The sequence below is a fragment of the Pteropus vampyrus genome, unplaced genomic scaffold (assembly GCF_000151845.1).
Source record: "Pteropus vampyrus isolate Shadow unplaced genomic scaffold, Pvam_2.0 Scaffold85, whole genome shotgun sequence".
In the NCBI taxonomy this organism is placed as follows: Eukaryota; Metazoa; Chordata; class Mammalia; order Chiroptera; family Pteropodidae; genus Pteropus; species Pteropus vampyrus.
In genome coordinates, this window is record NW_011888866.1 from 4639446 (window position 1) to 4711534 (window position 72089).

Sequence of the window (72089 nt, forward strand, 5' to 3'; positions counted from 1 at the left end):
TGGCTCACCAGTTTACAGCTGGGCACAGTGTCACACAGGCTTAAAGCTCAACCTCTATGAATGAAGCGTGGCGTGTTGGTGGTGCTCACTGTCATCCAGAGCTTGGCCGAGTGGAAAGTAGGCAGCTTGCTGACGAGAACACATGTGTCTGTTGGCTCTATGTGATGGAGAAAATACCAGAACTGCTCAAATCCTGGGGTCAGCATCATTTGCATTGCTTCTTTTTAAACAGAGGAAGAATTGCCAGTTGCTGAATGACAGCTATTTCTAGAAGGTATGGAGGGAGAAGCCAAAATCAAGCTCCAGAGAGTTGAAAATAGAAGATAAAATTTAAAAGTATAAATTGCTTTATATACATACAGTGAAATTCTAAGCAGCTAAATGAAAGGATGGGGAAAATTCTTTATGTACTGATATAGGAAGAATGTCAGAATGTATTAACCAACAACAAAAAAAAAGGATAATGGAAAATAACGGCGTTTAGACCCTACCATTTGTATAAAAAGCCTGGGAATGAGGCGGATATGTCTGGATTTGCTTGTGTATGCATAAGAATGTCTGGTAAGATATACCAGAAACTAATAACAATGGTTTTCTATTTGGGGATGGCAAGAAGAACCTGAACTGATGGGGGTGGCATGGGAAGAAATTGTATTGTACACTCTTATTTATTTTAACCTAATATTTAAATGTATTACTCTTTTAAAAGTTAAATTTAAATGTATTTAAAAGTTTTGAAAGTAACATTGCAAAACATATTGACAGGCCAATGGAGATTGCATGATAGTCCATTTATAAATGCATTTTATGAGTTTATCTTATGCACACCTTTCTACATAAATAGGGCTATTTGATTTCCAACAATATCTTCCATAACTGCTTATCATATGATGGAATAACTATACATTGCATATTTTACACTGAGCATTTTTCTATCAAGAAAAAAAATAAGTGAAGGTTGTATTAATTAATAGATTTAGGGTTCGAATATTGTTATATTTTAATAACTAGAAGGAAGCATTAATCCTTTGTCTGTTTTTCTGTATTCAGCTAAGATTTGTTGAAAAGGTATAACGCACTGTTGCCAATTTGCTATACAGTCCACAGTTGTCATTGCATGAAACTGAGTTTATGTAGTATAATCATGCTATATCCAGACAGGAATAGGTTTGGTTCAGGAACTTTTCTGAAAGATTCTTTACCTAACTGGTTTGTCCAGAAAGAATATCAATTGGTTTCTGCAGGTTCAAGTTTTTTATTTTCTAACTGCACCTTGGGCAGGGGGCGGCATGACCAAGATGCCTGCTTGGAATAAGCTACATACTGTTTACAAACTAGTAAAGCCAATGATATTTATGTTCCTTGTTGTCTGCCTCTGTCTCTCTCTCTCTCACTCTCTCACTCTCTCTCTCACTCTCTCACTCTCTCACTCAGTCTCCCTCTTCCCAAAATATACAGATTTAACCATAGTGCTTCTTGCAATAAATCCATTTTCATGTCTCTAAAAAATTATAAACATTCTTGTTATAGTGGCTTTGCTCTGTGTAAACTTAGCTAAACTGGAACTAATTTCCCCAGGATTTCTTTTCCTACAAGGTTCCAGGTTAGAATTAGCCACAATAGAAATTTACATGAGATTTGGAAGGCGGAAGTGTTGTATTAACTTTTAGCTTTGAGCATTGGTTTAGGGTACTAAGCACTATAGTAACTTGATAGGCTGTCACTCATCTGCTAGCTTACCTTGTGGTGTGGGTTGTATCTGGGCCCACAGTTCCTATGGCTCCCACCACATTTCCTCCCTCAGAGTTTCCAAGTCTTAGAGCAGGTATGTGTGCAGCTCTGTGGCAAAACATCCTAGTCTTTTTCCTGCCGGTCATCCATATAATTGAGGATGGAGCCCTGGAGAGACAGATGCAGGTTCTAGGACAGCTTTCTGGGTTCTTGTTTGTCCTTGTTCTCCTGCACATTGTTGTCAAGTCTTCTTTCCCAATTGGCAGCCCAGCTGAGCATGCCAAATTCAGACCCAACACCAGACACAGAGGCAACAGCCTTGTATAGACTCCTCCACTTATTCCCACAATTGCATAAGGTCTAATCTCTAGAGTTAACACTTTATCCGATATCTCTTACAGTGGTTCTGCTTTTCTGATTGTACTCTGATGCACTATTCTAAATTGTCCAGAGACCTGTCAATGTTGTCATTGCTAACAGCACAGCAAAACTAGGCATTAGTCTCTCCATTTTGCAAGTAAGAAAGCTGACCCTAGAAAGAAAAGTCAGCTACAAACTCTAACTCCAAAACGCTTATCTTTCGCCCATACTATATTGCCTTGGCTTCCAAAGTAAGAGAGGAACGTAGTGCAAAAGAACATTGTCGTAATAACGGAAAAATCAGCCTTCCAAATAGACTAGAGAGCGTTCTCAGCTCCTGTCTCATCACTGGGGCTCCAAATGGCAATTACATTGTGATAACAAGACAAACGTCTAGAACAAAATTGCTTTGGGCATCGTAGGGTTGAGGAGATGGGTGATAGCCTCATAACTTTCTTAGGTATTTTGAATGAATGCACGGATGAGAGTTGGTCATACAATGAACTAAGGAAATTGGATTCATTCCATATGATGCCAAAAAGTCTTCTATGACAATATCCATAAATATCCCCAAAGGCTGCGAATACTAAGTAATGTTTGACGGTGTAGATTTGTAAATGTTTTCTGCTGGTTCCAGCTCTCCTTAGGAACACACGTGTACAAAGGTAACACCTACAGTGTTCTCCGAGTTATCCTAAAATTTTCCATCATCTAAAATTACTAGCAAATGTGATTTTCAAATCTAAATTAAAGTTCACTATGGAAAATGAATGTCATTGCCAACTAGAAAATATAGAGCAAAAAGAGAAATTCTCAATTTCATATATTAGTTGAAATGTAGCAGGGAAGGAGTTATGAGAGAGCAGGTCAGTTTAGGAATGAGAGATTTCTGGAAAGCCTTGTGCTAGTTCATATCTTGGGACAGAGGAGGTTCTAAATCAGTAGAGCAGAGAATTTTACGATTGGGCCTATTTGCAACCAAGTTCACTATAGTGTTGAGAGGATTGTCTTAGTCTGCTTGGGCTGCTATAGCAAATACCACAGGCTTAAATGACGACACTATTCTCTCACAATTCTGAGGGCTAGAAGTCTGTCACCAAGATGCCCGCTAATTCCTTTTCTGGTAAGACCTCTCTTCCTGGACTGTAGACAGCCACCTTCTTGTGTGCTCTCCCAGCCCTTCTTTGGAATATGTGTGTGGAGAAAGAGACAAGCTCTCTGATGACCTTTTAGTAAGGACACTAATTCCATCGGATCAGGTCCCCACTCTTATGGCCTCATTTAATTTTAATGACTTCCTGAGAGGCTCCATCTCCAAACACAGACACAACGGGGGTTAGGGCTTCAATATCTGAATTTAGAGAGGACACAAACATTCAGTCCTTAACAAGAGTGAACATCTGTTGTAGAAAGAGTGATCTGAACCACAGCCTAGCAGTCTGTCTGTATTTCCCTTGTAAAGCTTGTCTAGATAAAAGATTCTATTTTGATTAACAAGACCACAAGTAAACAAGAGTAAATGAGAAGACCTTGGGATTTCAGCTTTGTGTTTGAACTTCATCTATTTTGTCTTTCACATTGGCATCTCAGAGTTCTCCAACATGTTCAGGTTGTAACCCTTCTGATTAAGGAAATAAGGCTTGCCTTACCTTAACAGGCAATTAGCTTTTACAATTAAATAGAGTCATGATTAATGACCTTGCTAATTGTTCTTCCCTGATGTGCACATTAACACAAGCAGTATGCTCAAAGTTCTGAGGAACATTTATTCTTTGAGCTTACTGTGCTCCATTGTTGCAGATCCAAAGCTGAGGGAGACTCAAACCCTGCCCTCCGGGAGATCAGAATTTAATACAAAAGATGTGTGAACAGACATATTATGACAGCAAGGGAAAGATCTTGTCAATTTTCCTGGTATCTGGCACAGCACCGACATTAGTACACCTTGTCCAATTTATTGCCAATAACCTCAGCAGGACAGCAAGTAAGAAAATGGCACCATGGACATGCAGGAGAGATTCTGAATCACTGGTGGTATGGCAGTTTTCTAGAATGTTTTCAAAGCAGGGGAATATGTTCAAACTTTACAAACTAGGTAGAAACCAGAATTTTACTCTAAAAAAAAGCTGGAACAGTATTTCCAATCGTCTAGTTAACTGTTCTTATGCAAAGAAATCCTACTCATTCTTTAGGAGTCAATTCCTCTAAGCTGTCAATTCTGACAGCTGAACAGTCCAGAACTCTGTTCTACTCACCCGCCATTTATCATTTAATGCCTTCTTATATAATTTCATTATCATCTATGGGGAGTTTTACAACTTAAAAGCCAAATATCAGAATTATTGAATGTTGTACTAGAAAGCTCCAAGAGATCCTTTGGCTCAGCCTCCTCCATGTACGGATGAGGAAACTGAGGCCCATTCAAAGAAAAGTCATTGAGAGATTAAGCCTCTCTGAGATGATGACATTTAACCACAGACTTGAAGGAGATAAAGAGAGTTGGTGCAATGCCTTAGGGTGCATGCCTGCTATGCCCGCAGAGACCTCATAGCCAGAAGGCTACTGTACCTGGAACAGAGACAGCAAAAGAGAGTGGAAGGAGATGAGGTACAAGAGGAGTGAGGGTTGGGGTCAGGTCCTGGAGGGCCTGTTGGCTTACAGTCATTTACTCTGAGGGAAATGGGAACTATTAAAAGGGTTTGGTTTTTTGTATGTTTGTGTGTTCGAATCAGCTTTAGTTAGGTAAAATTTACAGAGTAAAATTCACCGATTTTAAGTGTACGATTTAATGATTTAAGCAATGAATATAGCTAAGTAAACAACACCACAGTCAAGATATAGAACAGCTCCATCATCCCCCAAAAGTCCCCTCTTATCCCTTTGGAGTCAATCTCTGTCTCTACTCCAAGTCCCTGGCACCACTGATCTGATTTCTGTTCCTATATTTTTGCATTTTCCAGAAATTCATATAAATGGAATGATACAGCATGTAACCTTTGTATCTGGCTTCTTATACTCAGAATAACGCTTTTGAGATTCATTCAAGTTGTTACATATATCAGTAGTTCATTCTTTTTGTTGTGGGGCGTTTCATAGTATGAATATACCTGTTTGTTTATCCCTTTACAAGTTGAAAAGTATTTGATTGTTTCCAGTTTGGAAACATTATAAATAAAGCATCTGTAAACACGCATGCAGAATTTTCATTTCTCTTGAGTAAATCCCTAAGAGTGGAATTGCCTGGGTCATATGGTAAGTGTATGTTTAACTTTATAAAAAAAATTACCAAACTATTTTCTGAGGTAAATGTTCATTTTGTATTCCCTCCCATCAACAATGTATGAGAGTTCCAGTAACCCTGCATCCTTATCAGTTCTTGGTATTGTTGAGTTTTAAATTTTAGTCATTCTACTAGGTGGTTTTTAATTTGCATTTTCCTAATGAGTGATGTTTTCGAGCACAGATCCTTTCAAGAGCTTACTTGCCTTCTATATCTCTTCTTTGGCGAGTGTCTGTTCAAATCTTTGCTCGTTATTTTTAGCCTTGTTATTATTGAGTTGTAAATTTTTCTTATGTATGTTTATTACAAGTCTTTTATCAGATATATGTCTTGTATCTTGTCTTTTCATTTTTCTTAATTCCAGTGTATCAATTTTTTAAAATAATTTGTGCTTTCGTGTCCCCTTTAAGAAATTCTTGTCTAACCCAAGGTCACAAAGATTTTCTCCTATTTTTCTTCTAAAGGTTTTATACTTTTAGGCTTTACATTTAGGTCTCTGATCTAATTTAAGTCAAGTTTTGTGAGATTTTTTTTTTTCATACTGGTGTTCATTTATTCTAGCACCATTTGTGGAAAAGTCTATTCTTTACCCATTGAGTTACTTGGGCACCTGTGTTAAAAATCAATTGACCATATACATATGTGGGTCTATTTCTTGCCTATGTCTATCTTTATGCAAATACCACAAGGTTTTAATGTTGCTTAACGGTAGGTTTTGAAATCAGGTAATGTAGTCTTCCAACTCAGATATGCTTTTAAAAAATTGTTTTCTCCATTCTAAGCCTTTTACATTTCCATATAAGTTTTGTAACCAGATTCTCTATTCCAACAAAAACCTTTTAGAAGGTTTTGAACAAAAAAATGGCATGACCTGACTATATTTTAAAAGAATCATTCTGGTGGCTTTGACTTGCTCAAAATCAAAGCCAAGTCTCAACTATCCATTTTACAAGGATATCTCAAATCCATTGGACAAAGTGAAAAAATAAACAAGTATTATCATGTCAAGAAGCATTCTCAAGTCTAAATGTATTACATCACCCAGAGACTTTTTTACTAGAAAATTTAAGAGTTTTAGAATGTTAAAAGCATTTGGACCACGTCTAGCAAATGAAACTTATTCAAAATTGCCTTTGGTAAATTATTTGAAGGCAAAGGAAGTCTAACTGAGCCCAAAAGTGGAAGATGATGAAACCACAATATGGTCCCATGTCCTCTTTTCTTCTCTGATAAGCTGTGTGACTGCAAAAGTAACAATATTTTTGAAATAGACTGCTCGCTTGGATTCCTCTTGCTATTTTTGCAGAATCTTGGTTTTTCCAGAGTCGTACTGTTTTTTAAATGGCAGGAAAATGAATGTTATTGTAGTTCAGAAGTCAGCAGGGAAAGAATTTTGTAGCTTCCCGCATCATCTCCCTGCCCTTTGAGCCTTGTTCCTGCCAAGTGGGCGGAGTTTCCTACCTGTCAGAAAGCAGTGTTCCATATGCAAATAAAGCATCATTTCCCCTACCCCCACTGCCACCATTAACATTTTTTCTTCTGAAAATATTGCTCATTGATAATGATTTTCTCTTTCTGAAATTTGGCAGTTTCCACTTTTGTTCCAACTACATGTCATTTGAATGTGCTGTATGGTGTTGCAGGAAACTGTGAAAATTATACAATTACTAAATGAGTGACTTTGGGCAAATCATTTAAGCTGAGCATCATCTTTTCCAGTAAAACACAGATATCACCATTAACTACTCTCTACCATGAGACTTGTGTGTATCAAACGTGACAGTGTATATAATGATATTCTAAAGACTGGGGGCACAGTGTACAAATGTTGGCCACTAAAATTATAAACAATAGATAGTGTTGATTCTGTGGACCTGCTTATGTATTTCTAAAAATGTACTGAGTGAAGACAGTGTTTATTGGGTACCTACAATAGGCTTGGCATGATACAAATTACTGTGAGGCAGAAAAGAAGTATAGGTACAGTGACTGTCCCCTGAACGAGATTGTAATTTTAGCAGAGAGAAAAGTCTCGCATACACGAGATAATAAGACCAATAATAATAGCTCACATTTGGAAGTGCTTTTCAAGTTGCTGGTTTCATTTACAAGTTTTAATCTCATCTCATTCTTACAAACAATTGTGTGTAGGGCAGATAATTTTATCTTCATTTTATAGGTAAGGAAACCTAGGCCCAGAAAGCTCAGGTGATTTCTCCAAAGTCGTAAAGCTCATTAACAGTGGGGTTGGGACCCAAATCCAGATTATTTTCTGTGTCCTAGTCCAGAAAATCTATTCCAGTAGTCCTCAAACTTTGATGTAATGAAGAACCATTGATGGGACTTGTTAAAAAATGTGAGTTACTGAATCAGTTGACCTGGGTCCAAGACTCTGATCTTCAAACAGATGGTTTAGATGATTGTCTTGCAGTTGGTTTCCCGCACTTACTCTTCTGGCACAGACTGTGAAAAGGAGAAGCAGAGAACTACCACACTTCCATACAACTGGCATGCAGAACATAGTGGTTCTGAGCACAAATAGTGGAGCTAAGATGCCTGCATTTAAAACCTGCTTTCATTGCTTACTATGTCACCACTCTGTACTTCAGTTCCCCATCTATGGGGAAAATTATGTCACCACTCTGTACTTCAGTTCCCCATCTATAAAATGGGGGTAATGCCAGCGCATACCTCACAGGCTTGTGATGAAAATTAAATAAGTTATTGATTGTAAAGCAATTAGAGCAATGATGGCATACAGCAAGCTTTGTGTTTGTAAGAAGGGGACTATGGCCCATAGAAACACTGCCCTAGGAAGGACGATGGAGGACAGCCTTTCTGAGATGCAGTGGCCTCATCCCTCACACAGACAAATCCCATTCCTTTACTTCATACCCACTCTCCTGATCTTGCAGACAAGTATTGGTATCCCTAAGCATCAATTCCTTGGAAGGCAGACTATAGCCAGTTATCACTGCTTTCACAGTAACTGGAAGGTTCCAAGGGGCCCTCCAGCCTTAAGTCGACTTTGTTGCTTTATCCCATTTAAACCCACATTCTCTGTTGAAGGAAATAAACCAACACAGTAAAGCTTGCTGATAGCCACTCCATCTGTATTATGGCACACAATGATGGCTGGAAGTTAAAGGTTTGATATATAGGTCTATTTTTTTATTGCCAGTTCCTGCCCCTGAAGAAAGTATTAAAATTTCCAGATGAGTAACCAAACAATAAATAGATGAGACAGTTGCTGTGAATATCTGATTTTTTGCATAATAATGAGATATTGCTGGATAATGCACTCTGCCATCCCCAGTTTGTCTAAATTATCATTTTGATTGGTCAAATGCATAAGAAAGATATACCAATAAAGTCGTGTCAAGTGCTCCATAGTAAATTGATGCAGACTGGAGGTTTCTTCAGGTTTGAGGTGAGGTGGGGGCAGGGAGAACTGGTTCTTCGGTAGGTAACTTTGGGTGGATGTTTCCTTCAGCCAAATCCTAATCAAAGGCATCTGAAATCCTCACTTCTTCACAGCCACATGCATAAACATGAGGTAGTTTGTACCTTCTAAGGCCTTGTGCGTTGTTTTTGGAATTGAAAATAAGAACCAAATTTGGGGGGCGGAAAAGGTTGTTCTAGGACATCTGAGTTCTGTTTTGTTTGGAGCATTTTCCCCCTGATTTTGCATTCCTGAGATATAATATCAGAATGTTGATAGAACTTTTGAATCAGAAAGACCTGTCATTAGGGAACATAGTGTCAATAAATCCAAATAGCTCTTTGTCACCTTAAAAAATGGAAAAATTCTAAATTAGGTTGGAAACTAAAATTGCCTGAAGTATTTTGACTTTCAACTCATCTTTCTTTTTGGTTATGTAACATTTGTTTTAATATGTTTCGTAATTTATCCTGGATTTTATTTTTAAACTTTTCTTTTTGCTGTGTGGAACTATCATTTTCATCCTTTGTTCTGATTTAAGTTTTCCATGGCCTGGCCTGTAACCTCCATGAGGTGGGGAGCTATATATTTGTCATGAGTTATGAGTTAGGGGCTTGCACAATGTAGGTATTCAAATAGATCATAGGCCTAGTGCTCAGACAGTCTAGGATTGCCAAACATGTATCATGTTTTGAGATTTTTCAAAACCGTAACCAAACTTAGGATGGTATGGTTTTTATTATAAATAAATATGGCAGTTATTTATCAAGCACCAACCATGGACCATGCACCGTTAGCTCATTTACTGTGTACATGTTGGTGAAGAGAGAACTCTTACCCATATTTTGCAGGGAAAGAAACTGAGGCTCTAAAACACTTGGTAGTGGGACAAGGTGATACAGTCAGTAAGTGAATTTGCATCCATCAGACTCCACGACTCTTTTCACTAAGGCACATATTCTTAGCCATTATCATTATTAAATCATATTAGTCCATTCTCTTTTGTCTCCTGGATTCCTGGTCAGCAAAGTTGAGATAAATAACCTTCTTAGAGTGTTAGAGCTGAAGATTTCCCAGCAATCAGAACGTTGCACACTCCAGTAAAAGGAAAAATACATGAAGAAAAAAATGGGAAATTTTTTTAAAGATAATAATATACCTATAAAGAAATATCTAGATGTATTGAGGAAATATAACTTGGGCTTGTCTCAAAATCTGTAAAATATATAGTGTGATGAGTTGGGCATTGAAGGAAAACCATTGTAAACTCAAGGGAAGAAACTTTGGTTGGATTGATTTGTTGGGATTAATTTATTATTAATGATGTTTCAAGGATCATTTGAATAAAAGGATACAAAGTGTGACCTAGACCAGAGATAATATCTTTCCTATATTAGCCTAGTCACTATTGGAGATGACTAAAAATTTATGGATACCTGTTATTCTGACAGATACTAGTTATAGATCATCGCTTTAAGCTCCATGTATTGTATTTGTGTACAGCTCTCCACTCCCACTCCTTGCAGGCATAGATTGACTATCTTCCAGCATAATATTTGACCAAGAAAGTATATATATTATGGTATAATAAAAAATAAATATTTGGTTTTCATCCCAGGTTCTTGGCACAGAGCTCCTAAAACCCTTGGAATTTATTGTCTTTTATATGCTAATGAGATGACTCATGGTGGGAAGCCCAAAACAGATTCTGGATGGGGGCTGGTCACCAAAAAAAAAACAACTAAGTGCTTACAGGGTTAGAACTTTCAGCCTTACCTTTGGACAGGAGAGAGGGGCTAGAGATTGACTTCAATCACTAATGGCTAATGAATTAATTAATCATGCCTACAAAATAAGACCTCCATTAAAATCTCTAAATGATGGGTTTCAGGGAACTTCCAGGTTGGTGTACACACTGATGTGCTACGAAGTGGGGCACAGATACTCTGTGCCCTACTCCCTACCTCCAAATACCTAGCCCCATGCATCTCTTCCATTTGGCTGTTCCTGAGTTTTATCCTTTAAAATAAACTGGTAAGTTGTTCTAGCACATTATCAAACATAAAAGGGGTTGCTGTGGGAACCCCTGAATTTGCAAGCAGTTGAGCAAAAGTGCCAGTAGCCTGGGGACTCTGTTTGCAGCTGATATCTGAAGTGGGGGCAGTCTTGGAGGAATTGAACCCTCGATATATGTATGGAATCTGTGCTAACTCTGGGTAACTGGTGGCAGAATTAAATTGAATTGTAGGAAACCTACTTGGTGTTGCAGAATTAAAGAATTGGTTGTCTGGAAAAGACACAACATTTGATATCAGGGGAAAAAAAACACATTTTTTATGAGTGAATGAATAAACTAAAGAATGAAGGAATCTTTGTTACTGAGTGCATTTTAGTCACAAGTAAATGAAAACCTGATTTGAACTGACTTCAGTAGTAAAGACAGCTAACTGGTTGATTATATTTCAAAGGTCCAGGGCAGGACCAGAATCAAGCGGTGCTCTATAGAATGAGTCAATAAATGTCCAAAAGACTGTTTCTCTCTCTCCACTCTTATTCTGCAGTACCAGCTGCATCTTAAGGTGATTTCCTTGGGGTTCTCCAGGCAGCGTCAGCAACTTCCAGCCACTTCTCATTCAGTTCAAGCAGGAAACGGTGACTGTCTTTGTGGAAGCATTCCTATTAAAAATGTGAGAATTACTCTGATTGGACCAACTAAAGTCACATGGCCATTTCTGACCAATCACTGTGCCTGGGAATTCCCTCATTGTCTCAGTGTAGGTTATTTGGTAAAAACAGCTTTTTTATCATTTCATGCATTCCCAAATTGAAACTAAACATTTCGGAAAGGGAAGAATAGGTACTGGGAAGGCAACCAGCTAATCTCCATTCTACTCAGAATGTTGCTTATGTGACATAACAAATAATGTGGTTCCTAAATGTATTTATTTGTTTGTTTACTACCTGAATACAAAATATTTTAATGAGCTAATCTCTAGCAAATGTTATATCCTGGAGAAGTCGACCTTACTGTAAACTAATTATGTAGTATACTGCACACTGGATCAAACCAACGGTGTGTTTGATAGTACTTTGTAAACTACACAGCCTGTAAAAATATATGAGATGGTTCCATGAGCAACTGGAGAAATATAAGCGTGTAATGAGAGTTGTGACAGATTTTCAGTGTTTGATCCAAGTTCTGTAACAAGCTTTGAATAAGTTTAATAGCTCCATATTCACAACCAAATGCATTATTACTTGATGAAAATCTAGACTTCATTTTGATTTTTTGCCAGATTTGTGGCTCATGTACCACCTAATAAACATAGGTATGATAGCAAAAACTTCACAGACTAGTTGGCACACCAAATTTTTAGCTCTTGGGTTGGCAAACTTTTTCTTAAAGGGCCAGATAATAAAAATTTTAGGCTTTGTGAGCCATGTGGTCGCTGTGGCAACTTAACTCTGCTATTGTTAACACAAAAGTAGCCACAGATAATATGTAAATGAATGAATATGGCTGTATTTCAATAAAACTTTACATATGGGCACTGAAACTTAAATTTCATATAATTTTCATGTGTCATGAAATAGTAATCTTTTGATGTTTTAAAAGTATTTAAATAATAAAAATAGTAAAGAAAAAAAATTCTTAGCTCATGGGCTGTACAAAAACAGGTAGTAAGCCGGATTTGGCTCTGGACTATCATTTTCCAACCCCCATTTTAGCTCAGTGCCACAAAACTATGAAGTTTTTGAAGAGGAGATGACAATGGCATTACCTGAACCAATAAGTTGCACATTCATAAAAAATGTCCTCCTAGTTTGCATATAGGTCCTATAAGGTTGGTCATTATTTTTTAGTTCCTTTCACTAAAATTTGATACCAGTGAATGATCCAAAAGTCCCAGAATTCACCCTTTTACCTTTAACATTATAAAGATTTAAGCTTTTTGAAGAAATGTGGGAGCGATTCCAGGAAATAACTGGACATCTTCAAGATTAGGCTGCATCTTTATTGGAGATGGTGCAAGCTTAGCAGGTCCTTACACAAACTCAATGTTTTCCTTCCACACAGTTGTTCTCAACCATCCCTGTTTCCATCAGTAGAACCTCATTTCTAGTTAACCAGGATTGAATCTTTACAGTCATCGTATAGTGAGCATTCTATAAGTATCCTACTCAGTCTGAGGGATTCTGTGTCTTAGACCTGACTTCCTGGCCCTGGGGTTGGGACATGATCCTATCTGGCCAGAGTTCCATATCTCCTCAGCTACAGTGATTGGTTTAGAGATGGGCCAATGACCCAACGAGAAACAATCATACTCCTTCCCAGAACTTTTTTTTAGAACTATAAGGTTGAATTGGGTTTCTGTTATTGCAACCCAAGAAATCCTGACTAATTGAATTGTCATTTAATTCTTTTGAGTCTTACCTCGTTTTCCCAGCACCTCTCCCTCTCACTGTCTAGTCAGTCGCTATGTCCTCTAATTTATCAGATGTCTTTCTAATTTATCCCCTTATCACCATCACATCCTTCTCTTTCTCATAGTAGCCTCAGTGGTATCTTATTCAATAAATATTTTTGAAAGACAAGCTCCATGTTATAGTGGCAGCCTAATACATTGGCAAGAGCACTGGATTCAGAGTCAGATAGAACCTGGGTTTGAATCTTACTTGGTCATTTACCAGAAGACTTAATGCCTTTTGATATTAGTTCTTGTTTATATAATGAGAATTACCTCGTAGATTGATGTAAGGATTAAAGGAGAATAATATATGTGAGTCAAAGTTAGCACCCACGTAATGAGAGTTCTTATTGGGTAAAAGGAACTGTGAAAGACCCATCTGGCTTTTTTTTTTTTTTTTAACGCCTACAGCACCTGATATTCCAAGGTGGTCACCCATCCAGGAACTAACCAGGCCCGACCCTGCTTAGCTTCCAAGATCAGATGAGATCGGACACATTCAGGGTGGCATGGCCGTAGACGCATCTGGCATTCTTGAAGAACATTCAGCTGTTCTTACCATGGGCCTTGCTCCCCTTCCATCCATCTCACTCATCACTTCCTGGCAAGGCCATATCAGTGCAGCCTCATCATTTATAAATCTCCTAAGATTTCCACTAGCTCCACAGATTCTTCATTCTGGCACCAAGAACCTTCCATCTTCTGTCCCCACCTAATTTGACCACCCTTTGGTCTCCACCATGAGGCCTCTGTCTGCCAGAAATATCACTTGAAGTCCGTATGCTACTAAACTTGAGTTTGAACTGTTTGCCTTCACCGGGTTCTAGATAGCAAATCCTCTCAAGGTCTTTTGTACATCCTTTGTCTCCTCATCCTCTTCAGAACTTTCACAGAACCTGTTCTCTCATCTAGGTTCACACTCCATATGTGCACTCTCTTCCTCTTCCTGGAGATCAGGGCTTGTTGAGTGTATGAGCGTAGCCATTTCCCTGTCGCCCAACTCCTAGCACAGTGGACTGCCCACACCCGGTGTTCAGTAAGCATTCGTTGAAAGAATACAGACTTTCCAGAGCTAATGGATTAAGTGACCCAGGATTATAAGCACACTATTCCTCAAGATTGAGTCTGGAAAACAGAAATCACACTAGATATTTCAAATAGAGGAAATTTAATACAGAGTCAGTTACATGGGTGTTGGTAGTCTTAGAGCATACACACAAAAAGAACACTGAGAAAACATCAAGGTAGTAACAGCAGGAAGCAGCTACCACTCCTGAGACCATAGAACAGAAAGGGAGAGGTTAGAGATGGCAGAACCTAGGAACATGGTGAAGGGGCCCTACGGAGTCAAGACCCAGACCTGAGGAGGAGGAGTACTGCCCAGCTGATGCTGGTGCCTCTACAGGTCAACAGAGGGACTCTAAGGAATTGTTGCTTGGACCTCAGCTGGCACACCTCAGGAGGTATGGTGAGGCTGCCTCCGGAAGTGCTAAAAGAAGGTGGAGGTCAGAGCCAAAGCCACTGTGGGAGGGAAGCTGACAAGAACAGTAAAATCAGGAGGGAGGTTCGTTTTCCCCTCTTTTCTTCTTCCAGCATTCCTTCAGGACTTCCTGTTTGCAGAAACTCACAGGAAGTCAGCTGACAAAGGAGTTTGGGAAATAAAACTTTCAGAATAAAGTATAGGGGGCTGAATTTGGACCTGGGAGAGGATAGGTAGATAACCAGCTCAACATTTCTAATATAGCTCTCATTTTTTAGAGGAAGAAAGTAAGGCTCAAAGGGTTTCAGTGACTTATTCAATGCCTTCTCTTTAAATCATTGATTCTATGATCATAATTACCCCCTTAGGAATAGTGCTGTAGTTTTTATTTTAGGAGGAGATAGTACCCAAACTTGATAAATTGTAAGAATATCTTTCTAATTCTCCTTTCCCTTTTGGCCATTTTATGCTGATTAATAACATGTAGTAATAAACCATATAGGACCACACATGTTACTTTGAACAGTTAAACTTACTGTTTTGCCACATTTATTGGTTTCAAAACAGGATACTTTTATAAGGTTCAGGGAGGGTCACGTGAGTCAGCCTCCCCAACAACATATGAATTTCCAGTTACCACCAAGTTGTTGGGGATAAGAGTATCTTAATAGTACTCTAAAAAGCAAGTATAACAAATTACAGCAAAAACGATCACAGAAAACTTCTACTCCGAAGTGGTAGCCGATTTTATTTTATTTTTTTTCTGTAAGAAAATTGGTACTAGCATTCTCAGCCCAATCACATACAGCAAGCACAGCTCTGTTAGGAAAAGGTCAAGACTCTAAGCATACAGCAAACTGGGAGCTCACTGCCCAATATGAAAACACAATTTCCTCAGGAGTCACTTATAATTGAGGCCCTTGGACAAAAGGGAGGCCAGAGCTAAATAGTAAACACAAAGACACATGACTTTCTTAAAATGCTTCTATATACTAATAGATAAATGCCAGCCTCCTGGTAGTTGGATTGAAAAAAATATGTGAGTACCCACATGTACTTTTAGAAAGTACCACTAAAGAAATTTGAGCATTAAGAGAAAACACCAAATATCGACCCCTTCAATATTTGGTTCCAACAGCAACAAACAAAATTATATTTACTGAGCTAGAAACTTACATCAATATCTTCCTTCTCTTCTTTCTCCCTTCCTCCTTTCCCTCTTTTCTTTTTTCCTTCTTTCTAAAATCATATTGAAAGTACAAAAATGGTACTTCTTCCTCTTCTCATTTATTTTATGATCTGACAGAGCCTGCGAGGGAAGAAAAAAACACATAAGTTAGTAATTTGCTTCTAACGCATAGGAACACATCCCTGCTTAGATTTCATAGCAGCTGCCCTCATTCCCAAAAGATTTTAGTTAATGGGGCATGGATCCAGGTTGGTTAGACATACTTTAAGGTCCATCTTTTATTTTGTTGGGGTGAGGGGTGAGTGTTTCATTGTGACTTTTTTTGGTATCCGAGATCAAAGATCAAAAATTGCTGTGAGCATAGCGGGGTATTTTGGGTTCTATTGAAGGTGGCCCTTCCCTCCCCCAACACATAAGTTAAATAGAAGATAGTTTAGGATGAAAATGCAATTTAGTGAATCATAGTTCACAGCAAAGCTGGGAAGGGTAAGAGAAGTAACAAAAGAATAATTAGATTGGCAAATGCAAAAATCATCATATGTCTAAGATAGCTAGCTTCAAGTCAGCAAAAGGTGACCTTCCTCACTCTGCAGACCATAACGAGCTTACTATAGCCCCTGAGTCTGAAACATCACGTGAGCTGAGCTGCTGCCTTCAGTTACATAGGTACCTTTCTATTAAATCAATTTTTGTTGGAGTCCATTGGGCATTGATGCCATTTACTTGACAGATAACCTTGGGCAAATTAGTTAATTGCCCTGTGCCACAATATTCCCATCTGTAAAATGAGCATAATAAAAAAGCACCACTCACAACGTTGTTCTTGGGATTAAATGAGTTCATATCTGTAAAGAACTTAGAACAGTACCTGGCACACGGTAAATGCTACATAGGCATTGGTTAAGTATTTTTAAGTGGCTAGGAAGTAGCTTGTGGCATTAGTTTGTGGGGGAAAAGACTGAAAGTGCCCCAATTTTTGTTAACGGTCCCTATGTGCCTGGCTACCACACTGTTTCCTCTCACGTCTTTTCAGCAGTCTTAACAATGTGTCCACATTGTATCTCTACGTCTAAGAAAAGGCCCACTTTGGGAGAATATGCACAAAAGAAGAAACCGTTCCCTTGCCACAGCACCCTCTTTTCACTGCCAAGTTACTTCACGGGGGTGGGAACAGGAAGGCAGACAGTGACAATTTAAGGCTTAAAAGATAGACAGCATGAAAAATAAATCCCCAACCCCCACCTCCTCACCCCTCCCAAGTCTGCCATCTGTCCTGAAGAACTTAAGACTAAATTCTTTGGGGGCAGGACAATTTCTAATAGGTATTTTTACTTTGCTATTTCCGTGTCATAGACAGTAATACTAATTTCAGTTTGGAAGAGATTTCAGAGCACATTCATCTGCTTTGCTTCACTTGATCACTGAGACAAGCCTTTGAGAGGTAACGGAGCTAAGGAGACATGCGCAGAACCATTTGGGTAAAAGGTGATAAAACTAGGACTCTAATTCAGTCTTCTGACCAAAATGTTTTCTTGAAAGGCCTTGTTTGTGCAGGTGATGCTTAGTAATATTTGTCAAATTGGGTTGAATCAGACCGAGTTGAATTGGCATGAACTAAATTAAAAGCACATGTGGTCAGATGTCATGAGGGATCCTTTTAAAGCAGTGGTCCCCAACCTTTTTGATACCAGGGACCAGTGTGCCTATGAGAATCTAATGCCTGATGATATGAAGTGGAGCTGAGATGGTGATGCTAGCGCTGGGGAGCGGCTGCAAATACAGATGAAGCTTCACTAGCTCTCCCGCCTGCCACTCACCTCCTGCTGTGCGGCCTGGTTCCTAACGGCCACAGACCTGTGCTTGTCCACAGCCTGGAGGCTGGGGATCCCTGCTTTTAAAGGACTCTGCTAACAGAAGCATCACATTTTTATCCAGCTTCTCTTCTTCCCCTCAGCCTTCTTTCTTCTCTATCTCTTGTATCTCTCCTCTCTGTGTTAAGTGGGTCAAACCAAGGATAGGAGTGTCAGTTCAAGGAATGGTAGTTGGGGTAGTTTAAGGATTATGGAAAAGCAATTGTGAACAAAGTCCTTTAGTTTAACGATCTTCTTTGTATTTCATTAAAATACATTGATTGCAATTCAGAAGAATGATTTCAACCTTAGCCACTAGTTATGGCACTTCTCCTACTTGTTTTGTTCCTGGATGTCCTCCTACCAACAAACACTCAATCGGCCCCTGTGATGTGCCAGACACCGTTTTAAGCCACTTTATTAAAAACAATATCTCAAGAGTAGGGAAGTCAGATGTGAAAATGTCACGTAAGAAAGGTCAAAACAAAAAGCTACAATGAGACAAAATCTGAAGCTCTGATTCTCTGCCCTTCATCACCATCCCCTCATCCTCTACCCATCTCCCACCTTGAGAATTAGCCATAGCAAAGCAGCCGAAGAAATGACATAGTCAAACACCTCCTGTGAGTCTGGACCCTTTAGACTTGTCTGTCTGGAAGACTGTTTGTTTTCAGGGAGGGTATTAGGGGCTTAAGAAATGGTTCATTTGGAGGGTGGATCCTGGGGCTGAGCAGTGACCCTTCCCCATAGTTACACAAAGTACCTAAGACCCCTCTTAAACAGGCTGCAGCTTGTCATGCTGTAGAAACTGCCTTAAAACGATGTGATCCTACATCGTCAGATAAAAGCCTTCGTTTTAACAATTTCAACAACTTTATGATTTCCAATTTTTAGTAGCATTTGTCTGGCATCGATGGTAGGATTGAATTCATGTTTTACTTTCAGAACCTGACTTGGTCGTTGTTAAATTACTTGGTTGTAGATAAAGGAATATATCGGTGGGATATACCAACTGAGTAAATAAAGGAATTGGTTTACCTGGAATCTCTCAGGATCTTTCCAGCTCTAACGTTCAGTGTCTTTATGGGTAGAGGGCACATAGCAATGAGAATGTAAGAAGCAAAGCTGAAATACTAAATTAAATTACATTATTGAATTTGCAAGGAACTGTTAAGGAATTCCACATGCCAGCGCTAATGTATTTTACGTCTTCGGAAAGTGTTCAGTTTGGTATAAGAGATGTTCATTGCAACCGTCTTTGCATTAGCGAAAACAAACAAAAACAAAGAAAACATAAAATCATTCAAAAATGCCCCGACCAGCCCTTTCGTATGCTACTCAGTTGGCATACTATACAACCATTAAAATAAATGGTTATGAAAACCATGTATTGCCATGTTATGAAAACTTGGGAAGACATGAGAAATGTTTGTGCAATGCTGGAGAAAAGCAAGATATACAACCATATGTATATTATAATTATGGAAAATATTGAAAAGAGAAATGGGTTATTTAAAAATAGACTTAGAAATGTAGAAAAAACATTTCTTTAATGTAGTTACAGTATATTTATAGTAAAGACTGAATTTCTAAATAGAACAGAAAAAACAATTATATATTTAGAAATCAATACAATTCTCTTCATAAACTCTACCATTTCTCACTGCAGTAAAATTCCAAGTAATTATTTCATATGATTTATTCAGCATCTGTCATTTTAAGAATTGTATAATGTTTGGCTGCACAGCAAATAATAATTAGTAATATAATTAATCAAATTGCTGTTTATATTTTTATGTCAAAGTGAATTTAAGTTTTCATTTTCTTGTTTTATGGGAGTAGTTTTTTTATTATTATTATTAAAATCAGGAGCATCTACAAATAAATGCATTCCACATGTTTTAATTGTACAAACTTAGTATCCCAGCTGAAACCTACAGTCAGTATTCTCATTTACTGACACTTGGAACAAAGGCATGGCATTCTTACCTAAGCTAAACCTACAGGACTGTCCTCAGAACTCCCATTCATTCAGTCAGTTGTTCTGTGTTAAAGCTGGTAATCACTGTATATACACGATCAGTACTAATCTGATAGACATACAATTTTATCCTTGCCTATTCTCCCCACCTTCTCTCTACCTACCAATACACCCTAGCAGAATGAGGACTGTTAACATCTTCCAGGCAGTCACAGAAATATTTGATACAGTCTGACTAATCTGCTGAACATGGAAAGGTTGAGCAGTCATTTGTCAGTTTTTCTCCGATATGAAATCATGCCAGGAATCTTGAGACAGACCATTATTTCAGTTTTGTTTTTGTTTTCTTGTAACAGACAAATATCATGGCACCCAGGGTGAGGGGAACTTTTCAATGATCATTTTATTGTTATGAATAGACCTTCAGTCTATCAAACATGTGTAAATAAATAAAATATGTGTTGGTATTTCCAAGTGAGCCAGACATTTGCAGCTCTGTTTCACTGTAGTAGGTCTAGTGGTGGAGTTCAGATGCCCGGAGTTTTCCTGTTGTGTAAAACCATTCTTGGCTGTAATGCCTCTCCAAGGAGCTGCGCTAATTAATGCAAAACACTCTAGATACTACTTAATAAATACTAAGCTTCCACTAAGTGGCACAAAATTAAGATCTTTTATTGAACAGGTTCTCTATATGCTGCTGTATGCTGGAATCACCAGACCAACACATTGTATTTCAAGAAGGAGGAGGGAAAAATCTATCGCAAAAACAGAGTTTGGAAACAAATATTTCTGCAAACCAATGACTCTTTCTGTACTGTATATCTTAGTAAACCCAGTCAACAGGGAACACTCTGGGGAAGAAATTAACTGAGTAAATAAAAATATACAGACGGGAAAGCCTGAATCAGAATCACAATGTCTCTGAACAACAGATACTTAAAGAATGCTTTTTATCTGTGAGCTTAATCTGCTCTAATTAATGCTCAGAGTTTGTTCCTTCAACAGCTTGCAACTGATTTGACACCAGTTATTTGCCAACACAGGCAAAAGGGGGCTGCCTCCAAAGAAAACCTTTTGTCTATACATTCTTAAAAATGCTCTAGAAGAAAAATCTTCCAAGGAAGTTCTTATTTATTTAACCAAATATATTTTTTCATGGACAATTTCTGATTAGTTCATGATTAGTTATTGTGAGTTCGAAAGCTTGTGGCCCTAAATCAACCAATTCTTCAATACCTGGTTGGAATTGGATGTCTGAGCTACCTCAGACATACAATTTGTATATCCCCTGCTCCAGACACCAATCTCATGAATTAAGTGAAGAATAGTGTCAAATATGACCTTACAAATCTTGAAGCTAAAATGAAAAGTATGCAAGGTTTTGATGTACCTGGAAAAAGTACCAGACAAATTTTTTAAATACAATAGAAAACCCTTTAAATAGTCTTAGATTAGATCTCATTTAGACTTCAAGTTTGAGAAAAACTGGTTCATCCTTCTGCAATCATACCTCAAAAGCTAGGAAATCTGCTTCTTTATTTTTCCCTGCTCTGTCTCTAGAAGCAGCTCTGTCGGTGTAAGCTTTCTAAGATGTTAACACATAAAAGTCTATAAAGTCCGCCAAAACAAAAATGTCAACCATCGAAGACACAGAAGTATTGCTACAAGATTATCTTAATTACCACTGACACACGTGGCTGTTTTTTTCTTCCCTTACATGAAAATGTAAGAAGATTCTGACTTGGAAATTCTAACCTAAGAGTATCTCTTCTCCTGATTTTTACATAACAAGTTTACCATCGTGGTGCTCAGATAGGGTAGCTTTCAGAAGATGGTACGTGGAGGGGGGTGGGCGGGGAGAGGGAATATCAAGCAGGTAAGGTCGAAAGCTCAGCTTTCAAGTCTGTTGTGACACTAATGACCAGATATTAGTTGAAAGAAGAAAACTGGATGACCCAGATGCAGTTCTGGTCTTTGAAAATAAGCTGTTTATGTAATCTGTGCCAAGCAAGAGGTAAAAGACTTGGAGATATGTATGATATAATGATGTTTATATTGATGTAGATAAAGATTTGTTTAAATCAAAGTTATTATCTCAGACCTGAGTGTTGGTCGATCACCAAAAGCTCCTTGGGAATCCTGAGGCCCACATTGCCACCCCCACTCACTTTCTTCCCCTCCCCCACTTTTTCAGAAGCCAGAGGATGCCTGCTGCATCTTGCACTGTAGTGCAAACAGATCCCCGCAAAGGGAGAGGAAGATAAAATGAATTTAAATTCCAAAGGGGTTCCAGTGCCGGTTTCCTAGTCCCCGAGTCAGCAATGTGTTTGTGAAAATTCAGCCTTTTTGTCTCCCAGTAAAAAGGAGCTAAATCTACATCGGTGGCCCAGTCTCGGGTTGCTATTCTTTGCATTTTCTATTCGAGTGAATGAGAGTGAATGAAGTGGCCGGGACCCTTCATTTGATCTACTCAATTGCATAAAGTGACAGAATTCTAATATATTTGTTTAATGCTCTTCAATGGGCTTTCACTTTTTTGCTTGCAAATGAAGCATCCGTGGGCAAAGTTTCGTCCCCCTTTAACACCGGGACATATTTCATAACTCAGGCGTTGGTTTGAAGTGATCTTGAGAGGAGTTTTAGACTCAAAAAGTGGGAAATAAAGAAACAGATGTGAAGTTATTGTAAATTCCAAGAGTGGGCTCTGGGGCTATTGTGCCCCCACGGCGGGCGGTCCAAGGGCTGTGCCTTTCATGCTGTAATTGAAACATATTAATTAGATAATTTGTTGTTAGTTTAAACGAAACAAATGCATCGCCTTTGAGGCTTCACAGCCGGTGGGTTGGGTTGTTTTTGTTTTGTTTTGTTTTTTGTTTGGGTGTCGCTGTGCATATGTGGCTTTAGGAGAAAAAAATAATTGACATTTATATTAAGAATTTGAGAACAGACTCTCACTCATCCTTCCATTTCTTAAATGGATACCTTTTCCATTTGTAAAAATGTAAACTATACCTCACCACCCCCACCCTGCCTTGCACAAACTAATGTAAAACCTTCTGTTTGTCGTACTCCATTAGATTTCTTCTTCCTCTCACCCCTTAACTTCACCCCACTAGAGCACCTGGCCAGATTTATGCTTCCAAGACATTCAATGTTCTCGTCTATTTTAAAGCCATTGAAGTCACTGCTATAATATTTAAGCCATTCTTAGGATCATTTACTAGCACTGCTCCTGCTAGTATTAACACTTTTCAAAACTCCAACCCAGGCAATAGAGCAGTGAGAACTTGTGCAGCTTCTCTCTTGAGAAGAGTACACAAAATTCATCCATTGTGTAAGCGTTTTTCCAAATCACAGAGAAAGTCATTTATACAGTTGAGTACAGAATCATGTTAAAGACTCAAAGTAACAGAATAGCCAAGTTTCCAAATCGTACACCTGAATTAAAAAAAATCAATCCTGCCCAAGTTTACAAAATAAAAAATAATATGTTAAGTTTATTCTCAAAGACAAAACCCTGAACATACACCTCACTGTTTGGTGGTGTCTCTTTCCCAGTTGTACTTTAAAGCCATGTGTATTGACTTTGGACTTGAGCCAGGTGAAAATACTTAACATGACAAAGAGAACCATTGAAGGTATCATAGTTATAAACTTCCTAATTTGTGGGGCACTTCAGCTAAACAGGGTGAGGTGGAGACGTGTGTTTGGGCTGCCTTTGGATTTCTGATCAAGGTCAAGATATCATCAATGGATTTTTTACTTTACTCATTCAACTTTGAGAAAAGATGCCTGCAATTGTGAAAGGAGGGCTCACAATGCCCAAGTTATTTCATTCTTTGCAATATACCATGACGAACTTACCAGCTGAAAAGAACATTTTCAAATACTGAATTGAAATCACTTCTTTGCTAAAAATCAGAAATAGGATCTGCATCTTATTTGCTTCCATTTATTAAATATATGTATGTACACATCGCTTAACTCTGAATTCCACTGGCTATTATAGGAAGAATACTTGACTATCTAAGCTAATAATTTACAAAATGTTTGAGGCCCATGTTTTATGTTTCCTTCATTCCTAGTTTGAATTCAGTTAGTAAAATAGATGAAATTAGAATATTTCAGAGATGGCCTTAATTTTATTTTGCAGGAAATGATGGAAATGTATTTAATTTTTTAAAATGTAGGTGATTTCTTGTTGAGGACAAAGTTTCTAGAGTTTCCTAGCCCAGGGTGGATACATTTTCCAGGCTTTCTTTAGCTGATCTTGTTGATATAATTGTGAATTGGGCTTGATGAATGAGTTTGGTTGTCCCCTGTCTGACGAGCTTTAGTAGCTTCATGCATTTTAATCAGTTCAATGATTCATTTATTTTCCACTTTTTTTTTTTTTTTGGCTGTGTGTGGGATCCTTCCTTTTAAAAAATGGTCACAACAGGATTAATTACCCTTTGCATTAATCCTAAAAAGTTTTTTCAGATAACTCTCTAAATATAGAAGGGTCGCAGGTGCCAAGGATTCTCCTTGTGGAGTATAGTGATCATGATTTCTCTGTGGGTTTCTCTGGGTTGCACAGTCTCTTGTTTAATCATTTTACACAGTAAAGTGTTAATCACTATTTAAGTTTTTCTTGTCTTGTAACTTCATTAGTTGAATACATCCCTCACTGGAAATATTGTGACCCCTTTAATAAAGTTGCAATTGGCTCTGAGCCATAAGTTCTTGGCAAATTTAAATTCTCTGCAAAAATCTGAAGAAAAGCAAATACTTAGAGTCAAGCATTTAAAATAACTTCATTAGCTTTTTAAAAATAAATGCATCAAGCATTATTTTCCCACATGAAGGAGTGAAAAGGAATCTGTTCAATTCCAAGTAAACAGGTTACTTGACATGCAAAGTGAACTTTCAGATAACTTCTGAAAAAGAAAATTTTAACAACTGCAATAATTTAAAGGAACAAAGAAATAAAGCTGACTCCAAATACATCAGAATCTAAGCATTGAGTAAGCAAGTCTGTTTCTACTTTTTGTATCCCCTATAGCCTCTACCTGATTTCTACATAAGCATTACATTTATATGAATGCTATATATTTTGTAAAATGTATATTTTAAGATAGAAGGAATACATACAGAGCACTATATTTTTTCAATAACAGTTTTTCTTTCAGCACTATATCTGTGCACCTGATCTATGCTAGAAACAGTTTGTTTCCTCTTTCCTTCTGCAGAAATATCTTCAAGAGTCCATCTGAATAATTTCTCTCCCAGTCTGCAAGTGCGTAAGATGAGGTTTCACTGTTTTAAAAATAAGATATGAACAAGACAAATTTAGACAATATACTGCAGAAAGCATTCTTAGAGAAGCACTACATCTACCTTTGTAAAGTGATTCTGTGCAGCAACTCTTGAAAAACACACAAAACTAAAGTTTTAATTTACATATTTTAATGAGAAAATATTATTTGGACTAGGTTCATAATTTAATGTAGACACCTTTTTAAAATTCTTTGTCTTGAAAGAGGCATGCTGGGAACAAGAACATCAATATTTAAAATGTCATGCTAATTCTGTACAGGGTGGGGAGAAAAATGAAAGGTAAAAATTTTACAGCTCCGATGACACTACAACTTTTTTTTTTTAACTTAAGCAGGTCACACCAGAACAACAGTTCGTTTTTCAGCAAATACCTAAGACTCTAATAGAATATAGCAAACAAAAGTGCATTTTACACAGTGTATATAATCATTCCTATTCACAAGCATTTACACCTCTTTGCAGCCCTTAGCTTCTTGGAAAAGTTTATGTAGCAAACAGGACTTGTCCCTGGGAGACCTATCCCGTCACATCTCCTTCATGTTACCAGTCAGCTTATCTAAATTCTTCTAGGGTTGCCCTTGATGCTTTCTTAGTTTGGGCTTATTTCATCTCCTCCACCCCCCACCCCCCCGCAACAATAAAATAAATAGCTAAAAAGGTCTCTAATCAGAAAGTTAACATCCCAATTAACTCTCCCATCCCGCCTTCCCTCCCCTAAACCTGGCTAGAAATGAAGAGTAAACATTCACATTACAACAGGTAAAGTGGGCTTTGCCCGCTCGCCCGCCAAGCAATACAGATTCAAGTTCACTGTTTACATTTTACCGGGCGCTTTGTAAACAATACAAGGTTACTTTTAGTTTTGTTTTGTTTATGTGGAGGACAAACATCCCCTTCCCAGCTTAGCAGCCTCCCCCAGCGCCTAGAGCCTCTGGCAGGACACAAAACCCAAAGCAAAAAACTCTGCAGAAGCTGGGGAAGCAGGCCTGCTACTCCGGGAAGCTGCGGTCCGCCCAGCCCCTGCCGGATGGGCGGAGGCGAGTAGGGTGGGAAGATTAGTGGTCTCTTTTCGCGGCACATTTCCAAGATGTGAACAGATCCGGCCGTCCGCTGCGCGCGCCTGCAGCCCTCAGGGGAGATCTGTTCCAGGAAACCTCTGAGGCGGTTTCTCTGGTAGTGGAACTAACTGCGCAGAGGCCGGAGGCCCGTGGATCCCGGCCGAAGGAAGACGAGCTCCTCTCCGCGAAGGCGGGAGGCAGGATTACCTCTGGCTCTTAAATGGGAGGGAGTTTCGAGGGCCCCGGGGATGGGATGCCTTGGCTCAGGTGCCCTCTGCCTTCCCCCCTTGAGGGGGCGAGGACAACTCCCACGCTCCTCCAGGCCCATCTTCAAGTTTGTGTTTTGTCTCCTGGGTCCAAAACAAAGTTCTCATGGGCAAGAGAGGGTTGGCCGAAGGTGAAATGGACAAGTCAGAGTGGCGGTCCCGGGTCAGGGAGGGCAGGACTGGCAGCCCGGGAAGGCGAGTGAGCTGGTGGAGAGGGGAACAAGAGGGGGAGCCGGCCGCTGCGGGTCAATGCACCGCCACTGAGTGTAAGGCGGAGGCCGGGCTGGTGAGCGTTTCGCTGGGAGTTGCGGGGCTGCTTTGGCTGGTGGCTGTTTGCGAGGACGTGGGGCTGAGCGAGGGCGGCGAGTTCGAGAGCAAGGTGGGGATGGGCGCGGGCAGCGCCGGCAGCGCGGGCACTGCAGCGGGAGTGGGCTTAATGGGCACCGGGATAGCGGGCAGCGTCTGGCCCGCTGCGTGGCACAGAGGCTTCAACGGCACGCCATAGGCGCTGTAATCGCCACTAGCCATGGAGATGGGGGTGGCCGAATCTATCATGCCTGCGGAACCGTACACGTGTGGCCAGCCAGTGCCCAGCGAGCTGCCCATGGTAGTCAACTGGTTGGGGAGCGGGTAGGCGGCGGGCACTGGCTGCATGGCGGAGAAAGCCAGCCCCCCTGGCATCTTGTACTCGCGCGCGATGATATTCTCGATGGCGAAAGGGTGCTTGAAGCCCGAAGGCTGCGCCACGCCGCCCAGGTTGTAGGCGGCAGCCGGCATCTGGGGCAGGTGTGTGCCGGAGGCCGCCAGCGCGCTCAGGCGCAGCTTGGCCTGCTGCTGCAAATACTGAGCAGCGTCGGCGGGCTTGCTGGGCGCCAGGTGGTCCGACTTGAGCACCTTGAAGCGCTTGCGGCGCCGCAGGAAGCTGCCGTTCTCGAACATGTCCCCGCAGCTGGGGTGCAGTGCCCAGAAGCTGCCCTTGCCCGGCTGGTCTGGCCGCCGCGGGATCTTGATGAAGCAGTCGTTGAAGGAGAGGTTGTGGCGCAGGCTGTTCTGCCAGCGCTGCGTGTTCTCCCGGTAGTAGGGGAAGCGGTCCATGATGAACTTGTAGATCTCGCTCAATGGCAGCATCTTCTCGGGCGAGCTCTGGATGGCCATGGCGGTCAGCGAAATGTACGAGTAGGGCGGCTTCTGGTCGCTGTACGTGTTGCGGCCGGGCCGAGGCATCTTCCTGTTTGCCCCCTTCTTGCTCTGGGTCCGCGCGCGCCGGCTGCTACTCGTATCTGAGAAAGGGTAAAGATAATGGGCGCGGGCATGGATGCACAGATAGACATCGCGAGATAGGCCACACGAAGGACAGACTTCGGGGATGGCGGGTAGAGGCCGCGGCACTGGATAAGCCCGCGCTCTGTAGCCAGCAACTTTGCGTGCAGAATGGGGCGCAGGCAGAACGGCGCGAGAGTAGCACAGAAATAAACTGGACCTGGAGCGGGGACTGGGGCAGGGATGCAGAGAGCGGCTCACCTTAAAGTTGCTCCAAGTTGCGCGTCCGCATCCGGGATGGCGCTGCTGCTCGCCTGGTCCTTCCCGGCGCGCAGCCGGGACGCAGTGTACCGGCTCGGCTGGACTTTGCAAGACACTGGATCCTCAGCTCAGCCCCGCGGCGCCCGGCGCCGCCCGGTCCGCACAGCTTCTGGCCGTGCGCTCTGCGGGCGGCCGAGCTCGGCTGCGGAGTCCCGGCGAGGACGGTGGCAGCGGCGGCCTCGGGGCTCCGGAGGGCGCTGCTGTGGACCCCGCAGCTCCGCTGAGCTAGGTGGCTGCCTCCATGTCCTCCCTCGAACCATCTGATAGTTTTAAGCGGTGACAGGAGCAGAAAAGACCCCTGTAGCGGCGCTTCATTAATGTGCCACTTCTTAGCTATCATATGACAATCGCCTTGGGAGGAGGAGGAAGAGGAGGGGGAGCGGGGGCTGCAGAGGGAGGGGACTGAGCGAGAGGGGAGAGCCTGGCCAGCTCCGATTTCTTTCACACCTATTTACATGGACACCTTGGCCAATAGGAATCACTTCCAGCTCAAGACTGGGCGAGGGGGAAGAGCCTCGGCCACCGGCAGGGAGCGGGACACGCCGGCCTGGGTGCACGGTGTGAAGGTATGAGGAGGCGGCGACCGCGGAGCAGGGATTCAGGCGACCACTGACGTTCACAGACCGAGCTGCCGCGCAGACGATGTTTGACATGGAAATTGCTTGGCTGGGGTATTCTGTTTCCTCCGCATTGTATCGGGTTTGTATTGTTAGCTAACTTCAGGCACGGCTTTCCCCTGAAGCAGACCCTTTTCCTGCGCTTGGCATTACCAGGGGCTAGTTGCATGGGTTATTATAATGAAAATACACCCTTCCCCCCAGTCCTTCAAGAGGCAGGTCAAAGTTTGATTTGACCTTCCTAGGCTGCTGCCTTAGCTCTGCACAGTGGGTGTGTAGCTTTAAGTGATGGATTTTAAAAATACTTACAAAAATGTAATTGGGCAGCCCTGTAAAAGTCCATTTTGAACATAACTGTATTGACCAAATTTAAAAAATTAAAATGGTGTATCTGGGCGAATAGGCTAGGTCTTTACTTTAAAAGCTCTCCAGGAATTTTATTAGACACAAGATGAAGGCTCTGGGGTTGTTGGGCAGACTGTGTGCATACCTGGGGAGGGCCCGAGTTTGTCTGACACACTTTTATCACCAGATGAACCGCAGGGTCTCTCGCTTTCCCTAGGTGATTTGAAATTTTGGGAGTTAGGCGTTGCCTGGAAGTTTGCATTTTACAGCCGGAACTTTCTTCCCTCCCCAGCCCCCCACTTTTTTCCCCCCCATAGAGAACCTATTTAGGGTTTAGAGAGCCCAGCAAAAGCTGCCTGTGGCCCCACGAAAACAGCAATGTCTTATAGACTTGGCAAAGAACCAGTGAGTTTAACTTCTTTTTTGAGAGAGGGCAGGAATGTGCCTCAGGTCACACTCCCTGGAGCAGGTGACAGGCTCCCCTCTGTTCAGTTTGTCTTGGAAGGTTCCATGAGTTATCATCATCATCATTATCATCGTAGTTGTCATCGTCGTTGTCATCATCAAATTGCAATTAAATAGTGAGTCGACCCTGCCTGCATGCACGCAGTCTAAGAGTAGACTCTAGGAGGTCTCACTGATTTCTGCACATTCTACAACCTTTATGATTTTTAAAAGAAATTTCCTGTGTTTTTTAAAAAACAGTACCTACAGGTCACACTGAATCATCTTCAGTCGGGAAATGTGAGAACTTTTGTTTTTTTCCTTTTTCTTTTAAGGAGGACGTGGTGATGGTGATGGCGGTGGTGGTGGTAGAGTTCTGGGTGTGAAGTTTTGACACATTTAATGATATTAGAGCATTTTCGGTGGAGCTGTTTGGGGTTAGCTAAAAAAAAAAATCTTCTAGTGCGAGCGCGCGTGCGCACACACTTCCATTAACCAGTTTCAGAGTTGGTCAATAACTCACCAAAACGTAACTTAAACACGATGAATTTAGGAGATTAAACAATTTCATTAATATTGAAATGGCTCTCGCGTCTGGGCTGCCTCGCTTGAGATGCAGGCGCACGTTTTTCAATATTAACAGAAGTGCTTGAAGAAAAGAATAATGTCACCTTCTTAATTCAGAAAAAATAACCAGGAGGAGGCGGTGGGTGCGAGGGGATGAGGGAGTAACACTGATCTGTCTCTGGGGGCACGGCTCGAGAAGGGCAGATAAACCCTCTGCTGCTAAACCAGCTGGACCCGGGTGGAATCTCTGCCGAGCTTCCGCTGGAGGCAGCGGTACTTGGTGGAGCTGCGCGCGCTTCAGCTCCTGAGGAAGTGCGGCGTTCGGGGAATTACTTGGTGCGGCCCTGATCGGCTTGCGAGCCCTGGCTTGGGAGGAGCTGGGGAGCCTGGGAGCCTGAGGGACCCCGGATGAAGAACAGTAGTGAGGGCTTGTGTTTCCCAGACAGAAAGGTTTTCCTGCTCTAGAAGGCAGATGGCCTCAGAGGTACAAAACAGGGTGCTCCTGTGGGCAAGTCAGGAGCCCTCCTGGGAAGGAGAGGTACCAATATAGAAGTTCTAAGAACTTTTAGGATCCTTTCAGCAAATATGTGCATACTGAAATACAGAATATAGGTAAAATGTTAAGAGTGGTTGGATTCGGGATGTGGAACGATAGGAGCGAAAGAACTGTTTCCCCGGTGACAGCCAGGAAGATTGTTTTCTATTGCGCGGTGCCTGTGTTTGAGGGTGGGGGATGAAGAGAGAAATATTTTCTTGTTTTAACAATCGGCATTTTGTTGCCTTGTAAAGGGCCTTTGTAAACCGTGGAAATCATTGCTTGGAGTAAACAGAAGATTAAAATATAAGAGTGGGAACGTTTGGGTTAAACAAAAAAGCTGAGTTGGAATCAATCTTTGTTCATTTTCCCGGAAAAGTTGTCACCATCAAGTTTGAGACATGCGAGGATACAAGTAGGAATTCACGCCTGAGGAATCTTCAAAGTTTGGCTAGGGTGAGGATGGGCAGTGAGGCTCATTGTCTATGCCTGGGGTTAATTAAGGAAATCGAAGCTAATAGCATAAGTTTGCCTTGGTGAGGTGAGGAGTTGTGTGATGTGCACATTTAAAACATGTCCTTTGCTACGACAATGTGTCTTGGTTCCTAGTGAAGATCTACAAAGCCCAGGGGAAGGGGGAGGAGGATTTGCATGCTATTTACAGCGTTTTAAGACTGGTATTATGAAGAAGAGAGGGGAAGGAGCACTTTCCAGAAATCTTGAAAAGTGCATCTGAGTCTATTATACAGAACCCAAAACAAACAGAAGCTTTGGGGACGGGGCACATCCAACCAGGAGGCTTAGGGAGTTGTTGTGAAAACTGTATAAAATACACATAAGTCAATTATACCCATGTGCAAACCAAATGGAAAGCTCTTTCGTGCAATAGCCATTCATCGCCTCTGCGGAGCCCACCACCGACCACCTTTCTGCTTGGAGAGTTCGCAATAGCCTCTTTTCCCACAAGCTGGACCACACACGGCTACAGATTTCCTAATAATTTATGCTAATTTCCCTCCATAAATCCACAATTCGCTTCAGTGGCACCCGGGCTGCTGAGGGAGTAAAAAGAAGACAGAGAGGTGACAAATACAATATTGATTTTGATTCCTTCTGTTGTCAAGCAGGTGTGTGTGTGCGTGAACGGTGGGGCTGGTGTTTGGGGCGGGGGCTCTAGAAGAGGAAAACCCTCTCGAGCCCGGCGGCCCCTCCATCCACACTCCAGAAAGTAACTCGCCCTGGTTGGTTAATATTTACCAAACACCGACGGGAGGTGGAGGGAAAGTACCCGGCAGCTTCCGAAGGTTTCCTAGGCGCCAAAAACAATACCCGCCTTCCCCACTTGGAAAGTGAACTCTGAGCTGCCTGGAGCGTTTCAACTAAGCCTTCCTTGCCCGCTTCTTCTCCTCCTTTTGCCCTCCTTGTCCTTCCCTCCTTCACCTCAAGTCTCTCCCCGCCCCTAGTGTGAGTCTCTGCTCCACTTCTTTCCCCTTTCTTACCGCACCCTTGTCTCTCATTTCCCTTGGCTTCACTTTTCCCCTCTCCCCTCCGCTTTTTTTTTTTTATCTCCTCTACGAAATGGGCTGTGAAATGTGCAGGGAGGGTTTGGGGTGGGGAGTAGGAGGTCGAGAGCTGGCTCAGCGTTGATTTCAGGTTTTAGGGTCTCCTCTGGCCCACCCCACCTTTCCTGGCCGCCTCCTGCAGTTGCCCAAGCTCTCCGCTCTCTCTGGGAACCCGTGCTATGCTACCGTCCTGCTTTGTCCCATCAGTCATTCTTCACCAAATCTGCATTTGGGTGGCGTGAAACAACTTAGCTTTCCTTTCAAAAGGATTTTGTTCCCGGGGTATTCAGCACTAAAACAAACTCCCTGAGCCTGTCAGCGGTCAATTAAAAAAAATTGTCGTTCTAAGTGTCCTGGAGGCTGTTTGTCCTTGGAATCTGTGTGCCTCTGCCACCCGCACCCCTGCTTGGCAAAGCCTGGCTCTAACATTCTGGAGTTAGACCAGAGGGAAGCCGCTCAGTGAGTTCTTTCGACCTGGGGCTCCTGGACCCAACGGGTCTTGCGGGTTCATGGGCCCCGGAGACTTGCACCAGTTGGGCACTGCATCAGGGGAAACCTACCCGCCATGACTCCCCCGACTGCCTCGGGAGTTTGAACCCGCACTGCATGGCCTCTTCGTCCAAGTCTGGCGGGAAATCAAATTGCCCAAGAAAGAGAGGCGGGGGGAGGGGACACTTTGTGCTCTGGTGCCAATGGCCAACAGGCAGTGAAAGGACTCTGCCCCCTTTCCCTGCCAGCTCTTCCCCAGCGCCCACCACTGCCACCCGCCATGCACGAGGCCCGGGAAGGAACACACCTATTTTTCCCAAGTAGTAGGAAAGAATGTGTGCCACGGAACTTTGGAGCCATGTATTTCATTGGTTGGTGACTGGGTTACATGGGGTTTGGACCTTAACTCATAATAGGGAGGTAGAAAAGAAACTTTTGATGAGTATACAAAATCAGTTCTTCCTTCCGGGTCCAATATTGCTGGGTTCTGAGAAAGGCAAGTCTCCACCTTCTGCTCACTCTTCACTCCCATCCAAACGGGGGTGGTGGTGGGGGGCTCAAAATCAGAAGTGTTCCCTCCCTAGTCCCTGTTGCCTGGAAGCCCTCTGGCTGTGGCCCCTTAAGTTAAAAACTATGTTTTCCTTGGGGTTAGTAGAAAAGGAGTGGCAACACCCCAACCCTTTTAGCAGTAGTTCCCTAGCAGCTGCTGCACTTTGCAGAGTAGGGAAGGCTCAGTTTTCCTTCTACCTCAAGCACAAAACAAACAGCAGCCAGTGTTAAATGCCAGGTCCCCTAGGCCTCCATCCTCAAGAAGTGCCAACCCCCACCCATAGTGAGCAGGCAATTTCAATGCCTGTGAAAACAACTCTTGCCCTGCTTGCCATAATGCCCTCTCTTTGGGATCAGTTTGCTAAATACCATTTGGTCTTTGCTTGCTGTGGTTTGCTCTGAGATTTCAAGGATTTAAAGCCTTAGTTTCCAAATCCAATCCCTTCTTTGCACGAACAATTGCATAGCTTTAAACTGAGCATTACCAAACCTACGAATGTATTTGTCTAAAAAGTTATTTGCAAAAGGTTGGTAGAGGGATTTTTGTTGTTGCTTAAACCCTCCCCATAAGTTTTGCTCTACACTGTGTGAAATAGAAGCAGCAATTCAAATCTATTATTATTATTGGAGGAAATATTGCTAAAGCCACCTCAGTATTGAAGGGATTAACTTGCTTTTCTCCCAGCCCCTAACTCTGGGGTTAAGACAGCAGTAGATCAACTGTATAATGTGTGCACTGTTCGCTCATTTGTACAAGCAGAACAAAGGTTGGACTAAGCCAAATTGCATTGCACTTGTGAACCGAGTCCCGATGTGAAGTATCTTTTACAGCGGGGGGAATGAGAACAATTTCGTGTATGTCTAAAAGGGAATAACAAAGCCACTTTCTTGAGCATCTCAAAGTGAAGTAGCGAGGCGTGACATTCCCAGGGTGAGAAGGGACAAAAGCAGGGTCAGGGGGATGAAAAAGAGAATCAAACAGCCACTTTCACATGTCTGCCCTCAACTGCTGCACCTCTCCATAATAGGAAACAAATGTTGTAAAAGGGGGGATTGCTTCCATTCATTCAAAATAGCAAATGATAGCTAAACAACATTGTCAAAACTGAATCAACTTCTGTGCAGTACCACCCAGAAAAAGGTATTGTGTTTTGTTTAATAGCGGGGTGGAGCAAGGGGTCTTTTTTAAGAGAGGAGGGAGAGAAAACCACCCTATACTTTTCATATTAATTTTCTTTGTCAGGATTTACTTGTTTGCTCAGATATTAGGGGGAAAAAGTCAGTACCTCTGGCTAGGCATCCACTCTTAAAATGTTGTTTTGGAGGAATTGGGGGAAAGCAGAAACAGGAAGGCAATTTTTAGCTTTATAAAGTGTTTCAAAGCTTCCAATAAGTGGGAAAACTTTTAACTCTCTTTGAATGTGCTATCCAGGAAAAAAAAATGATTGCAGTAGAATATTAAGGTAAATCTTGTACAGTAGGCTAAATATACTTTGCTCATAAATTGAAATAAAATCGATTCTGGGAGGAACTGCAGATATCTGAAACGAAGAATATTTTGCATTCATAATATTTGTTGGTGCATTTTCCCATTGTAATTTGTTTCGAAACTGGATAACCTGTAGGTGTCCAGCCTTAAAACTAAGCGCTTCTGCTTTGCTGTTCAGACTGACAAGGAGGAGAGCTTAACCCGGTGGACGTTTGCAGTATGTGTTTTCTTAATGGCAGAAACAGGTTTCACTGAAGACCACAACAGCCTTTAGATATAATAACTCGTTGTGTTCCTGGGAGGGTTAAAACTATTTTGATTCTTTCTCATTCTCTCTCATTCTCTCTCTCTCTCTCTCTCTCTCTCTCTCTCTCTCTCTCTCTCTCTCTCTCTCTCTCCTTTTTTTTTTTTTTTTTTTTTTGGTCTCCATGCTTCCCCCGCTGAGCTGCCACCCACAAAGAGGGTTTGAAAGAGAAAGAAAAGAAAGCGGCTGATCCTTACTGGCCTCCCCCAGCTAAGAATGGCTGGGAGGCGGGGCCAGGAGGGGCCTGCAACGCGGCCCCACTCTTGCCAGCCCTGGGATTCGAGGTTCTTCCGCTCTGGAGGGTCTCACCCTGGGACAAGGGCTTCGCCTCGCGGGTCCCCACGCAGAGTGTCGACCCCGCTCCGCAAGCTCTTGTCCTGCACACGGCGCCTGCTTGGTGCGTTCAATTTGCTGAGTCTTGGTGGGTTGCTGTCTACTGACAAGCTTTAGGGGGAAACTAGGTTGCCCTGAAGGCTTATCGAAGCCCCAGAAATAGATCCACCGCCCTCTGACTTCTATTTCTCTCTTCTTCTCTCTTTCTATTCTCATCCTTTCTTCCTCAAACTCTGGTTTCAATTTCTGCAGCGGTATGAACACGAGCTTTTAGGTCCGCAAACAAACTAGCTGCTTTCCCAGCAATGCAATTTCCTTATGTATCCAGCCCGCCCAACCTTAAAAAAGAAAAAAAGAAAAAAAAAAAAAAGAAGGAGGGAGAAAACAGAAAACTCCAACAACTCCAACCTTCCACCCGATCACCCGCACACCTCAGCGGTGTGATGGTAGCCCAGGATAAGTGGGTGACTCCAATAAATCATTAACTCGACCCTTCATAGCATCAGTGCAATTTTAGGAGACTTTGGTAGTTATGATTATGGTTGATAATGTTCACCGCGCCTTTCCCTGCCTCAATACTAGCGACCCTAATTAGCAACCCCTGATTTCCTCATTTATTTTAATGTTTTGGGTAAGAATTTATATATATATGTACATGATTATATATTTAAAATAAATATTAAACCTGCATTTCCATTTTCCCCTTAGAGTGCTTCCTCCTCTCTCTTTCCGGTAAATCCAGAACCACAGAGCATTTAGTAATTCCAAAAAGGCTGATCCAGCAGGTGATTTTCTTTGGAGTGATAACCATTTGTTTGTTGTGACCTTAGTGATGTGATTGGTGGAGCCGACAGCTTCCCTTCACTAAGGTAGGCTGCCTAGTCTTCCCACGCCGTCAGTAAAGAAAATCTCTCACCTCTCATTTCACCGTCCCCCCCACTCCCACCTCCAAGCGGTTTGAGTCCGTAGTCGTTAACGGGTGCTCACGAATACCCGGAGCTTGGGGAGGCTACTGATCTTTAAGTTCCGTCCTCTTTTCACCTACTTTTCTATAATAGGGGGAAAAAAAAAAAAAGCTACACACAAACAGGGTAAAATAGATTAACCATACAGCGTGAGTCAGATCCATGTTTTCATGCCTTTTACCCTTTTCTGAAAAAATAAGGAGCCTTGGGCCTCATAGGTTCCCAGATCTTAGGTCATTATTAGCAACTTCGATTTTCCTTCGCGTCCGTATCCCCGAGACCTGTTGATGACTCCGAGTCGCGGCGCGGAGCTCCGCGTCGAAGTTGGTTATGTAAACTGCTTGTGTATTTCACATTATCATCGCGCTGTCTGGAGGCAATGTAGATTTTCTAAAGATCTAATGAATAAACAACCAGCAACTGCTGGCGGTGTAATTTACATTGTTAATGCCTACATGTGTATAATAAATATGCATTTGTATGTCTTCAAATAAACTCTTTTTAGTTTCTAACCTGTGGTGGGTTTGTTTTTGTTTTTGTTTTTGTTTTTTTCAAAAGAAGGGGGTGGGGGGTAACTTCGTCTTCCCAAAGAACAAGAGTTTATTTCATTTGCATGGATCTGGTGGAAATGGTTCTGCTGTGGGGCCCAGATGTAGGGTCTGCAGCCCGGCTGTTCCTCCCGCCCGCTAAAGCAAGCTCGGCTGGATGAGCCCCGGCGCTGGATGAGCCCCGGCGCTGGATGAGCCCCCGCACTGGACTCGCCAAGAAAGGGAGAATGCGCCCAGGAACTGCGGGTCGCGGTTTTGGAGACCGCGGCACTTCCCATGGGAGTGGAAACCGGGAAAGACGAGACGGCATCAACAGGATCTGGGTATTCTCGGAGCTATTGCCCTCCCTCAAAGAGAAGTGCCAGCGACTTGTCTCAGATTGCAACTTGGGTTGGGAGAGTCGGGGCTGCTGTGCCTTCGACAACCTCTGGGAAAAGTTACCCGGGGACTTTCTTGACCCACGCGCCTCTGTAGACAGCGTTTTGGACCAGCCTGGGGGACCGCGAGAAGGAAAGGGAGGGCGCTGGCCAGGGGTCGGAGTCCTAGACTCTGCCTCATCGGCCACTTCCTCCCTTAGTGCAAACTCGCGGAGGGCAGCAGGAAAACCAACGCTCCTGGGAGAAACTGCCTCCCGAGCCGCGGGGTTTGGACCCAGCTGAGCTGCTGTTTTCAGAAGCTGAATGTCCTCCCTGCGCGTCCCACGCCGCTTATTTCAGGCCGGGCGCCGACGTTTGATATTTCGCCCCTCCACCAACCAGGTGCCACTTTCTTAGTGCGCTCGAAGGCAAATGTCTCATCTTTTCCCGTCCTGGATCTGGAATACATTATTTTAATTAAGTCTATGGCGATTTACTTTCCTCTGAGATCTATTCCACGGTGCAATTAGGGACGTATTGGTGCTAGCTCATATGAATATTCAGGAGCGTGTCAATTAATTAGCAGACAGAGGAATCTCATTATGGTGCTCAAAACCCTTTTAGTGTTAAGCAGAATTAAGGGGGTATTTGGCAATGCGCTGGATTAGTGAATATTTTACTGTGCACTCATTTAACTTCATTATCATAGCACTTACACTACTCTCTGATTTTATTAATTAAATTGCTCATTAATTTGTCTAAAAAAGATGAAAGTTTCAATGTGCCACCCAATAACTTGGAAAGTAAACTTTCGCCCGCTTGGTCTTCGCTCTTGGGCAGAAGGGGATAGATGGCGGCTCACACAGCCGGAGATGGAGACGCTCCCTCTACCCCGCAGCTTCCTCCACCCCGTTCCCCGCTCTCTCCACCCCGCAGCTTCAGCGAGCGCAGCGCTCCGGCTCGCCACACTCGGTGAGCAGAGGGATGTGTGGAAGCAAGGGCCGCGGCCTCAGCGCAACTCCTTTGCTTTTTGCCTCACGGTACTGGCCTGGAAATAAGTTGTACTCAAGAGCTCAAAAAAAAAAAAAAAAAAGGAAAAGAAAAGAAAAAAGAAAATAAAAAAAAGAAAGAAAGCCCCTTGCTCTTTTCGCAGGAGTGCGACTGACTGGGCGCGGAGCAATTTGTCCAGGGACGACATGGAAAGTATCTTGAGAGTTACCGTCTGCGGGTCTAGGCGCCTCGCCTCCAGGCCCAAAGGCTCGCCTTTCCCAAAGGCGTGCGCAAAATGCTCTTGGTGGGGTCAGCATCTGCAACGCCCTCTAAGGGCCAGCTGAGCGCAGCACCCACGGCCGCCCTCCCACCCCCACCCATTCCCCCCTCCCCTGCCATTTGAGGCCTCTGCGGGAGCCCCCCGCTTTAGACCAGAGCCACACTTCAGGCATTATCCAGGTTTGTGCTCACGTGCCGCCCACGCCCACCTGCACCTCCCCCACCCTACCCCAAAAGGTTAGAAAGACAAATATTAAAATTACTTGCACAAAGGGAACTAAAGAGATCCCAAATTAATATGCATGTAAAATTAATTAGTTGCATTTCGTGACATCAAAATAAGTACCTGGGAAACAGAACACCTTCTGGGCATTTGGGAACATATGCTGGAATTAGAGTTAATTGACTAATTACATAAATTAGGCATTAATTTTGCAACACATCAAGTATAAAAGATATCTCAATTAATTGCGCATAAATTACCAGGTGAAACGGGGCGATGGTCCGGTTAAGATCCCGGTTCTCCGACCTCTGTGCTCTTTAGGGCCCAAAAGCTAGGCGGCGTAGTGGGCGCTCAGGTCGCGACAGGCTGGCGGGGAGGAGAGCCGGAGATCCGCGCGGGAGTCCCAGCCGGCGCAGGCTGATGACCCGGGGCAATTGTTAACGCGAAGGGAACTCCCCCACTCATTAAAATCAATTACCTGCAGCGTTTGTCGGAAAGGGCGAGAAGCAGGCCTCTTGACTAATGCTAATCCACCCTTTCCCATTCACCTTAGCTGGTTCTGTAGCCACATGGGGGCCTTCCCTGAGCGGGTCCCACCGTCTTGGTTCTCAGTTTCCCTCGAGGAAGAGGTTAATTTTTCTGGATTTGACATCACTTCTAGCCACTTTCGATCGATCTGGCCATGCTGGACGCCCGGTTTCTCTTGGTGGTCTACATCCTCGCGGGCTTGCCACCACCAGGAATCCAGCTTCCAGGAGTGATGCCGAGGGATTTGAGTCTCTTAGGTTTTGAAGTGGGTGTAAATTGTCCTCTGGGATGTAAAATCTAGGTAAATAAACCATACTTCTTCTAGAGAACTGGTTTGTCAGAGACCCCAGCTCCCCCTCCCACTCCCCCGCCTCTATGGCATGTATGATTACTTTCTTTTGGATAAAGGAGCAGAATGGATATAGCATGGGTGTTCAGTTGAAATGGGAGGGGGCCTCCCTTCTCCAAGACAAGCTCTAGGGAACACACCAGTAATTTTCCCTCAATAAACCATCAAATGTAACATTTGTTTTGCCATTAAAACAGTTTATTGTTAGCAAAATATTAATGCTCTTGGCAGTGACTTCCCCCTGTGTCCTCTAGACAATACATTTTAAGTGAAAGTCAAAGCCATCCCAAAGTAAAAGGGTTATTTGGGCAGTGAAATCTCAACTCATATGCATTCCTCACATAAATTACCACCAATCACAACACAGTTTGGTTCTGTTGATCTGGTGGAATGTTACGAATGGAGGGGCAGATTTCTCAGCAACTTCTGGAGCTGTCATCCTGTGCCTGGTGGTTTGTAAAAGTCACAGTCCTTCATCTCACCCCCAGGATTCCCTAGTTGTAATCATTTTCTTCATTTGCCAAAGCAAACACTGAGAATGAAAGAAAATCCTGAGAAACCCACTACGGCCTGATTATATACATCTTCATCACGGTGCCCAGGTGACATTTGTGAGAAATAATCCTGAGTACTGATGGGCTAAAGAAACCGCCGAATTCCTGAATTTACTGAGACAAACATTCATTTTGATGTAGAGGTTTCCTGCAGTAGCCAGATGCTGAAGGTACTTGAGGGAGATGTTGACAAGTAGATAATTGTCAGCAGAACTAAAACAGACACTTTGTTTACAGTTGAGCATGATTAATTGAGAGTAAATAAAACAGCACTTTATAAAATCACCATCCAAGTTCAAAAACAGGCTGTATGTCTCTAGGAATAAAAGAAGTGGACTTATTGTACATGATCTAGTTTTGCCAAACCCTTGAAGCAGCAGCTGGCAGCAGTGTGGATTAGAAGTAGATATGCTTTATTGCTTTCCAGCTAATCCACTTAAAATTTTTTTTGTGTGTGTCAAATTTATAGAGCTATATTAGAAACTTTTTTCTCCTAATTAGCTGAGTTTTAAATTTCTCTTATTAAAAGATTATTCTTCCTCTCTCCTTCCATTCTCCCTTTAAAATGTGAAATTCAATGGGAAATAATTTTTAAAATGAGCCAGACGTAATAAACCCAAACTGATGTTGTCAAACAAGGCTATTAAATGCCATTGTGATTCTTCAGTTTGCAAGAGAACATTTCTATTCCCTGTGGCTCTAATAAATTGCAGAGGCCAGACTCTAGTAAACATCTTATGATTGTCCAACATAATAAATTTTAATGAAACAGGAAATATGTCTTTCAAAGAACAGTGCGACTTGTATACACAATGTTGGGTTTTTTTTGTAGGTTTTGGGAAGGCTCTATTCTGCTAGACCAGAGGTGACCAGGCCAACACCTTCCTAACAAACTTTGCCAATCACGTTTGTGCAAATTAGTGCTGCAGACATGCCGATCAATTCCCTTGGATAGATACTTTAAATGGATTGATTTATAGCAGTTTTTAATAAATAGACGGTATTCTTATTATAATATAATGCCCAATGAAGTTCAAAACAATAAGCCTAAGGCAGTTAGAAATAATTTTGGATCACCAACAAGTCAATTAAATTCAGTGCTGTTGTCCTTTTGTAAACCAGGCAAATAAATAAGCTGCAAACCAGGACTTGGTATGAGCTGCTAGGAAAGAGCTTTTTCTTGAGACTTCTTGTGTGGAGAACTATTTCTAGGAGCTTCTGAGACAAAAGCAAAAGCAGTTTAGAGAGAGAAAAAGGAAGAAAGAGGAAGAGAAGAGGGAGGAGGGAGATGGAATCCCCTCTTAATGTGAACCATGGACTTTTTGTGAACCAATACTTTTTCTCTTTCCTTGAACCTGTTGGAGCTAAGTTCTTAAGGGGTCATACATAGCTAATATACTTTTCCTATTGTCATGAGACTCCAAGCAGCTTTCATGCTGAAAATCTTGCCTATTCCTTCTATTTCTTCTCATTAGGAGAAGCAAGTCGAATTGGTCCCATAGTCATGAAGGGCTAATTGAGTGGTTTTTGGGCTTTGAGACTCAAGGAATTTCATTTCCTTCCTTGGTGAGCATTATATAATTGGATTGGTGATTGTATTCTTGTGGGAATGCTTATCAAGCCTTTTAGAGCCTGCCAGTCTTAGGATGAGGAGCTAAAGTAATGTCTCCATAAGCATATCCCTAGCCTTTAAGAAATCTTAGAAGTCAGGCAGCCTGCCTCCTCCCCTCTCTTCCTCTCTGCCTTCCTCCCTCTCTTCCTTTCCTCTTTCTCTTCTCCCATTCTCTTTCTCCCTCCTTCCTTTTTTTCCCTTCATAAGCATTTCTGAGGACTCATGCAGTCCTGGGCCATTAAATAGCAAAGCAGCGTCCCAACAAGTTAATTTCAGGAGTTTGAATGTCCATTGGTGAAGGAAACTACTCAAAAATAGGCACCAAATTCTCAGATTGGAGTTTTTCCATGTTGTAAGCTCTTCATGATTTCAGCCTTTTAAAACTATATACTCTCATTTGATCTTCACGATAACCCATATAGAATGGAATTTATGAATAAAAATGGCTAACAGACATTGAGTGCTTGTATTAGGCTAGCAGTTCTGAAAGTGTAGTTATGGGACCCAGGAGTTCTCTGAGAGACTTACGTGGGTTCCACGAGGTTCGAATGATCTTCATAATAATGCTAAGACATTATCTTTTTCACTCTTATGCTTTCGCTAGTATACAATAGAGTTTTCCAGAAGCATCATGACACGTGATTTTTTAAAACATATTGAATGTAGAAAGAGACATGACAATCCAGTTGTCTTTCATTAAGCCGGGTATTAAATAGATTTGCAAAAATCTAAAACAATGGTACTGTTCTGATTAATTTTTTTAGAAAATATAATTACTTTTCATAAAAATGAGTTAGTTATGTTAACATGTAATGGATTTTTTATTTTTTTAAATGAACTAATAAATATTTTAAAATTTCTCAGTTTTAAATTTTCAATGCTACAGTAAATGTCTGTAGATATGACTCCAATAAACAAATGCTTTTGGGGTAGGCTCTGCTATCGCCCTTGTTTTAGAGATAAGGAAACAACAAGAGTTGGGAGAGAGCTTAGATGGTGGGGTGGGAGCTCAAGGATCTCTGCCTCCAGAATTTGAGATTGGACTTCTAGTTTATAGCTGAAATTGAAGCATTCCTATTCATGGTTGAAAAAGCCGAGACTCAGAGAGGTTATGTGATTCCCTAAGCTCACACAGTCAGTGGCTCAGCTAGGGCTTTCATGGGTTCTTCTCACTAGAGCTCCTGGCTTCTATACCCTCTACTGTCCGTTCAGTGGTATGCTAAGAAGCTGGCTCTTGATGGAAAAAGGCCTTCATTTGTAGTATTTGCCAATTTCTGTAGTGTAAATACCCGCATCTTGGCTGATTTCAGCTATGATTTGACATCAGTTGGGAAGCCATGAGCACGATTGGCTTTTGTGAACTGCTAAAAGCTGGCTCTAGGATACTACTGGCTTCACCTGGTGTCCCATATAATTTTGCTCTTTGTCTTTGAAATTATTTCAGGTCACCTCAAGGCAACTAAGATATGGTAGACAGTTTTCTGATCTTGGACTCAAAAGACCTGGGTTAAACTTCCAGTTCTGCTTCAGACCAACAGAGCAACTTTGGGCAAGTGATTTCATCTTTCAGACTCTGCTTGTAAAACAGGGACATTAATATCTGCTCTGCCTAATTCACTGTGTGTGTGTATATGCAGGAAATGCGTTCATTTACATGAAATCACATTGTGAAATGTAAAATGTTATACAAATGTGAGTCATGGTGACTGGATTGATCTGTTCCTGGTTAGGTGTGCCCAGCTCAAAGGCTTCCTCTGAGACATCTTCCCCTGGTTTCCTGGCAGGACTGATGACTTTTTTCTTATTACCTACATAATACTTTGTCCATACTTCTAATTCACCACTCATGCTTCATCTCCTAATTGGTCTTATGTCTCTCTCTCACCAAAGCAATAGAGTGTGATAGTTAAATTCTCGGAATCTAGAGCAGTGCTGTCCAATAGAAATAGGATGTAAGCCACATGTATCATTTTGAATGCTCTAGTAGCCACATTTTAAAAAACAAAAAGAAACAGGCAAACTTAATTCAATAATATATTTTATTTTAACCCAATATATCTATAATCAATATTTAAGTTTTTCATGCAACATTTTGCATTCTTTTTTATATTAATTATTCGAAATCTGGAATGTAGTTTATACTTTCAACATATTTCAATTCAGACTAACTATATTTCAAGTGCTCAGTAGCAACATGTGGCAAGTGGCCACTATATTGGGCAGTTGTAGTGTTAGTAGCTGTAATGTCAGTTCTCCCTGGGTTTATATTCCAGCTTCGCCACTTCCTAGCCGGGCAATTTACTTGGCCTCTCTGTTATTCAGTTCCTATCTTCTTTTACTCAACAATATTTGGTAGCTTTCAGTCAACGGATTTTGTATATTTTACTAAGTTTCTCCCCTAAGAAATTCTATTTTAATTCTATTAAATTCTATTTTCTATAATAAATGGTATTTTTTTAAAATATAAATTTCCAATTGTTTGTTGCCAGTATATAGAAAGACACTAGTTCTATGATGACTTTGTATTCTGCAACCTTGCTAAACTCACATTATTTCCAGTAGCTTTTATATAAATTCGTTGTTTTTTTCTATGTATACTATCATGTCATCCGTGAATAAAGGCAGTTGTACTTTTTTCTTTCCAACCAACCAGTATGCTTTTTACTTAGTTTTATTTCATTATTGCACTGTCTAAGACCTCCAGTAAAATGTTGAATAGAAATGTAAGAGTGAACATCCTCATTTCGTTCCTGATCTTAGGGGCAAAACATTCAGTTTTCCATGGTTAGGTATGATACTTGCTATAGGTTTTTCACAGACGCTCTTTATGAGGTTGGGGTAGTTCCCTTCTATTTCTAGTTTTCTGACAGTATTTTTTAAATCATGAATGGCTATCAAACTGTATCAAATACATTGACTGCATCTATGAGATGATTTTCCTCTATCTGTTAATATGATGAATTATCCTGGTTGATATTTGAATATTAAATTAACCTTCTCTGTCATGATGTATTACTCTTTTATATTGCCAGATTCAGTTTGCTAAAGGAATTGGTTTGTAGTTTTCTTTTTTTTTCTTTCTGATTTTAGAATCAAAGTAATGATTATCATAAGATGATTTGGGATATATGGTGCCTTCTCTTCTATTTTATGGAAGAGTCTATATGGAATTAGTATTATTTCTTCCTTAAATGTTTGGTAGAATTCACCAGTGAAGCTATCTGGGCCTGGATTTTTCTTTGTGGGAAGGTTATCTAAGACTTAAATTTCTTTAGCAGATATCATGATATTCAGGTTATCTATAGCTTCTTGAGGGAGCTTTATTAGTTTGTGTTTTTAAAGAAAATGCCATTTCATCTAAATTGGTGAATTTGTTGCCTCCTTCCCCCACCCCCCCGCCTTTTAATTGAATCAGCCTGGTTAGAGGTTTATTAATTTTATTGATATTTTTAAAGAAACAACTTTATGGTTTCGTTAACCTTTATTATTTTTCTGTTTTCTGTTTCACTGATTTCTGCTCTGATCTCATTATTTCCTTCCTCCAACTTTCATTATGTTTAATTTCTTTTTTTTCCCACAGTTTCTTCTTTATTGAAGGTGGAAGTTTAAATTATTGAACTGAGACCCTTTTTTAAAATATAATTTAATGCTATCAATTTACTTTTAAAAACTGTTTTAGCTTCATCTATAACTTTTGATATGTTATATTTTCATTTTCATTTAGTTGAAAATATTTTTTAGCTTTCTTTATGATTTCTTTTTTTGATCCATGTATTATTTAGAAATCTGTTGTTTAATTTTCAATTACTTGGGGATTTCTAGATTTTTAAAAACTGATTTCTAGTTCAAATCCATACTTTGTGTGATCTTAATCCTACTACATTTACTGAAACTTTTTAATGGCATAGTATATGGTTTATTCTGGTGAATGTTTCAATTACACTTGAAAAAAATATTCTGTTGTTAGATAGTGTTCCATTACTGTCAATTGGCAGATAGCGTATTTCAAGACATATATATATCCTTACTGTGGTTTTTCTGTTTCCTTGTTCTAACAATTACTAAGAGAGGAATGTTGAAGTCTCTAAAATTGTGGATTTGTCTATTTCTTCTTTTAATACTATTAGTCTTTGGCTTCATGTATTTTGAAGTTCTGTTTTACTTGCACACACACACACACACACACACACACACACACACATATGATTGTTATGCTTTCTTGATAAATTAGTCCCTTTATTTATGAAATGTCCATCCTATCCCTTGTTTATTTCTTGTTTGAAGTCTGTGTTATCTGCTGTTAATATAGCCACTTCAGCTTTATTTTGATTAGGGTTTGTGTAGTATCTCTTGCCATCCTTTTCATTTTAAGCTATTTGTATTTCTATATTTAAAATGGATTTCTTGTAGACAACATATAATTAGGTTTGCTTTTTTATCTAATTTCACAAACAGCGTTTTAATTGGAGCATTTAGATCATTTACACTTACATTTACATGGCTGGGCAGAATGCTACTATCTTGCTATTTGTTGTTTTGTTGTTGTTTTTGTCCCATATAATTGTTATTTCCTTTCTTACCTTTTTTGTCTTCTTTTTGAATATTTTTATGATTTCATTTAGCTCCACTATTACCTTACAAGCTATACAATTTTTCTTTCCTTTTTTTCTTTTGTGGTTGCTCTAGGAGTTAAAGTACATGATTTTAATTTCTCACAGTCTTTTGTCAAATAATATTATACTGCTTCATGTGTAAAAATCTTATAACAATATACTCCTATTTTCTTCTTCTTGTCTTTTGTACTATTGTTATAATATATTTTACTTCTACATATCCTCTGAATCTTTCAATGTGTTATTATTTTTGCTTAAAAGAGTAAGTTATCTTTAAAGAGATTTAAAAATGAGAGCAAATGTCCTATATATGCCTAAATATATTTCTCATCACTCTTGATTTCTTTGTGTATATCCAAATCTTCATCTGGAGCCATTTTTCCTATAGTTTCCTATATGTTGCCTATTGCTGGTAATGAATTTTCTCAACTTCTTTTGTTTAAGAAAATATTTGTTTGGACTTACATTTTGAATGGTATTTCACTGGGAGCAAAATTCTAGATTATCAAGTTTTTTGCCCTTCAGTTCTTAAATATTTTTGTTCTATTGTCTTCTGATTTGTATGGTTTCTTATGAAAAGTCTCTGATAATTCTCATTTTTGTTCTTATTCTCAGACTGCATATTTTCTCTCTGGCTGCTTTTAAGATTTCATCACTGGTTTTAGTAATTTGATTCTCATGTGCAGTGGTGTGTGTGTGTGTGTGTGTGTGTGTGTGTGTGTGTGTGTGTGTGTGTGTTTATTCTGGTTGGATTTCATTGAGCTCCCTGGATCCGTGAGTTTATATTTTCAATTTTGGAAATTTTGGCCATTATTCTGCAAATATTTTTTTTTGTCCCTCCCCATCTTCATCCTGGAACTCTTAATTTCATGTATATTAAATTACTTGATATTGTTCCACAGATCACTGATTTTTATCAGTCATTTTTTCTCTCTCTGCCTCATTTTAGATACATTATATTCCTATATTTTCAATTCCTGATTGTTTCTTCTGCAGAGTCTAATCTATTGTTATTCCCATCCAACACATTTTTATTTCTGATATTATGCTTTTCATGTCTGCAGGTTTTATTTGTGTTTGTTTTTAGCCCATCTGTGTTAATTAATAATCTCTGTGTTTCCTGAATCTATTTTTATTGAAGGCTTTTTGCTCCTGATTATGGTTCATATATTTTGCATGCCAGGTAATTTTTTGTCGAATACCAGTCATTGTTAATTTTAAGTCGTTGAGTGCTAAAACACATTTGAAAGAGTGTTGGACACATTAAGTTATTTGAATTGGTTTGTTCATTCTGAGTCTTCATTTTAAACTTTATTTTGGCTGATTCAGAACAGACTTTAGTTTAGGGCTATTTTAGTCCCAGTACTAAGTGTGACCCCTTCAGAGAACTCTACATGATACCCTGTGCATAACAAGTTCTCTCCATTTTACTTCGTGGAAAAAGAAACTATCCCTACCTCTGAATGAACCCCAGTAATTGTTCAGCTTACTGTTTTCCAGTAGTTCTTTCCCCGACCTCATAGATACATCTATACTAAGCTAGATTCCAAAAACTCCTCTGTAGATCTCCAGTAATCTAGCCTGCAAGGTCTAGATACCCAATTCTTCTCAAACTGCAGTTTGTCACCTTAGCCAGTGATTGCTGCTGGACTTTGTTTAGATTCTTTCTCTTTGTGCTATGACCTAGAAACTACCTCTAGGCACTAACCTGAGGTTATCATGGTGTGTCCTTCATTTGTTTTCCACTGCTCATGGACCACAGTCCTCCTTTGCCTGAAATAGTTCTTAAGTGTATTTTGCATGGATATATAGTTGTTTAAAGTGGGAAGGCAATTCCCACAGCAGTTAATTTTTCAGGGGCAAAACAGAAGTCTGTCTATGAATAAAATTTATTGTAAAAGAGTTTTACTGAGTAGAATATTCCCTTTTCTAAGAAGCTAATTAAAAAGTTCTGTTTTTTCCATTTTGAAATGTGACAGAGTCTCTTTAAGTTTAAGACAAACTCAAAGTCTCTAATTTTTATCATTCTTGGACTAACAGGAACACTATCAGTGCTTTATTTTTTTAATAGAGTCTCATTTTTTGCAATATAAATCATTTTTTAAAATCAGACTTTATACACACAAAGTTATAAGGAAATATATGGTATTGTGGTGCTTGAGAAAATGCATTACCTTTCTGCTCATTTAAGCTCTTATTAAATTATTTTTTTTCTTCCTAGTTACCAGTTCAGTTTTAAGAATTGCACAAGTGACAATTTATATGGCATTCTCAGTATTTGACTACTTAAAAGTTTTAAAAAATGGTAAACCATCAGTGACTTTATATAAAATGTGGACGAGTCCTTTATTAATATCAAAATTTAGTGCACAATGAGGATAGGAAATATCTATATATGGCTGGTATCAGAATGTATATGTCCCACTTCAATAAAGAATATTTAGTACCTCTCAAAAATAAAATTGTACTCTTTTAAGCTCTCTAAACAGATTGTAAACATTTGTGATTTTATTTTCTTGAATTAGTCTAATCCTTTGTAATAAGTTGAGTTTCTGTGTTTAGCAGAGGTATTGAAGACTAACTTAAGAGGCAGGAGCTTGAGGAATTAGAAATATATTGAGTTAATGTGTTCAAATATTTCCTTTTTCTTATGTGTCAAGTACTTTATAAAAATAATTACTTTCACTCTCATTTGCCAGAGAGAAAAACTTTTCTTTATGTATTTCATTATTCCTCGATAGAAATAAGTTTTCCTAAAATATCTATTGTATTTAATTGTCATATTACCTTTACCTTTAAAGACAGATACATTTGGAGATCTCATAACTTGGTAATGCCTCTATTATGTTGTATTTTTTTATATCCTAATAATTAAGCATATCTTTCAGTAGTGATTATGACCGTGATTATGAAATTATAAAGCGCCTATAGGAAGGAATGGTTAGATTCCTTATAATACTGTATTTGCCCTTTATTCTTACATATGAAAAAAATGTTTGAATTTTGCTGTTTGCCACCATGTTTTGGGCTACTGAAATACTCATGCCATTCTGGCCCCATTTTTGCTTCTAAATAATCAAAATAATAAAATTGAATATCTATATTGAACTTCAAAAAATTCATAGATTTTTATTTTCATTTTGTTTATAGCATATTTGTGCTATGTGATAATGCATTTTAAGGTCTGTATATTATTTAGAGGAATAACTGCAGAGTCTTCCCCCTTGACATAATTGTATTTTTAATGATAAAATGAAAATCATGATGTCACGATGCCTGTGGTTTCTCTGGCGTTCTTTGTTATCAACTAAAATATAAACTAGAGTTTCTAATTCCTCCGTTCCTTGGGGAATTTATCTACAAAGCAACCTGAATTTTTACCTTTGTGCAAAAACACTGCATTGCTTATAAGATGAATATTAAAATAATACAATTAGAATGAATAGTGTTTTTCTCTGGGGTTCTCTTGAGAAAGACAGACAGACACCTTGGGATATAGCAGGAAACATGTTATCTGCAAAACTGATTTGATATTAATGCATTCTGCTAATCAAGTGTGTTTTCTGTATTGACTGAAGTTAACATTAATCCTTTAATTTGCAAATACTACGGCTCTAAAAATTACATTTCCGAGTTGATCGCTGGTGGTTATGCTACATGGTGTTATTGTAAGCTCACTGCTGAACAGATTATTTACACTTATTCTAGAAGATGAAATTACCCCCAACATATCTTTCTTGCAAAATTAGTAGAAATGCTGGTTGCTATTAAACCTGATCAGCTGGTATCACAGCAGGGTACTTGTGAAAAAATTACTTAATATCTCTTTGTTTACAGTCTTCACTGAGGTGAATATATTGAATGTAATTATTCAACTGCTAACCAGCTACTGATGTTAACTATTTCCATTTAAAGAAGTTGCATTTTTAACGAAATTTATGCCACACCAAAGTTTTATTTTCATTTTCCTAAGAATTATATAATATATATCTTGAAAAGGAGTCTGAATGAAGAGATCTTGTGCTGATTAAATCCAAATGTGTTATAACATAGAGGAAATTTGGTCATTCTTGCATCTTCAGAAAGGGTAGCATTGTGTAGAACTAAAAAAAAAATAGATTTCTTAGCCACTGATTCGTAAGATAGTCTGGAGATAATTCACTTTATGAGTGCCTCAATTTCCCTTTTAAGCAGCAATTAAAACTTAATGGAATCTCTGTGGATTTAGTAAAATAGATAGGAACAAACTTAGATAAAAACAGTGACTAATCTATAAACATCTATTCTTTTATCATTATAGGAAAAAATTACTCCAACTCAGAAATGGGCAAAATAGGTAAATATAATGTCCTTAGATGTACATGTATTGCCTGTTGATTTTAAGGGGAGCCATGCAAATGTGTGTGAGTAGAATTTGATTCTATCTCTTCAGTTAACTCAACAATTTAGTTTTTTAGTTATATTTATATTTCACTATACCCTTCAAAAAGCTCCCAGAATGAATGTATTTCATGTTTTGAATCATTAGACCAGTCTTAAAACTGCTTTCTCTTTCTTTAAATATGTAGCTGGTTGGCTAACAAATCACTTGGTTATCCAGGAAACCTCCAATCCAAGATCTATTAATTTTTCTTGGCTCTGATATATGACTTTAAACTGGAAAAGAATCTTTTTAAAAATTCATTGCTCCCCAAGCATCACTCTAAGAAACAGAAGGTAGCTGGAATGGCTATTATTCTGGAGTTTAGAAAACTAGCTTAATGCTATTCGTAATAGAAATTATAAACCCAAGAGTTATAACTTCTCCCTCTAATAATTATTAGCTGAACCTTGGCTCAACTCTTATTTTGATGGAAGGATTTGTGATGTTTTCTTATATTGATTTGAGTTACCATAATTCTTGAATCAAAAAAAATAATATTATATTATTACATAATATTTTTAGTTATTTATGTTATTATGTGTTGGAGCTTAGAAATATGTTTTTGTTCAAAAACGTATACCAAATTCCTCTGCCCAGCACTATTTCCAACACTTAGTGGGTATTCAACAAATATTTGTTGGTCAGGTGAAGGTCAGCTGCCTCTGCATCCTTTTGTTGCCATGCCCTTGTTATAACTGCATAACTAGGTGAACTCCATGTGTCATGCTCTTGTGCCCCACTTTCTACTCTGAAAAATATCATTTAAGGTTCAACCAGGAAAAAGGAGCCACTCTATTTAAATTAGAGGGAGGAAGTTAGTGCAGGGAATTGGTTGCACAGGTGCCAGAATTGATGAGAAGATAAAAGGATGAAACCCAAAAGTTAGCATTAGCAGCCATATCCCTAAACTGGAGGGACAAAAGGAGAATGTGGTGCGACCTCAGCTCAGGGCCTGGGTGTGCCTGATAGAACCTGAAACCTAGGAGGACCTGTGTGATGGACAGGAGGTGATGCAGCTGTTGCCAGGGAGGCACCAGAAGCAAAGAAGGAAGAGAGAAATATTCTGGCTTCTCCTTTTCTTCTGTCCTCCAATTTCTCATTGGAAAACGCTGTAGAATGGCCACTGACTTGGGAGCATAAGGAAAGCTTCCCACACTATCTCTCTTCCCCCTTCATCACCAACAGAGCAGGGAAGAGGGAGGAATGAATCTGAGAACAAACAGGCCATGGTGTGATCCACTACCAAAGGAAGATGCTTTAGTGATAATGCCAATTTTGTGCTTTCTATCTCTCACTTCCATGTCCCTCTCTGCCAGTTACTCTGCCTAGTTAACTCCTACCCCAGGATGAATTTACCATTGACACTCCATCAGCATCCTTTCATCTAAGAGACCCCTTCTTGGGGGACGTGATAACTCAAGATCGAGCAACTGGCTTATATTTCACACTCTGCTTGCCCAGCCCCGTAGAGATAAATCCAGCCCAGTGGGCTGTACTTCAGAGCTCATCCACCGACCTCCCACATGATCTTATGCCAAGAGCTGGCGGATGATCCGCTGAGTTTGGGGTAGAGAGAGCAAAATTATCTTGGTGACTCAGGCCTGTGTCCAAGCTTTTAGTCATGTGATTAGGGCAGCCTCTGCATCACCACAATTCTAGGCTTACACTTTTCAGTGAAAATTATTTTCATTGGCAATCCTTGGCCCTTCACACTTATTTTATGATTCATCAGTGAGAGTTTAATTTGTGTTGTGAAATAAGGATAAGCTACAAAATATGTTGTTATTTTTATTGTCATTACTATTCATAAAATCTTTTACTAAGCATATGCTTTGATCTCTATGATAACTCCATGATATTAAGGTAGAATTTCTCACCTTTGGCATTGTTGACATTTTGGGCTGGACAGTTCATTGTTAGAGGCTGTTCTGAGCATTGTAGAACTTTTAGTAGCATCCCTTGCCTCTTACCCACTAGACACCATTAGCACTCCCTTACCTCAAGCTGTGACAACTAAAAATGTCTCCAGATATTGCCTCGTGTCTCCAGGGAGGTAAAAATCACCCCAGGTTGAGAACCACTGTATTAAGGAGAATACGATTATTATGATTCCATTTTATAGGTGAAGAAAATGAAAATCGAAGATGTTAAGGGAGCATGCCAGGTCTTCTTACCGTCATGTTTTATGTTTTTACATAGGCTATTAAGTCAAATATCAATGAGAAATTCATAGGGTGAAAAATTTGCTGGTCTAGCTTCAAAGTTAAAATTGGGACCCAAAATGCAAGAAGAAAAGGTACTATTTATTATTTTGAAATTCATATTTAGGCCCTAAAAGTTGAAGTGAGGATCTTTATTTTTATAACTGAAACTTATTGTGGAATATCATCTGAATAGCTATACATTGTAAGAAATTGAGTGTCGAGACTACTGGGGACAGCCCTGGAATGTGCTTAGCAGGGAAAATAGCACTAGTAGTTTTCCATCTGGCTTTGATTTAATGACTAAATTATTTTAATTTTTCCTACATTTTAAACCTTTGGTTTCTTCAAGATAAGAACACCTTAATTTCCCTCATCACATCTGTCTGCTCATTAATGTTCATGTTTTCCCCTTTGTCAGCAGTTGGCAACCAGATGAAGTTTAGATAAATGGTCATCAGCTTACCTTATAGTTGTTTTATGATGGGGTTTGGATGGAAGAGTTACAGCAGATACTCCCAATAAGAAGAGGCTGCTCTGTGTGTGTGTGGTTCATTGAACCCATATGGATCAGAACAGCTGGAAGGATAGCTTTGCTACCGGAGGCCAGCAATTGTGTCGCCAACCGTGACTCCCATTTGCTGACCCTTGTATAATGCATTGCAGTTGAAGAAATGTTGATCACTCCTTTCCATTATGTGATGGATGGTAGTATTTAAAACTGATGGTTTTGTAAACCATTGGTGAGTTTCCACATCTCACAGATGTGAGTGAGGCAGATAGTCAATAAATAATGCCACGTTCTAGAGGAACATGCGCTCCTCTCCAATATGTGGGCTAAATTGTCCTGCTAAAAAGCAGGTGTGAAGGTAGTTCAGACCTGGAATGGAAAGGCTTCTAGAAAAAATGGTTTCTGGCTGGTATCATTATAAACAAGCATACTTCTTTCCAAGCCTGTGTTTTAAGATTGCTTTATATGAGATGCTTGATACCTAAGTCAGCTCCTGAAAGCACTTGCATTACCCAGAATGCTAATCTGTGGCTAGCAGAATTATAGCAAAGCTTTAGAGGACAAAGCTTTACTGTTTAGGTATACCCACTCAGGCTGGGTTGGGGGGTGCCTCTTCACAAAAGGTGATTCTTTGATCATGTAAGGTCATGTGAGCCATCCACAGAGAGCTGTCTGAAAGGTCTGTCATGGTTGACACCGTTAAAGTTTTATATCGTCCACATAACTCCCCTGGCATTGAGTCCATGCTCCCCAAGTAACCTTCCATTTACAACTTGGCTTTCCAAGTAGCCCTATCCAAGTAAAGTATGGGGCACAGAAACCAGTGGGAATGCTCTAGTCATGTCCTAGTCGATAAACATGACAAGCTTTTTGTTCATTATCCGAATTAAGAAATTGGCATCAAGTTGCAAAATGAATGACAGTTAAGGAACTTTCACATTCATAAAAAGGTTAAATGTAGTCCTTGTATTCTATGTACATTCGTTTGTATAAGAAGAGATAAATGAAGTACCAGAGTGGTTATAGCACGTCATCAGATATTCTTTAACATAGTTTTCCAGTTTTTGTGTGGAGTTTTCTCTCCCCAAGCAAATGGTAAGTTTCCTCTGGCAGGAGTCTTTTCTCCAACTATTTCTGTATATGCTGTAGTACATACTACAATGCTGGGGACATGTAAAACATATCACTTGTTTTCTGGTTCCTCTAATATATTGAATTAACTAAAGTGAAGAACCATTTGGAAAGATAGAGAACAGTCTATTTCAAGTACAGTGGAATGCTATGAAATGATGACTTGGTTGATTTTTAGAATTATATACAAGGGGTCACCTGTAGGAAGTCCCCATTACTGTGTAATCCATGATGCCTTTTTTTAAAGGAGCATTTATTGTGAGTTCCAATGTATGTGTGTGCCTTTAAGAGCAATAGTAGAGGCTACTGCTATATTGGGGTTATAAAAAGGAAGGAAAATTTTAAATGTGTCAGGAGGGAAGGTAGTTGAATCTACTAGTAATACATTTATGATTTGAACTTCTATTGTGATATTTGGCTACTACGCTAAACATGAACACTGGAACAGTGAAGAGCTCTGCAAAAAGGATTTTTTGGAATAGTTGTTTCCTAGATGCTGGGGTGGTTATCACATGGCCTTAAAATACAGGGATAGAGAGGGCCAATTCAAATAGAAAATTCTCAGATAAAGAATAAACTACTGTTGGTTAAAACCTGTATTTATCCCCACTTTTGCTGGTTATTAATATATGTTAATTTAATACTGAACCGCTTTACATTGCTTTGAGTCTTGGGATTTCTGTGTCTTTGCTTGGCTTTGACATAACTGTCTTAGTCTTTCTGGCAACCTTTGAGCTGTCGTAGACAAGGTGCTCATTTGTATGTACGGCACCTGAAATTTCCAGTGTACTAGAGTAATAACTCCCTGTATCAATCTCTTGTGGCTGCTCTAACAAATTACCACACACTTGGTGACTTAAAGCAACAGAAATTTATCCTCCCACAGTTCTGGAGGCCAGAAGTCTGAAATCAGTATCACTGGGCTGAAATCAATCAGCAGGGCAGTGCTCCCTCCAGAGGCTCTAAAGGAGAATCTACTCATTGCCTCTTCCAGCTTCTGATGGCTGCTGACTCCTTGGCTCGTGGCCACATCACTTCAGTCTTTGCCTTCTCCTCTTCTGTCTGTCACATCTCCCTCTGCCTCCCTCTTCTAAGGATACATGTACTTGCATTTAGGTCCCACCTGTGTAATCCAGGATAACCACCTCATCTCAAGATGTTTAATTTAATCACATCAACAAAGAGTTTGTTTGTGTGTTTGCCATATAAAGAAACATTTATAGGTTTCAAAGATTAAGATGTAGATTTTTTTTGTGTGGGTGGGTGTCATATTATTCAGTCTACTTGAATTATTTATTAATTGATATAGCATTTTAGTTCAAAATCCTTTTCCCTCAGTACTCATAAGACACCTTCTTCTATTGCTTTCTAGTATTCCATGTTACATATAAGAAGTCCAATGCCACTTTGATTACCATTCTTTAATAGGTAATCTTGTGCTCCCTGCCACAAACACACTTAGACATACAAGAAGACTAAAAGGTTTCCTTTTATTCTTGTGTCACACATTTCTTGATGTATTATGCCTCCCCCCCTTTATTTCTATAAAATATTTAGCATGTCCTTTCTACCTAACCACTTAAATCTTTCTTCACTTTAGGGAAATATACTCTTTAGTATTCCTTTATTTGTTTTCCTCCATCTTCTCTGTTATCAATTTTTAGAACTCTTTTTAGATTTTGGATCTCAAACTATTATCTGTGACTTAATTTTCTTTTAAACTTTTAATTAAACCATTGGTGAGTTTCCACATCTCACAGATGTGAGTGAGGCAGATAGTCAATAAATAATGCCACGTTCTAGAGGAACATGCACTCCTCTCCAATATGTGGGCTAAATTGTCCTGCTAAAAAGCAGGTGTGAAGGTAGTTCAGACCTGGAATGGAAAGGCTTCTAGAAAAAATGGTTTCTGGCTGGTATCATTATAAACAAGCATACTTCTTTCCAAGCCTGTGTTTTAAGATTGCTTTATATGAGATGCTTGATACCTAAGTCAGCTCCTGAAAGCACTTGCATTACCCAGAATGCTAATCTGTGGCTAGCAGAATTATAGCAAAGCTTTAGAGGACAAAGCTTTACTGTTTAGGTATACCCACTCAGGCTGGGTTGGGGGGTGCCTCTTCACAAAAGGTGATTCTTTGATCATGTAAGGTCATGTGAGCCATCCACAGAGAGCTGTCTGAAAGGTCTGTCATGGTTGACACCGTTAAAGTTTTATATCGTCCACATAACTCCCCTGGCATTGAGTCCATGCTCCCCAAGTAACCTTCCATTTACAACTTGGCTTTCCAAGTAGCCCTATCCAAGTAAAGTATGGGGCACAGAAACCAGTGGGAATGCTCTAGTCATGTCCTAGTCGATAAACATGACAAGCTTTTTGTTCATTATCCGAATTAAGAAATTGGCATCAAGTTGCAAAATGAATGACAGTTAAGGAACTTTCACATTCATAAAAAGGTTAAATGTAGTCCTTGTATTCTATGTACATTCGTTTGTATAAGAAGAGATAAATGAAGTACCAGAGTGGTTATAGCACGTCATCAGATATTCTTTAACATAGTTTTCCAGTTTTTGTGTGGAGTTTTCTCTCCCCAAGCAAATGGTAAGTTTCCTCTGGCAGGAGTCTTTTCTCCAACTATTTCTGTATATGCTGTAGTACATACTACAATGCTGGGGACATGTAAAACATATCACTTGTTTTCTGGTTCCTCTAATATATTGAATTAACTAAAGTGAAGAACCATTTGGAAAGATAGAGAACAGTCTATTTCAAGTACAGTGGAATGCTATGAAATGATGACTTGGTTGATTTTTAGAATTATATACAAGGGGTCACCTGTAGGAAGTCCCCATTACTGTGTAATCCATGATGCCTTTTTTTAAAGGAGCATTTATTGTGAGTTCCAATGTATGTGTGTGCCTTTAAGAGCAATAGTAGAGGCTACTGCTATATTGGGGTTATAAAAAGGAAGGAAAATTTTAAATGTGTCAGGAGGGAAGGTAGTTGAATCTACTAGTAATACATTTATGATTTGAACTTCTATTGTGATATTTGGCTACTACGCTAAACATGAACACTGGAACAGTGAAGAGCTCTGCAAAAAGGATTTTTTGGAATAGTTGTTTCCTAGATGCTGGGGTGGTTATCACATGGCCTTAAAATACAGGGATAGAGAGGGCCAATTCAAATAGAAAATTCTCAGATAAAGAATAAACTACTGTTGGTTAAAACCTGTATTTATCCCCACTTTTGCTGGTTATTAATATATGTTAATTTAATACTGAACCGCTTTACATTGCTTTGAGTCTTGGGATTTCTGTGTCTTTGCTTGGCTTTGACATAACTGTCTTAGTCTTTCTGGCAACCTTTGAGCTGTCGTAGACAAGGTGCTCATTTGTATGTACGGCACCTGAAATTTCCAGTGTACTAGAGTAATAACTCCCTGTATCAATCTCTTGTGGCTGCTCTAACAAATTACCACACACTTGGTGACTTAAAGCAACAGAAATTTATCCTCCCACAGTTCTGGAGGCCAGAAGTCTGAAATCAGTATCACTGGGCTGAAATCAATCAGCAGGGCAGTGCTCCCTCCAGAGGCTCTAAAGGAGAATCTACTCATTGCCTCTTCCAGCTTCTGATGGCTGCTGACTCCTTGGCTCGTGGCCACATCACTTCAGTCTTTGCCTTCTCCTCTTCTGTCTGTCACATCTCCCTCTGCCTCCCTCTTCTAAGGATACATGTACTTGCATTTAGGTCCCACCTGTGTAATCCAGGATAACCACCTCATCTCAAGATGTTTAATTTAATCACATCAACAAAGAGTTTGTTTGTGTGCTTGCCATATAAAGAAACATTTATAGGTTTCAAAGATTAAGATGTAGATTTTTTTTGTGTGTGGGTGGGTGTCATATTATTCAGTCTACTTGAATTATTTATTAATTGATATAGCATTTTAGTTCAAAATCCTTTTCCCTCAGTACTCATAAGACACCTTCTTCTATTGCTTTCTAGTATTCCATGTTACATATAAGAAGTCCAATGCCACTTTGATTACCATTCTTTAATAGGTAATCTTGTGCTCCCTGCCACAAACACACTTAGACATACAAGAAGACTAAAAGGTTTCCTTTTATTCTTGTGTCACACATTTCTTGATGTATTATGCCTCCCCCCCTATATTTCTATAAAATATTTAGCATGTCCTTTCTACCTAACCACTTAAATCTTTCTTCACTTTAGGGAAATATACTCTTTAGTATTCCTTTATTTGTTTTCCTCCATCTTCTCTGTTATCAATTTTTAGAACTCTTTTTAGATTTTGGATCTCAAACTATTATCTGTGACTTAATTTTCTTTTAAACTTTTAATGCCTTTGCTATGTTTGCTTTATATTTTGCAAAATCCCTCTGCTCAAGCTTTCCATAGTAAATTTTAGTCATGTCATTTCTGATATTCAGCTTTTCTGTTTGAATTGCATTTTATTTTGGCTCTTTTATTTTTAATTTCTGGGAACTCTGGATACTTCTTTTTTTTTTTTTTTTTGTAGCCTATTGTATTATTAAGCCTCTGATGTCTTGAATCTCCAAAGATTTTTACTATGCTTTTAAAAATTCTTTTCTTTTGCCTGCATTAATCTGTTTCCTCATTGAAGTACAAAGATAAATTGTTTTTTTTCTGTACCATTATGAAGCCACATGATAAGAACCTCTCTGTGACTTCCACACTTAACTACACCAAACTCCGCCCTTGGGGAAGACATATTCAGCCTCAGGTGAATGCAATTGTCCAATTGGTACAAAATATAATGACTCTAAGATTACTTATAGAAAGAATACATTGAAATGAGCAGTTCTTTTTAAACAGAAAGAGTACGTTGAAATATGCAATTTTCAACTTAGGAGAGCTAATCTTCCTCATTAGGTTGTGAGCCTTTTGAAAGTTGATAATCACATTTTATCCAATGTATGTGCAGCACTTAGCACAGTTCTGGCCCATAATTGTTGCTTAATCAATGTTAATAAAATAAAAGAATGAATAAATATGTGGAATTCCATATACTTAGCATAGATTATCAGTTGATTTATATTGAAGACAGAATCTAAAGACAACGAGATCTTTTGGGAAGAACATTTTATTCCATACTTCATCATTTATTGCCTCATATATAGTTGGACTGAAGTAAAAATGTAGGGCTTCCTAGACACTTGAGAATGGCCACAGTCAGTAAAGAGCACTTTCTCTGCCTATCCATTCTCCTAGAGGTAAGAGGGAGGACAGACTGCTTTAATGCTCCTCACGTCCCCATGCTGTTGTTGGAGCTGTTTCTTCTTCCACAAGGACCTCTCCCCTCTGCCCCATCCTGCCTTCCCTGACTACTTCAAACCACATTGATCTTTCCATTTTGAGGCACTATGGGACTTTTATGTGTATCACACTGTTTACTACTTCAGTTTTATTGAACAAATATTTATTTTCCCTCTGGTTGGCTCTGAGCTAAGTTCCAAAGGTGACACAAAGATGAAAAAACTCACATTCCTGCTTTCAAAGAACCTTCAGCCTTGTAGGGAATTTATTATATAATAGCTGTAATAAAACTCAGCAGAACAAGTAACATGGGACTAATGAAACAATGTGCATGGGAAGTTCAGGGTGGGGAGAAATGCTCTTTCCCTGATATAGCTTCTGAAGGTATGTGACTTTGACAATGGCCTTGGAAGTTGGACAGGATTTTGTCAGAAACCAATGGAGTTCCAGGGAGAAAAAGAGAAGGCAGGAAGAAGCAATCATGTATAAAATGCTCAATTAAAACCGCAAAGGGCAAAAAATATAGGCAAAAAACAAGGATGTAGCAGTTTCTTAAAAAAAACTAAACATAATCTTACCATACAATCCAGGTATTGCACTCCTTGTAATTTACCTAAAGGAGTTGAAAACTATGTCCACACAAAAACCTGCACACAGATGTTTATAGCAACTTTATTCATAATTGCCAAAACTTAGAAACAACCAAGATATCCTTATTCTTCAATAGGTCAGTGGATAAATAAACTGTGGTACATCCACACAACAAAATATTATGAACTGTCAAGCCATGAAAAGACATGGAGGAATCTTAATTTCATTTTACTAAGGGGAAGAAACCAATCTGAAAAGGCGGATACATGTTATTATACATTTGTCCAAACCCATAGAATGTTCAACACAAAGAGTGAACCCTAATCTAAACTATGGACTTTGGTGATTATGAGGTGCCAGTGTATGTGCAATGATTGATTGCAACAAATATACTACTTAGGTGGGAGATATTCAGAATGGGGGCGACTAAGTATGTGTAGAGGCAAGGGAGTATAGGTATTGGGAAATCTCTGTACCTTCTCAATTTAGCTGTGAGCCTAAAACTGCTCTAAAAAAGTCTTTAGTAATAAAATTTAGAAGATGCAATCATGTGAGCAGAGATATGGGGTCAAGAAAATGGGCATTGAGAATTTGGCTAGTTTCTGAGCACAGGTAGTATTTGGTATTCTGATAACAAAATTTCTTCATGGCAATACTAGGAGTTGAGGGGTTCATTGAGGCACATAAACCCTCAAGTTTATTGTAATTCTTCTCATGCTACCCACTTCATACATCTGTGTAATCTGCCTGGTCTCTATAGGCATGTGGTGAATAAGAAAGAATCATTTTAGCTGTGTTTGCACTGCTTTTTTGAGATTGTGGTGCTCTTGATTGCTCTGATAAGGAGTTGGTTTTCTAGTTTGGGGGCACTTCCCTTCATATATCATCCTGCAGGCTGGATATGCTGTCATGAGTTTGAAGATTACAGAGCCCCAGTGAGGAGCTGAGTCACTGGATATCCAGAGCATAGATGAGCAGACTGGATGTTGGGCTTAAAGCTTTGCCCTACTGAGCTGTAATCAACTCTTGAGAAACACTGAGCTAAACAGAAAGTGCTTTCCATCAGTTCTTTGGACACTGGAAATAAAAGTATCTGACATTGATCTTGGATCTTCTAGAATTCCAGCAGAATTCTACACGTGTACCAAAATTCACAAGCTTTATCATGGCCTAAAGGCCCTGAATGATTTGGCCTCTGACTCTCATGCCTTTTTGGGTAGATTGAGTTGATTTGTTTTTTTATATTATTGTTTTTCCTCTCAAATTTGGAGTTATACATGCTAATTTTATTATTTGGTGGTTGTCAATTATCATGCATCTTAAAAATTAAAGTCTTAACAATTTTTCTGAATAATACAAGAACACTTTGATTATATTATTACTTTTCAAGTAATGTAATATTGCTCAGAAGCTATTTTAATCCCATTAATTAAACATTATTATTTTTATATAGGTAAATATTTTTATACAGATAAATAATTGTACAGTTCACCAATTTCTTTGGTCATCTTTTCTTCTTGCATCTCAGGCCTTTCTTTTTAAGTAAAATCTTTTAGAAATTTCTTTACTGAAAGTTTGTTTGGTGGTAAACTCTCTTCATTTTTGTTTCTGGTTTTAAAATCAGAAAATAGTCTCAATTTGCTTTCATTCTTAAAAGATAAGAATTTGTAAATTTAAACAATAGTTTTGCTGGGTACACAATTATAGGCAGACTTTTTTTTTTTTTTTTTTTGGTGCTTATCTCTTTGAAGAGAAAATTTACCATCTCCTGACTTCCATTGTTGCTATTCATCTTATTGTTGAAACATGGTGGTGGTGTGTCTTTTCTCTCTTGAGACTTGTAAAATCTTCTTGTTTTGTCTTTGGTGCTTGTCAGTTCTGCCACAATATGTCTAGAATTTATTTAATCTTATTGATCTATTCGTAGTAGCTGTGTTTCTTGTATCTGTGGATTTATTGCCCTCATCCTTTTTGTGATATTCTAGCCATTATCTTTATCACCTCTTTTCTATTCTAATTCTAGCCTTCTGCAACTTTGATAAGCCATATGTTAGATCTTTTTATTTCATATTTTATTTCTCTTAAATTCTATTAATATTTTCCATCTCTTATGTTGCATTCTGAGTAATTCCCACTAATCTGTAGTCCAGTACATTGATTCTCTCTTCAGATGTGTCCTATATGCTGTTTAATACTGAATTCATTTTTTCCTTTATATATTTGTTTTTAAATTAACTTTATTGAAGTATAATCTACTTAAAGAAAATGCACCTGTAGTAAGTATACAGTTTGGTGATTTTTGACAAATACACTCACCTATGCAATGATCACTCAAAATAATATTAAGCATTTCCATAGCCACAAGAATTTCCCCTTTGGATCTATTCTCTTTTTCCCCCATCTTGGATCTCTGGTAACTACTAATCTGTTTTCTGTAACTTTAGGTTAACTTTTTATATTTTAGGATTTTATTTAAATGAAATCATACAGTATGTACTCTTTTGTGTTTGGTTTCTTTCACTCAGCAAAAAGCTTTTGAGGTTCATTCACATTGTTGTATGTATCATCAGTTCTAACCATTCTCTTCCTGAGTAGTATTCTATTCAATGGATATGCCACAAATTTGTAGTCCTTTTCCTATTGATGGATATTTGGGTTGCTTCTAAATTTTTGCCTCTCATGAATGAAGCAGTTGGGAATATTTGCGTATAAGTCTTTGTGTGAACATGTGTTTTTATTTCTCTTGGTTAAATACTTAGAAGTAGGATTGCTGGATTGTATGATAAATGTATGTTTAACTTAAAACATCTCTCTTTTTATTTAGGTCTTCTTTAATTTCTGTCAGTAATGTTTTATAGTTTTCAACAAACAGGTCTTGCAAATATTTGCTAAATTTATCTCTTAAGTCTTTAATACACTTTTGGTATATTAAAACTTTTTTCAATTTGCAATTATTTATAGCTAGTATATAGAAATATAATTAATTTTTCTGTATTGACCTTGTATATTGAGACATTGATAAGCTCAATTATTAGTTCTATGAACATCTTGTAATTCTAGTAATATGTGTCTAAAGCAGCATAACAAATTAGCCGTAAGCTTAAATGGCTTAAAGCAATATTTATTATCTCACAGTTTTTGTGGTCAGGAGTCTGGATATGACTTAGCTGCATCCTCTGACTCAAGGCCTCTCACAAGGCTGAAATCAAGGTGTTGGCCAGGGTTGCCATCATCTCAAGGTTTAAATGGAGAAGAATCTGTCAGTACAATGTTGAACAGAAGTGGTGAGAATAGACAGCTTTGAGTTCTATCTGATCTTAGGGGGAAGGACGTTAGCCTGTGCCCGTTAAGTGTAATGATAGCAGCAGGACTTTTTGTAGATCTCCTTTATCAGCTTGAGGTTTGTTTAAATGTATTGGAAAGCTAGGTATTAAAAGTAAACTTTTTAAAAGGCATCTTTTCACATGAAACTAAAATAAAGATTCACAATCTCTTTTCTGAAAATTATGGAGTCTTTATGTTTAGGAATTGAGAATTTTCAGAGTTTAGAATGATAAATCAGTACATATAGCATTAATACTTAAGAACGCCTTAGGAACATCATTAAAGGCAGAATTTTTTTCTGTAGCAAAATATGAATGTTCATTCTATAGGGGATAACTAAAATCTTTAAAAGCCTCATGTCAGTTCAGGTCAGGTTTATCCATTCAATGTGCTCCAATCAGATCAAGTTTTGCTACCAAAGGAGTACAATAAAACTGTTCATAACTTGTTTCATATTATAGAATTACAGATAAGAGATTGAAGACCTATAATAGACAGTAATAATAAATAGATAGGAGGTGAAAAGTGTGAAATGAAGTCGAAACATGCTAAAAGCCTGGCCTTAGGAGATTTTGGTAGAAAAGAAATTGTAAGGCACCCAGCATGTGGGGCAGAGTGACAGAGAAGACTCAATTGAAATAGACAGTTGTCTTAATTGATTAAGGTTGCATTATTTTATTTTTTCAATTTCATAAACACATATGACTACATGAACATATCGCTAAGACCCCTCCCAAGGCCTTGGGAAAGGTTCATACAAGAGAGAGGCTGTGAAGCTCAGGGCTTCATTTCATGGTAAATCTGATTGCGTGTACAAGAATAGTTAAAGTAATGGCTCAGAGTCTGACTCAATTTGCCCCTTTGCTCAACAATTACCTATATCCTTTAGTAAAAAATCTATGAACTTCATATATTCATATAAAAATAAGATGATACTATGCATATAGTTGTATACTTTGTTTTTTTCTACTCAAATTGTATGGAGCACAATTTTCCCTCTATTTTATTCTTTTAATGGCCGTATAGAATTTTGTTATACAAACATACCATAATTTAATCTATCTCTGATTTGATAAGTATTTAAGTTATAATACTTTGTTCTCAATAATATTGCAATGAACATTTTTGTAACTATATCTGCATAAGTGTGTATTCCTGTAAGAGAAATACCTAGAAGAGATTATGGTGTCAAAAGAAATATGTTTGTATTTCAGATAGATTTCTCTCAATCAACTTTCCTAAAAGTTTGTACAGATATGCTCCTTCCTAAAGGTATGTGAATGTATCACTTTCCTTACTCCTAGACCACATTGAGTATGATCATTCTATATTATTTTCAAAGCTGATCTAGTATCAGGTACAGATATGGCATCTGTAATGATGCCTTGTCGTTTTGATTTACATTTCTTTTATCATTAATGAAATCGAACATATTTGTTTTTATGAATAACCGTAAAAACTCTGCTGTTGTCTGTTTTGTCTGTACGTTTTGTTTGCCAGTTGTGATATAAGGGTACTCATCTTTTTTATTGATTTGTAAAAGGCCTTATTATTGCTATTAGTATTTTTCACATTTCTCCCAGTTTGTCAATTCCCTTTTGGTTTCATATAGAGCTAATTACAAGGTTAGACTCTATCATGCTAGCTGTGTAATTCTGGTAAAATAATATAAGCCTCGGTTTCTTCACATACTAAAAGGGAACAATATCAGTGTAATGGTTAATTTTGTGTTACTTTGACTGGGCCACAGAGTCCGGACACTTATTTGGTCAGATATTATTCTGGGTATATTTGTGAAAGTGTTTCTGGATGAGATTAACATTTGAATGGGTAGACTGAGCAAAGCAGATTGCTCTCCCTAATGTGGGAGAACAAAAAGATTGAATAAGAGGGAACCCTCCTCTGCCTAAGCGCTGAGCTGGGACACTGGGCTTTTCCAGCCTTTAGGCTTGGACTGAAACACCAGCTCTTCTTGGATCCGTAGCCTGCGGCTTTTGGACTAGAACTTCCACCACTGGCTCTCCTGGTTCTCAGGTCTTTGGGCTAGGACTGGAACTACACACCAGCCCTCCTGTGTCTCCGGCTTGCTGACTGCAGTTCTTAGGACTTCTCAGCCGTTGTAATCACTTAAGCCAATTCCTTATAGTACATCCCTTAACACACACACACACACACACACACACACACACACACACACACACACACACCCTACCCCTACTGGCTTTGTGTCTTTGGAGAACCCTGACTAATGCAATCAGCTATCTTACAGTGTTATTGAGAAGAAAGGAGTTTATATATGTGAAGACTTAGCTTAGTTTCTGTCACTAGTAAGTACTCAACAAAGGTTAAAGTTAACTATTTGAATTTTTTTTTTTTTTGCCATTCACAAATTTTACATAGTGAGATATCTTAATTGTCTCCTTTATGGCTCTTAAAATTCTTTTCCTAGTATTTGTCTAGTGCCTCTACTTCTTGTGTTTAAAAAGTTAACTTACCTGGAAATTTATTTTTATGTATGTATAAACTTGGGATTTAATATTTTCCCTCAAATGGATAGTCAATCCTCTTATTTATTGAATAATCTATTCTTTCCATGTTCTCTAAAAGCACCATTGTCAAGAAAGTCTTCTAGGTCAAGGGAAAAACATTTCTACTATCAGGATTATAAATTGTATATCTACATATTGACATAGAAGCATACTCCAAATAAGCTGTTTTCTGTTTCTTGTCCTGACAATCAAGAGGGAAAGAAAACAAAGAGATATTTGTAGTTTCCTTGTTCACACACCTACCTATGTAAAACATAAGATATTAAAGCTGATTGGTTCCTTAAAAGCTATCTAGTAGTTAAATATAATCCAGGCAAACAGAGGCAGGGGAAAGGTATTGATTTTTTGTCACACAAATGAAGGTGTAACATCTAAGCTTGAAATAATGCTCCCAGGGCACTTTTCTGTGTGATCAGGCAAAGCCAGAGAACACGGGCCGTATTTAATGATGTGAGAACTCGTTTCTTTGAGGTCAATGGTATGTGCTTAACCTTTAGGGTCTCACATGGCCGGCTGCCCCACTGGTTTATGGAGTGGAGGCCGACATGATTGGGGATTTAGGGCAGTGATGACTTGATCTCGCTGATACTCACTGCTTTTACCCAGAAACGGTGAACAAATCCATCGCAGAGGCTGCAGCTTGCACTTTTCCGGAGCTGCTCAAGCCTCATCTCAGACTTACCTCCCGAGGTGTAAAGAGCATGGCTGTCTTAGGAAAACAGGACTTCTCACCTCACAGTGAGGAAAAAAGCTTTTAATTTAGCTTTAAATGCCTTAAGCAGCCCACAAAAGGCAAACACAAAGTCTAGATGATGTTAGATCAAGACTGCTTTTGTTTTTATTTCTCATTTTGTATAAGTTTCCAATTTATGATTTAGTGTTTTCCAAAGTTCTGAAAACATACTAGTCCTTCGAGACTCTGCTAGGAGGGAAGGGGCGGAGAGGTTGAGCTAGCTGAGGTTTGGGGAGCATAGGGTACCACCGCCTTTGGAGACTTGCAGCGCACAACAGCAAAGTTCAGCACCATCAGTTGAGAAATGTGTTTTATTCAAAACCCAGCATTTTCTGTTCATATTTGACCCTACAGCCCGTTTAAAACAAACAAACAAACATGTAACTGCTTTTAAAATGGTGTGTAAACCATTTATTTCCAGGATAAACCAAGAGGTGACTTATTATAGAAGGAAAAATTCAACTGTAAGACATAATTGAAATATCAGGGAAGAATTCCAACCTTCATATTAAAGCTCGATATCTCACCTTTGTCAATGTGCAGGTAATGCGTTCAAAGAAGTTAGTTAAGCAGATGGATCCTATAACTCTGGAGTACCAAGGACCCTAACAAAGGCAGATGCTGTAAACAGTTTCTCCTTTCCCAGACCAGCCACTGAGGCCCAGAAAAGCGAAGGAGGCGGGCCGAAAGCCGCACGCTGAGTTGTGTTGTGTCTGGAAGCTGGCCCAGTTTTCTTGCACTTCTCTCTGGTTTTATCCTTCTCTTTATTATAGCTTAATCCTCAAGCTGGAGTCTTCTGCTCTTATGAGCCACACCCACTCACAGCAATGTTTACCAGAAGTGTCATTGCAAGAAGCTGTGCCTGAAAAGTGAGGAAAAACAAATCCTACCCCATCCCCGACCTGAAACCTTAAGGGCTGACAGACTGTGATGAGACCTTCGGATGTTCATCCTCAGGTTAGCACTGTTTGACAGAGTGGCTGATACCCAGGGGATGAGTTTATGGCCAAAACCACCAACATCTGAGGGGTGCGACTATTTCAAGGCAAAACAAAAGCCTTTTTTAGCATCTTATGATCATATTTTTCTACTTTAATTTGTTGATGACCTGAATTATGTTGGACTTCCTAATCATGAATTATCCTTGCATTTCTGGAGTAAACTCTAACTCAGTCATAGAGCATTGTTACGCTGATGCACTGCTAGATTCTCTTTACTAATACTTGATTTAAAATATTGCATTTAAATTCCTAAATGAGATCAGGCTATAATTTTCTATTTTTGTACCATTTTCATTAGGTTTTGGTATTAAGATTGTGTTGGAATCATAAAATGAATTGGGACACTTTCCAACTTTTTATTATGGTCCGTAATATTTTGAATTATAAAGGAATTATCTGTTTTTTTAAAGCTGAGACAGAACTCAGCTGTGAAACTCTTTAGTTCCGGTTCTTTAAAAATGATAGATCTTCAGTCATTTTTACAATGTCTTCTATGATAACTAATCTATTCAAGTTTTGTCCTGTTTTGTAAATCAATTTCTTTTACAAACATTTTAAAAAATAGCTTTATTGAAGTATAATTTACATGTCACAAAATTCAATCACTTTTAATAATGTATGATTCGCTAAGTGTAGAATTCTATGACATTTAGTAATATAGATCAAGTTTGGTCATTCCTATTTTTCTAGAAAATATTCATGTCCTCCAGGTTTTTAACAATTTCCATAGAATGGCTCATTGTATTTTCTTATACCCTAATGGAAATGTTGGCTTTTCAAATGAACATGCCAATGTGAGCAAAAAGAGAAGGACATGGAGATAATGTCAGAGGCAGCAACGAACTGGTGGAAGCATTTTTAGTGAAATGGCCGAACAGCGTGTAAGTCAGCAGCTACAAAGTGCAATTTTTTATGTCCCTGATTGGAAGGGCTTCTTAACTGCTCGTCTAGCTTAGGGGTTCTCAGTTCCCCAGATCAGAGCCAGGACTGAGAAGTTTCAGACCAGGAAGGCAGAGTCACAACATCTGGCACTTTCCGTTTCTTTGTGGTTTTTAGTTGGCCACTTCCTTCAATTAAGAATTCTCATAATAACACCAGTGTATTTTACTACTTTATGTGAGGAAATTTCACTTTGGGTGTGACAACATGTCAAAAGATTTTTAACACCAACAATCCACTAAACTGAATCCTCCACATTAAAATCAAAGTTGTATATAAAATGCTTAATACCACTAAATTGTAGAATGATCTTTCATGTGGATATGTTAGATAAAATGTAAGATAAATCAAAGCAAGTATGAATTCATGCCCTATTTTTAAAATCAGTTTTATGAAAGTATAATTTACATACAGTAAAATTTACTCTTTAGAGTTGTACAGTACAACTAGTCTTTATAAATGTATATAGTCCTGCTACCCACTATCTAAATCAATACACAAAATATTTCTGCCATCTCCAGTTTCCCTTGTACCCTTTTTTAATCAGTCATCTCTCACAAATCCCAATCCCTGGCAATCACTGATCTGATTGGTCTCTATAGTTTTGCTTTTTCAAGATTATGAGATAAATAGAATCATACAGTATGAAATCTTCTGTGTGTGACATCTTTCATTTATCAATACTTCTGAGATTCATTCATGTTGTTGCATGAGTCAGTTCATTGCTTTTCATTGCTGAATACTACTGTATTGTATGGTTGTACCACAACTTACTTCCCCAGTCACCCTTTAAAAGATAACTGAGGTATTTCTAGTTTGTGTCAATTATGTATAAAACTGCTCTAAATATTAACATACAGGTTTCTGTGTGGATATATGTTTGCATTTCTCTTTGGTAAATACTTAGGAGTGAGATTGCTAGGTTGTATGGTAATGTGTGTTTACCTTTATTAGAAACTGCCAACTGATGTTCTAAAATGACTACCACTTTGCATTCCCATCAGTAATGGAAGAGACGTGACGCTGCTCCATATACTCACCAACCCTTCATATTTTCAGACTTGTTAATGCTTAGCCATTCTGGTATGTACGTAGTGGTATCTCACTGTGTTTTTAATTTGTATTTTCTAATTTAAATATCTATTTGCCATCACATCTTTTCTTTGGTGAAGCATCTGTTCAAATTTTTGCCCATTTTTAAAATTGACTCATTTGTTTTCTTATTGAGTGGTTAAGAATCCTTAATATATTCTGGTACAAGTCTTTTATCAGATATTTGTTTTGCAAATATTTTTCCCAATCTGTAGCTGGTTGTTTTATTTTTATAACTGAGTCTTCAGAAGAGCAAAAGTATTTGATTTTGAGAAAGTCTAATTTACCTTTTTTTTTTTTAATTCTATGGTTTGTGCTTTTAGTATTCTAAGAAATCTTTACCTAACCTTAAGGTCATATGTTTCTTCTAGAAGTTTTATAGTTTTAGGTTTTACATAGATGTTCATGATTCATCTCAAGTTAATTTTTATATATAGTCTGAAGAAAAGACCGAGGTTCATTTTTTTTTTTTTTTGGCATTCAATTATACATAATTGTTCTAGCACCATTGTTGAAAAGATTTTCTCCATTGAATTACCTTGGCACCTTTTCTGATCATCAACTGACAATATTTCAGTGTGTTTCTGAATTTTCCACTCTCTTTTATTCATGTACATGTCTATCCTTATGTCAGTACTATACCATCCTGATTATTGTAGCTTTAGAGTAGGACTTGAGGTAAATTAGTACAAGTCTTCCAGTTTTGTTCTTTTCAAAATTGTTTTGGCTATTTTAGATCCTCAGCTTTTCCATATAAATTTTAGAATTAGCTTGTCAATTTCTTCCTAAAGCATGCTGATTCTTTGACTGGGATTTTGCTGATTATAAAGATCAATTTGGAGAAAATTAAGATCTTAGCAATATTGAGTCTTCCGATCTATGAATGCACTATACCTCTCTATTTATTTAGACTATTTTTCATTTCTCTTATTAATATTTGATAATTTCCAACATGTGGCTCTTGCACTTATTTTGTTAGATTTATTCCTAAATGTTTCATTTTTAATGCTACTATAAATATTACTATTTTTTAAATTTTAATTTCTAAGTGTTCATTGTTCATATATAGAAATGTAATTGATTTTCGAATATTGTCACCTGTGACCTTACTAAACTTATTTTCTAGTTGCATCCCAATGCTGTTTTGAATGAGTTATATCCTGTTATATGAAAATACCACTATGATTTTGGGGGTGGGAGCTATTTATTTTTTGTTCGATACCTGCAGGTGCTGGTTAAAGGGTGATAGAAATTTTTGTAAGCCTTACGATGACCACAGAATATTTACCACCCTTTCAGGCCCATTGCTATGAGTGCATTCCCTGTGTATAAAATGAATCATAATGTCCATTTTCTTTACTTCATTCAAAATCATTACTTCTCCCAAGTTGACTAATAGGCATATCTAGGACTTTCTGGGTTAGGGGCTAGGATATTGATAATAGAAGATTGTATGTATCTGTGTATGGATTTCAAAGTATTCTGTAAATTTCCTGAGGTAAGGATGGAGGTGGGCTTCTATTAATATGTAGCAGAGAGGGATGGTGGGGGCAGAATTTGGAGAAAGATTTAAAAATTTGGAGAAAGATCCCGGAAAGATTTAAGATCCATTGGTTGTGTCTTAATCGTCAGTGTGAGACCATATGCTTTATATTTGTGTTTCCTACACTGAGCTCTGTGATGCTCTGGGTTTTTTTTTCCTTCTCAGTAAAAAATTCACAAGCAAATAAATTTAAGGAAAACTTCATACCATATCTTCCTTTTGGAATCTTATGATTTCCATCAGTATATTAAAGGATATGAGAAAACCTAAAGTAAAGATACATATTTACTCAGCTTTATTTAATCCAGCATTCCCCAAAGCCATTTGACCAGAGAACCCTTCTTTAATATAAACCCTCCTAATATCCAAAAGTTCTTTAACCTATTCTCTACAAAATACACTCAGGAAAACACTGCCATGGATAATTCTAGGATCTCTTTCTTATCTTCAATATGAGAACAATACTCATATAACATTATTATGTAAGAA

At 39.2% G+C, this 72089-nt stretch overlaps 1 protein-coding gene and 1 pseudogene across 1 annotated transcript; both read right to left on the bottom strand.

Moving 5' to 3' along the window:
• Positions 1-13684: 13684 nt before the first annotated feature.
• Positions 13685-13803, bottom strand: LOC111742054 (annotated as a pseudogene).
• A 12653-nt stretch (positions 13804-26456) lies between these two features.
• On the bottom strand, positions 26457-28360 carry FOXB1 (forkhead box B1). Its single transcript, XM_011363395.1, has 2 exons — positions 27947-28360; positions 26457-27705 (listed from the first exon to the last, which is right to left on the bottom strand). The coding sequence occupies exon 2, from the start codon at positions 27647-27649 to the stop codon at positions 26672-26674; it is 978 nt and encodes a 325-aa protein (XP_011361697.1). The 5' UTR covers positions 27650-27705; positions 27947-28360; the 3' UTR covers positions 26457-26671.
• Positions 28361-72089: the final 43729 nt, after the last annotated feature.

Bases quoted from the DNA above. Each gene is read 5' to 3' on its own strand.
- FOXB1 (XM_011363395.1), bottom strand. From the start codon at position 27,649: ATGCCTCGGCCCGGCCGCAACACGTACAGCGACCAGAAGCCGCCCTAC.